At 30.7% G+C, this 72,089-nt stretch overlaps 8 protein-coding genes and 1 long non-coding RNA gene across 13 annotated transcripts in view; 2 read left to right on the forward strand and 7 right to left on the reverse strand.

The window, feature by feature from the left end:
- The first annotated feature begins 554 nt into the window (after window positions 1–554).
- LOC137829940 (cysteine synthase) lies at window positions 555–5,458 on the forward strand. Of its 2 annotated transcripts, none has more exons than XM_068636973.2 (11): window positions 555–803; window positions 1,275–1,328; window positions 1,442–1,551; window positions 1,666–1,723; window positions 2,723–2,986; window positions 3,071–3,208; window positions 3,372–3,423; window positions 3,961–4,040; window positions 4,640–4,699; window positions 4,847–4,927; window positions 5,104–5,458. In XM_068636973.2, the coding sequence occupies exons 2-11, from the start codon at window positions 1,287–1,289 to the stop codon at window positions 5,194–5,196; spliced, it is 978 nt and encodes a 325-aa protein (XP_068493074.1). In that variant the 5' UTR covers window positions 555–803; window positions 1,275–1,286; the 3' UTR covers window positions 5,197–5,458. The 2 variants fall into 2 exon arrangements, with proteins under 2 accessions (XP_068493074.1, XP_068493075.1); XM_068636974.2 differs by having other exon boundaries at window positions 776–1,158.
- Window positions 5,459–10,672: 5,214 nt separating this feature from the next.
- LOI1 (Pentatricopeptide repeat (PPR) superfamily protein) lies at window positions 10,673–13,164 on the reverse strand. The gene is made up of 2 exons (XM_068636972.2): window positions 11,489–13,164; window positions 10,673–11,197 (listed from the first exon to the last, which is right to left on the reverse strand). The coding sequence occupies exons 1-2, from the start codon at window positions 13,078–13,080 to the stop codon at window positions 10,732–10,734; spliced, it is 2,058 nt and encodes a 685-aa protein (XP_068493073.1). The 5' UTR covers window positions 13,081–13,164; the 3' UTR covers window positions 10,673–10,731.
- A 5,798-nt stretch (window positions 13,165–18,962) lies between these two features.
- On the forward strand, window positions 18,963–19,385 carry LOC150025751 (uncharacterized). Its single transcript, XR_016522858.1, has 2 exons — window positions 18,963–19,101; window positions 19,348–19,385. It is a non-coding gene; the product is annotated as an uncharacterized LOC150025751 (long non-coding RNA).
- Window positions 19,386–20,295: 910 nt separating this feature from the next.
- On the reverse strand, window positions 20,296–21,173 carry LOC137828944 (transcription repressor OFP16). The gene has a single exon (XM_068635713.2). The coding sequence runs from the start codon at window positions 21,066–21,068 to the stop codon at window positions 20,526–20,528; it is 543 nt and encodes a 180-aa protein (XP_068491814.1). The 5' UTR covers window positions 21,069–21,173; the 3' UTR covers window positions 20,296–20,525.
- A 5,268-nt stretch (window positions 21,174–26,441) lies between these two features.
- Window positions 26,442–27,789, reverse strand: LOC137828942 (late embryogenesis abundant protein D-34). Its single transcript, XM_068635710.2, has 2 exons — window positions 27,179–27,789; window positions 26,442–27,079 (listed from the first exon to the last, which is right to left on the reverse strand). Exons 1-2 carry the CDS (start codon window positions 27,668–27,670, stop codon window positions 26,630–26,632), a joined length of 942 nt encoding a protein of 313 aa, XP_068491811.2. The 5' UTR covers window positions 27,671–27,789; the 3' UTR covers window positions 26,442–26,629.
- Window positions 27,790–29,547: 1,758 nt separating this feature from the next.
- LOC137827839 (uncharacterized) lies at window positions 29,548–33,615 on the reverse strand. The gene is made up of 2 exons (XM_068634193.2): window positions 32,847–33,615; window positions 29,548–29,686 (listed from the first exon to the last, which is right to left on the reverse strand). Exon 1 carries the CDS (start codon window positions 33,464–33,466, stop codon window positions 32,870–32,872), a length of 597 nt encoding a protein of 198 aa, XP_068490294.1. The 5' UTR covers window positions 33,467–33,615; the 3' UTR covers window positions 29,548–29,686; window positions 32,847–32,869.
- A 12,967-nt stretch (window positions 33,616–46,582) lies between these two features.
- Window positions 46,583–48,275, reverse strand: LOC137828973 (C-8 sterol isomerase). Of its 2 annotated transcripts, none has more exons than XM_068635760.2 (3): window positions 47,587–48,275; window positions 47,225–47,374; window positions 46,583–47,113 (listed from the first exon to the last, which is right to left on the reverse strand). In XM_068635760.2, the coding sequence occupies exons 1-3, from the start codon at window positions 48,205–48,207 to the stop codon at window positions 46,823–46,825; spliced, it is 1,062 nt and encodes a 353-aa protein (XP_068491861.1). In that variant the 5' UTR covers window positions 48,208–48,275; the 3' UTR covers window positions 46,583–46,822. The 2 variants fall into 2 exon arrangements, with proteins under 2 accessions (XP_068491861.1, XP_090160347.1); XM_090304221.1 differs by having other exon boundaries at window positions 47,225–47,351; window positions 47,587–48,272.
- Window positions 48,276–58,716: 10,441 nt separating this feature from the next.
- On the reverse strand, window positions 58,717–59,626 carry LOC137828640 (uncharacterized). The gene has a single exon (XM_068635295.2). The coding sequence runs from the start codon at window positions 59,230–59,232 to the stop codon at window positions 58,861–58,863; it is 372 nt and encodes a 123-aa protein (XP_068491396.1). The 5' UTR covers window positions 59,233–59,626; the 3' UTR covers window positions 58,717–58,860.
- A 9,310-nt stretch (window positions 59,627–68,936) lies between these two features.
- The window catches only part of LOC137827647 (Major facilitator superfamily protein), an 8,527-nt gene continuing 5,374 nt past the window's right edge, over window positions 68,937–72,089 (reverse strand). For all 3 annotated transcript variants that reach the window (XM_068633863.2, XM_090304556.1, XM_090304555.1), the window contains exon 9: window positions 68,937–69,792. In XM_068633863.2, the coding sequence (XP_068489964.1) occupies window positions 69,493–69,792 (300 nt within the window). In that variant the 3' untranslated portion in view covers window positions 68,937–69,492. The remainder of the gene's footprint in view (window positions 69,793–72,089) is intronic.

The following is a 72,089-nucleotide window of genomic DNA, read 5'->3' on the forward strand; positions in this document are numbered from 1 at the left end:
CTAATAAATTTTTTTGTTTTCATCATCACCCTTTTCTCATTGAACTTTCAACTCATTGTTGCCTTACATACATTGAAAAGAAAATTATTAAAAAAGTAGTGCAAATTCAACTGTAAATAATTATCGTAAAATATTAGAAAGATATATTTGGATAAAATTTAATTTTTGAAACATTTACAAAATAATTTTTTTTATAAAATTGAATTATACATATAAATAACTTTATCTTTTTATAGTTATAACCTTCAGCAAACTAGTGTTAAACTAACTCAATAAACGAATCATCTTCAGTGATGTGTTAGTGTTTAACTGTATGCTACGCTATGTTCTATAGTACGCTACGTTATGTTCTATAGTACAAACAAAATAAGAAAAAAAAAATAGTATAGAAAGAAAGTGAGTATATGCATTTAAATTAGAAAGATAGTATTATGAATAACGTCCAAAATACGCTAATGTATTTTCCTTCTTCTTTGTTCTAAATTCAGTGTGAAAATACCGTTTAGAATCATAATTCACAAATAAAATAAAAACGGAAAATGCCCTTTCTATCCATTCCAATGCTACAATCTATTTTTGCATGCATCACAGCCACATTTGTTCGAATATGATATGCTTAAGAAATAAATGTCATCTTTTGAAACTTATGTGGACGAGAAGATGGCAATGTTCAAAAATTTTTAACTTCCACCAATGATTTTTGAAGAATTTTCAAAACAAAAGAGAATAATATCTCTATTTAATATAGACAAGATTTAATAGTCAGGTCACACGCAAGACTTGTGCAATTGTCATTTCCAAAGGTGACTCACTCTTTGATCTCTCCACTCAATTAGGCTTAATTTCCAATTAGGCATCTGAACCAGGATTTCTCTTCATCACATTCGCAACACCACTCAGGAATTTAATTTATCTATACCAGTCATGTTCAATTTAGTTCTTGCAAAGTGTATCAAGGAATTGTACCCTTTTTTCATTTTTTAGTGAAACCAGGCTCACTCAATTTAGATAATTTTGTAACCGAAGTTATATATTTATCCGATTTGGGTATAGATGTTTCATGAGAAAGGTTGAGATTTTTGTTGTTCTTGTTGACCCTGATTGAGTTTGAAGTGGTCGTGTGTTTAAGGCTAATTGCCAAAGAGAATTGGAAACTTGGTGAATTCATAATTCAGAAATAGTTCATATTCCATTGATAGACAACACAAAGTTGGTCGTTTTGTGGGTTAAGGCACATCAGCATGCTAATGTTTTTTTTTTTTCCATCATTGTAGAGAGCTGATATCATGGCAGTTGAAAAGTCTGGAATTGCCAAAGATGTCACAGAAGTGAGTTTCTGCTCTTTGATCTTATTTTTAATGTATTTTTTTAAAGTGTTGTTCCCCTGTTTTGGTGTTTGTTATAGTATAGACACTGATATCTGTTGTTTTATTTCATGAAGTTGATTGGTAAAACTCCATTAGTATACCTGAATAAAATCGCGGACGGTTCTGTTGCCCGGGTTGCTGCCAAACTGGAATTGATGGAGCCATGCTCAAGTGTAAAAGACAGGTAATGGTTTGGTTTCTTTCACCTTGCTACAATCAATTGAGTTTTGGTTCTTGCTTTCAGATGTTTTGGAATCACTTTGTGATTTTGTTCCTATGATATACACTGTAAATTTAGGATTGCGTTAAGTATGATTGCTGATGCGGAGGAAAAAGGATTTATCACTCCAGGACAGGTTAGTACAAAGAAATTGCATAGAATTGGGCATCAATAGTGAAGCTGCTTTTATTGCCAAGTCACAAATAACTTATCGTGTCTAATTGATGAAGTCTAAATGTTATGAAGCTTGGACACTCCTCTTAAATAGCGTATCGGTGTCCGATAATATTGAACACGACAGTCGTATGTATGACACCTGTAGGACACGTATCCGTGAAGTGTCCAATTAAAAAAGTATTTGTTAGATTTCTGACAATTCTAGTACGGTTCTAACACAATTTTAAAAAGTAAAAATATATTAATTTTCTAAAAATTCAAACTTTATTGTATAAATTGTTATTATGATTATAAAAATAAGAAACAAATCCTTGTAAACCAGTCATGAAAAACATTTTTTTGCTAAAAAAAAATAATCTGGAACATACTTGTGCATGTAAATCTTTATTGTCAATTTATATAATTCATAATTATATAATATATAGATCTGTGTTCCCGTATCTTACATTTTAAAGATTTTACATATTTCTGTGTCCGTGTCGTATCAGTATCCGAGTGTCCGTGTCAGTGCTACATAGTCTAAATGTCTCATTGGCTAAGAGAAGGAGGAGAAAGAGATTTCTTATTTGCCTCTATAATTTTCCCTCAAAAAGAGCTCTATTTTTTTAGTGTATTCTGTTTTCTTGATTTCTTTTATGATATTTATGTTTGTGTATGAAAGCGATCCCATGATGAATAGTAGATGTGGGTACGTTTCCCTGATTGAAATAAAAAGTACATACAAGTTTTCTCATATTCAACTTACAAAATGAACTTCACTAAACCACATGGCAGTTATTTGAAGTAAGGTGTATGAAGCACTGGTAGGCGTTAGGTTAGTTTCTGCTACAACTTCTGTGTAAAAAAACTAGGAAGTGGAAGAGAGAAAATAAAATAAAATAGTTTGTATTAATTTGGTGTAACCCTGAGTTCACAAGTATCATTTGTGTTGCATGTGTGTTATCTTATTTTACTGAAGAGTGTCCTCATTGAGCCAACGAGTGGCAATACTGGCATTGGATTAGCATTCCTGGCAGCAGCCAAGGGTTACAAGCTTATAATTACAATGCCCGCTACAATGAGTCTTGAAAGAAGAATCATTCTTCTGTCTTTTGGAGCTGAGTTGGTTCTGACAGATCCTGCAAAAGGAATAATAGGGTCAGTTCAGAAAGCTGAAGAGATATTAGCTAAGACTCCCAATGCCTATATACTCCAGCAATTTGAAAACCCTGCCAATCCTAAGGTAATGTACAAATTTGTTCTGTAACTGTAGCAGTGGATGCTTGACAACTTAGGTGACACATTTCTGTGATCATTGTATTTGTAGGTACATTATGAAACTACAGGTCCAGAGATATGGGAAGGCTCAGGAGGGAAAGTTGATGCACTTGTTAGTGGTATAGGTACTGGTGGCACCATAACGGGTGTAGGAAAATTTCTTAAAGAGCAGAATCCTAATATAAAGGTTACTTTTTTAAAATTTGTATATGTTTAAATATAATTTAAGAAAACTGTGCATGTAATTTTTCCTGACAATTGAGAGATATATTTGGTTATGGTTTACAGCTGAAGCGGTCGTCTCTGTCATTGTTTTTATTTATTTATGTACTCATTTTATTTTTATGAAGGTATATGGTGTGGAACCAGTTGAAAGTCCAGTGCTCTCTGGAGGAAAACCTGGTGAGTTATAACACATTCTTTGCTCCATTGTGAATAACTATAGGGTACTTGTAAACCCCAAGATAATAAAAAACCTACGTAAATCATGATTAACTATAACATCACAATTTTAAATATTAATTTCATGTAACATGAAATAGTAAATAAATCAAAATGGAAATTCTTATGATAATATTTTCATTGAGCATAAAATATTACAAGTAAAATTAATGAAAAAAACTCATAGGAGGAAATTCTAAAATTTCTTAGAAAAAATAGAATAACCCCTAAATAAAAACATTGATTCTTAAATATGTTATTCCACTCTGCAGCACTTGGACTATCACATGCTTTCCTTAAAGAAATTTAATATTTTCATTCTCTGAAAGTTATATCTCTAAATTATAAGTCTGTTCCTATATGTTTTCCCGATTGTTTTCCCTCTAGTAGTTACCTATTTACACGCTGAATGGTTTTTCTTTATAATAAAATGAGTTCAGATAACAACATGCTCTTTAAGCTGTTTCTGATAAGCATATTGCCATTGTGAACATCTAGGTCCACACAAGATTCAAGGGATTGGTGCTGGCTTTGTCCCTGGAGTATTGGAAGTTAGTCTTTTAGATGAAGTAGTTCAAGTAAGCTTTTAATACTTTTTTAATAGCATTGTATTTTTCAAGGCTTAACGTAATAATACATAACGAAATATTATAACCATATTCTGAAGTTGTTTGGCAATGCAATGTGCAGTTTTGGGAAACAATGAGAAAAGTCCTTTGTTTATTATTTCTAATGAACATTGATAAATAACTTAAAGTTCTTAATATATGGGTGTCATACTGGGTGTTTCTTGTTTTAATACCAATTTGCTGATATTGATGCATTGTGCGCACTTTGGTTTGAGCACGGCCAATTTTTGCAACTGAATAAGACAACTTTGGTTTAGGAGCATATTGTTTATTATTTTTTGGGTAACAAATAAAGGTAGTAAGTAAGTTATGGTGCGCATTGAGATATATTTTCTGCTATACAATTGTCCTACAAATTATAATCGTTCTCTCCTTCCCTGCACAAGTCCTTAGTTGGGAAAAACTTGAATGACACCTTTGCATCACGTTAACTCTATTTGTCAACGTAATTAATTATTCGAAAGATAATAATTGTCATTATTTTGCGATTATTTTGGACATTAGTAACAGTTTAAGATTTGTTAAATAATGGATGTATGATTTGGCAGATATCAAGTGATGAAGCAATAGAAACTGCAAAGCTTCTTGCACTTAAAGAGGGCCTATTTGTAAGTTCTAAACCTCTATAACAGCCATAATTGAGCCTATTCCTCTAATAATAGTTATCTATTTCGTCTTTTTTCTGATTTTGGAAAACCATACGCTTATGTTACAAATTTATTCTATAATAGCCTATACTTCAAATATTACTGTAGGTTGGAATATCATCTGGAGCTGCAGCTGCAGCTGCCATTAAGATAGCAAAAAGATCAGAAAATGCTGGAAAACTTATTGTTGTAAGTTGATCTTTTTCTGTACAAATGTCTGTTAAGAACTTGCAACAGAGTCCCATGTTTTTGTCAATATATTATCTTGTTTGTTTAGTTTTGATTGATGACAACTGAGATTACGAGTCATGAGCATTATTTTAGAAGTTTCACTTAGTGGACAGTTTCGTTTTGATATGGTACAGGTTATTTTCCCAAGCTTTGGTGAGAGGTACCTGTCCACTGTGCTGTTTGAATCAGTCAGACGGGAAGCTGAGAGCCTTACTTTTGAATCCTGATTTCAAGTGGTGGATTTAGATGGCGAAGTCAGTGATCCTTGTGATATAGATTGCGATTCTCAAATAAACATTACTTCAGAAGAAAATAAAGGAAAATAGGTTACTTACGCAGCAGACATCTGAAATTATTTAGAATGCCACTTTTTTGTGGAATATAATCTATGTTTCTTAAACTCATCTGATCATGAGGAATGAGTGCATTCAACATCTAAAATAATAGCAATGAAAATGACCACTATACAAGTTAAATTTTACTATCAAACTTGAAAGTCTAAATAAACTCTCGAACTTTAGTAGACTCCCAAGAGTTTTCCTAACATAAAAAATCTATTAATGACATATATGCATTACATAACGAACCAATAATTCAATATATCTACTTCATAATAGAGTCTGATAGTGCTAAATAAGATTAACTACATAGATGACTAAATCTGTGAAACCACGTAACCCAAACTTTTGGCATAAAAGTAAAGCATATAGATGGTTGAAATTTTTTTACATCTACGCAATTCTATGCTACTTAGTTGGTTGGGAAGTAGACAAATTTTTGCCATGCATATTTAATAACCATTTTCATCCCTTTACCATAAATAGCAAGTCATTCCATGGACTTGATGCATCCCTATATTGTAACTCCTCATTTGAGGGAGCTAGAAGCAAGATTATTCTATTATGAGAGAGAGTATACTGTATGTACTTTGTATTAAAATAGGGGTTGTAGTTTTTCTTCCATTTAGTGACAATACTTATCTATTCTTGCACGACCCATGGTTTTTCCCTTATTAAATGCTGGTTTTTGGTGTAAAAGTATTGTGCTAATATTCCTATTTTCTTATCTTTTGGCTAAGATATTATTATGTTACTATGGTACCCAATTAGTAGTATCAAAGTGAATAGCTTGTTGATATTATTCCATTGTTATGCACACTAGTATAGTGTCGATGAAAATTCATAATATGCTCTGTGGTTGCAATATAGTCTGATTTGTCACATCAGAAAAGAGTTGCAATATAATATAAAAGTGCATCTCTCAGAAAAGTTTTATCAATGAAAGACTTATTGGTATTTAAGTGTATATTGATGATTCAACTTTCTTTATTGGGAACTCATTTGGGGCAGTAGTTTACTGCCTACCATCATTATTTCAATAGGTGGTACTATTCACGTTTGAAGTTGAAAAGCCAATTCAATGAAAAACAATAAAATAGTGCGAACTTGAGGCAACTAAAAATGAGACACCAAAGTTCATAGGAATAATTTTTTCCTATGGGAATATAAGTGCAATTTTAGGAAAGAAATTTGTCTAGATGCAATTAAAAGTAGACCTGCAGATATAACTGATGGATAGTGGTAAGAGAAAGATGACAACGTTGCAGCCAATTTGCACCTTACATTGAAGATTCAATGTTGTCTAGTTATACATAGAAGAAGACTGCAAACGAGAGTTGGAATGTTGTCATCAAATTGTACAATATCAAATCACTTTATACAAGAATATTCTCCAAAGTGAAAACTTCACATATTTTCAAATATCCACCAAAATATTTGTAAAGAGAAAACTTTATATTTTATGAATGTCCAAACAGATTTAAGGTTTAGGGTTTAGGATCTAGGATTTAGAGTTTAAATACTCAACATACAATGTCAAATTTCAACATAGTAGAATAAAGTATTCAGATTGTTGATGTTGACTCACTCATTCAACATAGTTTTCTCTAGTTTGGTATGCATCTTCAACTTGATGAAAGTACGGGTGGTCATGGATATTTTGAAAAATCCAATCTAAATCCAAATCCAAACAAATGGATTGGATTTAAAATTCATATGCATTTTAACTATATCAAATTTATTTGGATTTTTTCAAATCCATTTAAAGTAGATTAAATCCATTTTTTGTCAGTTAGATTAAATCCATTACGATTTGGACACGGGCTGACTTGGCTCGACTTGGGCCTAAACCGACTTGACCTAGACTCGGACTAACTCAACTAGACTTGGGTCAGGGTCGACTCGGCTCGACCTTGGCCGACTCGGTTTGACCTGGGTGCGAACGGACTCAGTTTGACCTGGTACTAGGCCGACTCAGCTCGACATGGGCTTGGGCCCACTCGGCTTGAGCCCACTTGGTTCAACGTGATCCGAGCTGACTTGGCTTGACCTGGACCCGAGTCGACTCGGCTTGCCACAGACCCGAACCGACTCGGCTCACCATGGGCCAAGGCTGACTTCACTTGACATAGGCTCGGGCTGACTCAGCTCGACACAAGCCTGACCGACTCAGCTTGACACGGGCCGTACCGACTCGACTCGACATGGGCCTAAACCGACTTGGCTTGACACGAGCCTGGGCCGCCTCGACACAAGTTGACATCGGCCCAGGCCAACTCTGCTCGACATCGGCTCAGGCCGACTCTGCTCCACATCAGCCCGTGCTGACTCCGCTCCACATTGGCCCGTGCTGACTCCGCTCCACATTGGCCCGTGCCGATTCCTCTCCACAGCGGCCCGGGTCGACTCGGCTCGACATCTACCCGAGTCGACTATGTTCGACATGTGTTAAGTATAATAGTTTTTATTCTTTTTTGGGCCTCCATTTGCTTTGGGCCTCTTTGGGCTTCAGCTATTATTCTGAACCTCATCACCTTGTATATATCTTCTCTGTGCCTTCTTTCTGTTTATCAGATAATAATAATAATCTCTGAATTCCTTTTTCTCTTCAAACACGTGTACTGTTACTTTTCTTCATTCACTGTGCTAGGGTCCCGTTTCTGTTTCTTGGGTTCTTCTTCTTCTTCTTCTTCTTACCAGGTGGCTCCAAGCTCGTGCTGCTCTTCTTTGGCACCACTGGTCCGATCAAGCAACATCACGGACACACACCAAATCTATTAACATGGGCTCGGTGCCGACTCAACTAAGGCTCTGGCACACTAGCTCGACTTTGGCTTGGGCCGACTCGGCTCGAATTTTGCCAGGATCGACTAGGCTTGACTTGGGCCCGGACAGAATCGACTCGACTTGGACCCAGACTGATTCGACTCGACATGGACTAAGATTGACTTTGCTCAACTTGGATTGACTTGGCTCAACCTAGACCCGGGCCAAGTCAAAATCCAACCAAAAATCCATTTTGGATAATCCAAAAATGTATCCAATCTATCAATCCATATCCAATTAAATGGATTGAACTTAAAATCCAAAAATATGGATTTAGATTTGAGATAAATCCATTTAAATGGATTAAAAGTAATATGGTTTTGGATAATTATAGATTGGATTTGGCAATTTGGATTTTTTGGCCACCCTCATATGAAAGCATCCAAAACTTCTTTTGTAGTCTTATTCCCTACAACAATGAACAAAGTTGAATCTACCATTGCAAGGTGTAAATTTCCTACAACATTGTGATACATTCATCTCTTTCCATTTTGCATCAATGGTACCTACAAGGTTACTTTTAATTGCATCTAGACTTATTTCTAAATTTCCCTTAACTTCAATTTCATAAGAAATGAATCACTCACTCCCTTTGTAGTTCTTTATCTCATATTTTATTGCCATAGTTTCACATTATTATTTTTTTCATTAAACCCGACTATTGCAACTTCGACCATGAATAATACTGCTTACTAGGAAAATGATTGACGAAAAACCATGAAATTGTACACCACGGAAGTTCCCACGAGAGAGATGAGTCTTATATGGATACATACACTTCAATATCAAATCTTTCCTTGCAAAAACTTTTCTAAATATGCATTTTCACACTATTACAAGAAATTTTTCGATGTGGTAGTTAGACATAATACGATTTTTTTCCCAGCATTGTACTAATGTGTATCATAAGCAAAATAATATCAACTTATTGGCTTTGAGACCACTATTGGTATCATAGTAACATAATATCTCACGCGAAACATTATAGACATGAAAAAAGGAATTGTGTAATAACAGGAAGTAAACAGAACTAAAAACAGGATTAATTCTGTTATTAGTTGCTTATAAAATAAGCTGTCTAATTCTGGAGTAAAAATAGTTTTAGCTTAGCAAGCCAGAATTATATATAGAATCTTCGGTACACAATTTTGAGGTAATCAATAATCATTTTCAGAGTTCAGTATTCTCTACACTTCTAAGAGAGCTGTGAGCGAGTGAATGCAATCAAGGTTGGAGCTAACCAACCTTTGAGTGTTGCAAATTGAGACAATATTTTTACTTGGAAAACCCTCAATTGGTAAGGGATAAGCGAGAAAGACTAGAGAAGTATTTTCACAAAGTGGAAGAGAACTCTAAAACTACAAGGAGATAACATTTACACGCTCTCTTGTAATAAGAGAATACACTCCCTTAGATCACTCTTACTTCTAACTCTCTCAAATGAAGAGCTATAATTTTGAGATGCATCAAGCTCACAAAATGACCTGCTATTTATAGCCGAATGATGAGCATGGTTATTATATGCAATGTAGAATTTTTTCTATTTTCTAACCAACTTACTAGCCTAACAAGCATACATGTAAATTTTTTTCAACCATCTATTTTTTACTTTTATTTCACAAAATTAGCTTTATGAGAGTGTTTTCGTTTCCATTCAGTTGCACCAAACTGCAGTAGTATCTCAATCAAAAAACTTGTGAATAATTTAATCATACCTCAATATAGTATCAAAAGCTTTAGCTTAAGACCACATTCATATCGATCCCCCCCTATGTCTTCCAACTCTGAATCATCCACAACCATTCCAGTTGCTGATAATCACATCTTTGCTGCTGACTCCCGAAGCATATACCATCTCGTATGTACAATGAAGATACCTTGTGTGTGCGCGATGCATACAATAGAGATAGCCCCAATCTAAGGCCCTGGAGTACGTTTGCGTGAGACAAAACTGCATCCTCCATAGAGTTTCATTGTCCACACCAGCTTTTAATCCACCTTGATACGACTCTGAAGCAGCAGCTGCAATGTTTCCCGTAAAACACTTTCTACACATTTCCCATCCTGGTATGAGAAATCCTTGTTGTGACATCATCAGAAGTTGACCACCCTGCAATCCACTCACCGCCACACCACAGCCCTAAATTAAGGCATGTCCTGAACCACACCAAGGTATAAACCGAGTCACTAAATTTACACCAACATTGGTAACAATCAGTAAAAATTGTCTGTTTCCCACCTCAACCATAAAAAAAGTATGCAATGCCCCCATCCAAGGCACAAGATCCTAGTAATACCAACTACAGCACATACCAAAATCAAATCAGCCTGTCACATACATAAATCACCCAGCAGAATCCCTGTCAAACTCTACCATGTAAACACCCGGAATAAGCACCTGTCGCAGAATGCCGATACTTGTAGAATGGTACATCAGCCCCCAAACCCCTGCACAGTTTATTAGGAAATGGCAGATACACCGTGAAAGTAACAATTGATCGGCATTCATCATCAACATGGGTATAGAGAACCAGATGTGTTGCTTAAAAATATTTTTGAGGCAAATGAAATGGATAAAATAATCTGAGTATGGGAATATTACCAATAATCTTTACAAGAACACCAACCATTCTTAAAATGATGAAAACGATTATTATCTCTCACAATAATTTCTCTTCCAACAATTTTTGAGATGAACTTAATGGCACTATGACAATCTGCACAAATCCTAAGATTTTTTGTAATACGTATGGGCACTCCATGAGGAAGAGCTATGAGGCCAAATGCTAGAGCAATCTTCTCACTGTGGTACCATACTTCTGAAGCCTTTTCTTCTTCTTCTAAATCAAAGAGTGATAGATTGGTATCAGGAACATACCCAGCTTTCTTCATCTCCCCTCTGAGCTTAGCAAGCATTGCCTGAATTTCAGAGTTATTTTCATGAGAACTATCCTTTGCTTGGAAAACATGGACTCTATTCTTTACTGCAACCCAACTATAACCAACATTTTTTTTAATACCAACATCTCTCATTTCCTTCCTAACAATAGTGGCTTCTTCCCATCTGCATTTAGCAATTACTACAAGCATTAGCAAAAGAACCATAAACAATGTTAATTCATAAGGAAGAGACAGTTTTAGTTTTAGCTAAACATGTTAAAGCAACTGCACAAAAATGAAAACCACCACAACAATAATACTAGCCTTATCCTACTAGATGCAGAAAAAAGAAAATAAATTCTTTTGAAACTAATTAGGATGGGCAGCTTATTCTACAAAATAAAACGAACAATGCAGCTAACTTCTCAATTCTATCCAAGAAGGAAACTTAGTTATCATAATTGTGAATTTTTACCTGCCAGCAGATGCAAGCATGTTGGAAAACACTACATGGTTGCCAGAGTCATCAGGATCAAGCTGGAATAACTTTTCGGCAGCAATTTTCCCTAACTTTGTTTTCCCATGCATCTTACATGACCCGAGTAGAGCTCCCCATACAGATATAGTGGGAAGAATTGGCATTCTTTTAATAAATTCATATGCACGATCTACCAAACCAGACCTCCCTAGAAGGTCCACAATACATGCATAATGCTCAGCGCCCGGCTCAATTCCATATCTCCCTCTCATGGATTCAAATATATGCAATCCTCTCTCCACTGCCCCTGCCCTACTACACGCTGACAATACCGAAACTAGTGTAACATAATTTGGTGTTATACCAAAGCTGCTCAGTGTCATCTCCTCAAATAAACTCAATGCCATGTCAACATCGCCTAAATGTGCATATCCACCTATCATTGCATTCCAAGTGACTAGGTTCTTCTCAGGCATTTCTCTGAATACTTGCTCTGCCTTCTCTATACTTCCGCATTTTCCATACAAATCAACAAGTGCACTCCCAACATATATGTTCTCCTCGACACATGCTTTAACAGCAAGAGCGTGAACTGACCTGCCCAATTCAAGCCCTCCAAGCTCCGCACACGCACTGAGTACACTCGAGATCATGAAATCTGTTGGCTCAACTTCCTTCCTTGCCTTCAGGAAGACCGTACACGCTCTCTCTTCCTCGTGGTTTTGCACAAGAGCAGCAAGCATAGAGCACCAGGAAACAACATTCCTCCTGCCACCGCCAATTGTACTGAAAACCATTTCAGATGACACGATGTCCCCACATTTTCCATAGAAATCAATAAGCCCATTGGAAACAGAAACATCCTCCCGGTACCGGCTCCGAACTATAAATCCGTGTACTTGAATCCCGAGCTCCAAACTCACCATGTCAGCACACGCATTGAGAAACACACAAAACGTTATCGCATTTGGCTCTCCACCCTCACAAAGAAACTTTTTAAACGCCGCAACTGCATCCAAACACCGGCCATCCTGAACTGCATTGGAAATATACGCATTCCACGTGGCCAAGTTTCTGTGCGGCATTTCCTCGAACATGTTTCGAGCCTCGACTCGAAGGCCGGTTTTGCTGTACATGTCGAAGGCGCTGCACCCCACAAACACGTCCAATATATTTCCACCTTTTAGGGCGAGGGCGTGAAGCTGCTTTCCGGTAAAGGGCATGTGCAACGAACCCGAGGCTTTGAAGACGCAAGGAAACGTAAAGTCGTTAGGGAGAACAGACTCACGGCGCATATTAGAGAAGTGGAGGAACGCCGAGGTGAAACGACGGTTGTGAACGCAGCCGGAGATGAGAGAGGTCCAAGTGACGACGGTGCGGGGGTTGGTGAGTGAGAGAAGGAGTTCAGCTGAGTTGAGACGGTCGAGTTTGGAGTACATGTTGACGAGGTGGTTGCAGAGGAAGGAGGAGAGAGGGGTGTCATGGGTTCTGAGGATGAGCGCGTGCACCGCACGGCCAAGCAGGGAAGAGTGGGTTGAAACAGCTGACTCCAGCAAAGAACCAAGCAGGTTTGGAGAAGGCGCGTTCATGGATACGTGATCGGAGAACAGAGTGCATTCTTTTCAGCAACCTTTGGTTTTCTTGCATGCCATTTCAATTTCATAGGTTTTATACTGAAGTGTTGATAGAGTTTAATTGAGCTTATTTTTATTTTGGGTCTAAGTAATATTTCTTTTGTTTCGTAAATCAGGTTCAAACATGATATTACTTAGTTGATAATTAAATAAAAGGGAAAAAGGCTTCTTTTTTTTTCATTGGACTTTTTTATCATGAAAAGAAAAAAAATAAAAACAAGGCTATTTCTTTCCAAATTCATGGGATCCAGACATGAAAAAAAAAATATTATAAATTTTAAAAGTTAAGTTTTCATTCTATCTTTTTTTCTTACTTTTTTTTTCTCTTTTCTTAATATGTATGCTCGTCACAATCTAATCATATTACTAGTCAAAAAAATTCTCACAATTATTTTAAATTATTATTCTGTTAAAAAAATTAACGTTTCTAACCAATTCTCCTCTCAATTTCATTTTTTTTATATCTATCTTAAGTCAAAATTCAATAGTTTTTGCTAAAAATAAATTATCAATTTTAGGATAGCATTACGTCATAAATTTTATTTTCCGTTGTAAAATTAAAATGTATCTGTATGTTTAAAGATATTTATTTATTTATTTTAAATTTAACTATAATATGTTTTATATATTGAAAAATGTTTTTTTTTAATTGTTATTATTTAAAGATAAAAATTTATCATTTATACAGTACAGGTCAAAGCGTTAGTATAAATTTGAGTTCTTTTCATTCCTTTTAAAAAAAATGTTCGAAAAGAATAATCTAATAACAGTTATTTCATCTAATTCTACTTTATTCAATTCTATAAAACACAATTATTCATGATTTTTAAGAGAATTCTGCTGGATAACCCAGCCTTACAAGCTCTGTCCGCGTTGTTATTTATCAAGAAACTCTATTAAAAAAATTGATTTTAACTCGTTTTTTTCCTTATTTTGTATCCAATTAAAACATCTTTAAGCTAAATAAATGTTGGGTTTTAAAATTTATTTATTTTTTGCGTAGAAAAGTTATATTAATGTATGAATTGTTGTTATTATCATTTGTTACTTATCAAGATATATAAAATGAACTAATTTCATATAATTTTTTCATAGTTTTGTGCATAGATATAATTAATATATTTGTAAAAAAAAGAGTATATTAATAAAATAAAATAGAGTCTTCGTTGATTTAATGAGTAGTTTGATTTTGCATGAGCAATAGTTCAAACACATGTGAATTTTTTAGTTGGGAAACTTTTTTTTTTCTTTACTTTCACACATAACTGATAATTAATGATTATAATAATGTGATTTTATTTTTACTTTATTTTTTCATTTAAATGTATGTATACAAATAATAAAATGTGTGTATTATTATTTATAAAAATAAAACTAAAACAAAAGAGTGCCTAAACAAATATAAAAAACTAAACTCAACATATATAAATATAGAAGTTGGACTTCTGGTCTTCATAGATGGAGCCTACTGCTGGAGTCATTCCACCAAAACATTTTCTAACCCATTTTTTGTGACAACTCCATAGTTTTGAAAAATATTATATTATCATTATTTTTGTGTGTTATTTTTCATGAACATAGTTGTTTTAGAATCAAAGGCTGAAATATTTAACTTATTTCTGAAATTTATTTTCTCTCCGGTATGTTACAAACTAATAAATTCTATTTCTTTTTTTAGGTGGATCCTCCTGTGGCCCTGTGGCCTGATCCATGTACTTGGATTTGTATAAACACTATAAAATAAAATAAAAGTTAATAACTCTTTTGAAATTTATGATAGTTCTTGTATAAAAAAGAGATTGAGAAAATTTGTGATAATTTATTTTCTTTCTTTCATTTAAATTAACAATTTTTTTTTGTCAATTATCATTCATTTAACTCAGTTAAACTTTCCTTTCTTTAGTAGACTCTTAATCGAGTGGATGATTCGACGATCAAAAAATAATTCAGAATTCAGTGTTCGGATTAACTAATGCACGATAATGACGTATTTTTTTTCTCAAAACTTGTGATAATTTATATGATTATTATAAGTCCATTATTATAGGCTAAAATTAGCGTTTGGATTGTAATTAAAAATATATTACCTAATATTTACTTACTGTCTAGGTTGATTAATCTTTTTCTGATCCTTAATACATCTCAAATATGTCGGTCGGTTATAATTGAGTACCAAAATTTCTAAATCTCGTCTGACCAGTATAAATAGAGATATATTTTTCTAGATAATATAATTAATATATGTCAAATTTATAATTATGAATTGTATTATTTAGAATGTAATTCTTCTTTTCAATTATACAATACGAAAGGTGGACTTAAATTTTGAGAGAATTTAATAGAAAAACAAAGACATTGTAAATTTTTAAAATTATGGGATACCACATAAAAAAGAATGGACGTTGGAAGAAATAGTAAAAATTGTTTGGCTTCTGATTTTAACATATCCTTCTTTTTTATTTGGTAACGAACTGGACTAAAAGAAAATTCATTCATCATTGAAACTAGAAAGAAGCATAACAACAAAATGAAGCATATATGAATAGAAGCACGAAGCATGAAACATGCAACGGAGGTTGTCCCTTCTGCATGCAAACAAGAACAGTGGCTATACCTAGAACCCTATATAGGCCTATAAAAGAAGGACATGGTGTCTAAGATAAAACAGCATTTCAAAAAGAATACAAAAACACGTTTAAACTCCCAATATATCCTGTTTACATGTAATTACAAAACAGCATAACTTTCTTTCATGCACTGCCATATGTGGTTTATAGGAATTCAAATGAATTTGATTATCTGAATTAAATTATTTCTAGTTTTTTAATTATTATTTTTACTTTAATTTGATCCATTGTTATTAACATTCTTAAATATAAATTAATTTATATTATTTCTAATTTTTTTAAATAAAAAAACTTGATATTAATCTGGTCAATTTGGTTTATAATCAAAATTTTCAAAATCCGAATGAAATCAACTCAATTAAATTTTATCACTTTAACTATTTTGTGTTATTCCCTCAACACTTTTAATCATTTAAAGAAATCATAGTAATTTATGTTCTCAGTTTGTCTTTACATTAATCAGCATATTCCTAAACTGCAATGAGAAGGATGAATAGAGTTAAGTTTAGAAGTTGTGTACCTTTTTTCATAAATAAAATTGTTTGACTTGTTAAAAAAACATTAGCTTGCATTAAATTTTATCCTAAATATGAATAAACTCATGAACCCCTTGCATTACCAAATAATTTTAAGATCCAAAAAATATAAAGCTATTATTTTATACAAATTTATATATACCATCAATAACTCGAGATTTTGTCATTTTGTATTTTAATCATATAACTTTTTACTTACTCTAACATGCTTGTCTTGTTTGAAGTGAGGTGTGTAGATAAAGGGATCCACTTGAAAGATTTTTATCTGTAGAATATTTGATTCGAATGTATGCATAATGTACCATGTTTAGGGTTTACCCTCACACTTGGACTCTATTTTTAACTTCTCCTCTATATTGCCATTCTCCATTGTTTTCAATTATAGGAGGGGTCGCACGTCAAATCCTGTCCAAACTTTAGTTTTGGTGTTTTTGTTATGTTTCATAAATAATTCATACGCTAATTTATGTAATATTTTTTTTGTCATTTTTTCTCCTTTCTCTTTCTTAATTGTAAATTTCTTTTACTAAATATAATATTTCTTATTGTATTATTTATTATCATTACATATTTATTCTCTGTTAATAGAAAAAAAAGTCAACAATCATAACACTTCACCTTATAGTTTGATATAAATTATTTAAGTTGTTTATAACTCGATATTAAGAAGTATATCTAATTCCATATTATCTACTTACTTACAATTTTCTATATTATTACTAACTTGCGGAGAATTTTCTCCATTTCTAATACTCGGTAGAATGATTTGGAGAACTCACAATACTCGTACAAACTCTAAGGCTTTGTTTGGATTAGAGGGTGTGGAGGAGTGGAAAGTTGAGGGTGTGAAGGAGTGGAAGTGTGAAGAAAGTGTGAAAAAAGTTGTGGGTGTTTGGATTGAGGTATGTTAGAGTGGATGTGTGAAGAAAGTTTATTGAAATATGTGAGTGATGTGATTGTTGTAAAGATATTTTGAATTATTTTTAATGTTGTAAATTATAAGATTACAAATTTATCCTTATGTATATAAAAAAGAAAAAAAATTGTGTATATTTTAGTTAATTAAAATAATATGTAAAATTATAATTATAAATAAAATAAAATAAATAAATATAATTAAAAATTTAAATATAATTATATTATTTTTCATTTTATTAATTTAAAATTAATTTTGTTAGTTAAATTAATGTATTTAGATAGTTTTAATATTATTTATGATTATTTAATGTATATTATTTTAAATTATGTTATTATATATTACATATTAAACAAAATCAAAATTAATAACATAAATAAATGTACTCCATGTTCAATTTCAGAGGCTTCAACAGACCGCAGGTGCATAGCAAAATGTGAAAATGTGAGGGTAAATTAGTATTTTACCTGCTGCTTACATGGACTTTCCTCCTCTCCCCCATCCATCTTCGCATTCCATAGAGGATCCCAAAATTAACCATTCCACAAATCTGCGCTTCCAATTCTTCACACATCTGCGGATGCAAACACGCTTGATTTCTAACTTCTTCGCTCTCCCACCCTTCCATCTGCGGATCCAAACACAGCCTAAAAAAAAATTAGAACTCATTCTCGATAACAACACTTATATTTTATTATTTTGAACTCATGCTTACTATTGAATAATTGATGTGTTGCGTTTCATCTTTGGTCAATAAGAGATCTAATTAAATCGAAAATCACTCTCAGAAAGATATGTTGCGTAGGGGGCTATCTTGTATCTAAACTACCCCATCAAATCGTTTACATCAGTTTCATATAATTGACCTTATGAAACACAAGTTAAGTAATTCATTGAATCCAACTTCTCAATCATCAATCCTGAATCCCAATACTAGATTCTTCTTGTACCAAAAAATGTTAAAAGAATTAATACACGTATCTGTAATCTTACAAAAACGAACCTCAAAACGGTATTTGCAACCGTAACCTCAAAACGAACCTTGTAAAGATGTAAGTAAGAGAATATATGGAAATGAAAGGGGTAAGGGTTTAAACTTGTGTACTAACATTTTGTGTCAATACCTATGGTGTGAAAGTGGATTATTTCATTCTCAGAATATGCAAGAACAGAAGCTTGTAAAAGAAATGGGTTCTTAACAAAACAGCAAAATGTACAAGATACCCCGTTCCTGTTCTCATTGGTGGGTGTTGAAAGAAGGATATAATTAAGAACGAGAATCTTACATGTTTTGGCTTTTCTAGAGCAGTCCTTATCATTACTGTTTCTAATACCGCAATTAATTAAGTGAGTGGCGGTCTTTACCATGCATATTTTATCGTTAAATATGTTTTAGTACATTAACAATGTTCTTATATTTAGTTAAATTGAGAAGCATATATGGAAGTTGGTACAGTCTCGTAGGGCTATTTTAAACCCCTCTCTACCCCCACTCTAAGTTAACATATGCCATATAAACTTGTCGTCCAAATGAACATTCGCATATAATAATAATAGTGCATACACTAAAGACAAATAGTCCGGTATATAAACTTACCTAAACCAACTACTTTTAATTCATAATTAAAATTAATTAAACTTAAAACGATAAGAGTATCCATTATTTAGCCGCAGTTGTTGAAGCTCTCTTTGGATACTCTTTGTTTGTCCCCAAGTTCCCCCTACAAGGGCCATTAAATAAATAGCAATTATTACGTAGAGTTAACCTCCAAAAAGCTTTTTACGCCCAATGCGAATTTCAGTTCTTCCACGCTTAGTAACTCTTGGCCCTGCTAAACATATATTTTCAAGATCAATTGGGGATTTGAACCTCACAGCACCCTCCTGTGGAAGCTAGGTATGAAGACTGATCATTTATATATATATACCTTAGTGTTTAACTATTTGCTAGTTACTATACTTTTAATTGGCAAAAGCAATATGAATAGAGACATAATATTTGTTTTTCAAAAGGGTGTTAAGCCACTCTGTGTGCATGGTTTTTTGTATTTTTTTTATTAGTAAAAATTGAGGGAGTTTACACCATCTACTCAACCAATTGACTTGGACCATTCACTGACAGAGAGCTTGGTGTTTAATGTAGAGAATGTGGAGTCGAACACATGTTCTACCAACTTGGGGAATTGATGAACTAAATCATTGTGTGCGTAAGTAATGGAGACATTGAAAATTGGATACTTGACAAGGGAATGAAAATGCAGCAATATTACAAAAATGAGTTTGGTACATTTGAATCACTAAACTGTTTGTTTCTTTGGCTGTTATTCACTAAGCCATTTTCGTAGCTAGTGGTAAAGAACCTTATCTGGTTCTGTTTTTTGTTGTCGCTAGTCAGGTTTACTCTCTCCCTCGTCCTTGATTGTTTTTGTACTTGATTCTGCTTTTGATAGGTGCATTATTTTCATGGCGTGAAAAAGCTGAAAAGAAGGGGGGAAAGGATGTCCTGCCACCTGCAACCTGCAACTCCTCCTCCCTCCTTTAATTAATCCCAATATTCCTTTTCATCCTTCCCACAAACACCCATATCTTATGCTCCAATTTCTCTTCATCAACGATCACCAGCATTGTCTCTACAAGCTAAAATCACATCTTGCAGATTAAGCTCAATTTTCCAAAATCATGGAGACACTCACATATACCTACATTTTACTTTTGATGAGGAAATTAATATCTGTGTAGAGGACATGTGGCTCGAGAGACAAAACAAAGCCCACCATTGTACCTTACCACATACAAGAAAGGCAAGGTGCTCGTGAGTTAGTCTGCAAAACTCCCCTGCTATTCCTGTAGTTAATTATGCCATTATAAGGACCACACACACAGCAACACCAACAACAAACACAAGGACAATAAACCAATCCTGCTTGTCACCCACTATCCCCATCACCAACGTCACACAACAAATTTTACACCACGCTTTTTCTTTCAAACCGAGAGAGAGTATAGTATAGTTTAGTTGTTTTACATAACAGGAACAGAAAGAAAGAAGCACCAGCACTATATACTCTTTAATACGTTATAAACAAACACCTTCATCCAAACACACCTTCTCCTTGCTTTCGCTAACTTTCTCTTTTTCATCATCATGATACAAACGCCGCTCTGCTACCACTTTTACCGAGACAAAGATACAAAAACTAAAGAAAAAAAGATCCCATGAAGTGGATCGCACAACCGCCAATATGTTCGTTCTGGTAAGAAGATAAAATAACTTGACACCAACCAACGTCGTGTTAATAAGTTAAATTTTTTTTCTTTTGTTTAGAGGAAGTTTCCCGAGAGGCTACGGTGGCGCCGGTGGTGGTGGTTGTGCGTCCGGCAGGGGGTGGAGGAGAGGAGTTGGAGGACAAGGTCGGTGAAGGCACGAATGATGTACTTGTGTGTGTGAGTGGGGTTGACAGCGAGGTAGCATAGGAGAAGTTCGTGGAGGTAGTCCCAGTCTTCGGTGATGTCCAAGACTTGGCGTGAACGTATCATTTCGTGCATTGAGCGGAGGAAATCCACGTAGGGGTTGAGGGAATACTTGGGGACTGTGACGCCGCCGCCGGTGTGAACGAAGGTGCGGGTGTCGGGGGACTCGACGATGGAGTTGGAGGTGCCCGGGGAGGAGAAGAAGAAGCGTTGGGAGGCGAAGACGGAGGCGAAGTCAGGCTCCGTGGAGGAGGAAGTGTCGTCGTCGGAAGAGGGGTGGGTGAAGGTGGTGGAGTTGTCGGTGGACGGTGGAGGGTGAGGGTGGTGGAGAATGGTGGGGTATTTGAGCTTGAAGAAACAGAGGTGAAGGTGTTTGGAGAACAGGCTGGGCATGTTTGCTTTGTAGAATTAGAGAGAGAGAAAAGAAGGACTAGGAAGAAAGATTTGTTTGTGTGCCTTATATAAACTTCTTCAACTGTGTTTTCCTCTGCCTCTTCACACTCACCAATCATACACACACACATGCTACAATTCATGTAAATAAATACGTTATCAATTTCTTTTCTATTTTCTTTCTACTGTTCGTAAATAAACACAAGGTGTTTAAGGATACTTCAGTTTCAGAATCTTTCTTGGTACACCACGTTTTGCCTAATACTATTTTAATACCCAGTTATGGCCATTTTTAATTTTTTTAATAAGACTGGTTATTGGACTGATTAATAGTGGTAAAACAACTTAGAATTTAATTGTTAAGAAATGAATAACTAATAATGCATGTGGTTTTTAAACTAGAACCCATATATATATTTTGGTGTTTTTGGAGTGAGTTGTCTTGAAGTAGTTAATATATTTTATTACAACCATTGAATTATTAAAATATGTTTTGATGTTGTGGACATGTTACATAGAATTGAAAAGATAGTTTGATGTTGATAGTAAGGAGGTATTATGCGTGAGAAAGTGAGGAGGAGAGACAAGAGTAAAAGTTAGAAGAGGTTTGTGTGGGAAATCTGAGGGCTAACGTTAATTTTGATAGCTTTTGGTGGTCACGGGTTTCCCTATGGTCTTTTAAGGATGTAATTCACAACTTCAATTTAGTGCCAACAATAAAATGTCTTTCTATATCTTATGTCCCTTCGATCAAGGTAAACTGCATTCACTCTCAATTTTAAATCATATCCTCATTCTTATCTACATCCTTTTTTTTAATGCATTATTGTTTCTCAATTACACACATTTTAAATAGGAATTAGATTAACAAAATTATTAAAAAAATCACAAAACTAGTATATCATTTTTTTTTCATACAAGGTAATCCCTACACTGGACTCCTACACATGGGGGGTCCCAATGTAGGACTCAGACCAATTCTTTTCCAGGATTAACTTCGATATCTTTTAAAAAAATAATATTCTCACATGTGTTTATTTCGATTATAAATTTTGTTAATGTTTGATAATATTATCTCTAAATTAGTTTCGCAAAAAAATAATTTTATTTGAACAGTACAAAGGAAACATTAAATTCCAAATTTTGCATATTATAGAAACTATTTTATTTAATTAAAAATAATATGACATCTTGCAAGTGTAGAGTATAAAGTATGTATTTTAAATGTACTGATGATGTGTGATACCAGTGTATATATATATTCTCAAGAAAGTATATATCTATTAGAGTAAAGGATGCAGGTTAACATCCTTTTTGAAAAATATTTATAAAACCAATTTGTTAGAGTTTAAATAAAATTAATTTCTTTTTAAATAATTTTAATTTCTAAATAACCAAATTATAAATAATTATTTAATTATACTTTCTTTAATATTAATTTTTATTTTGTCACTTTGATATTAAAATACTTATACTCGTTCTAACAATAAACAGATAGTTAAATATTAGTATTCATTATCTAAAAATATCCGTTAAAAGTATTAATTTAATATCTATTACAAATTTTACATGTAAATATATATAGATTTGAATATTTTTTTTCTATCCCTATATTTAGTCGTTTTAAAACTAAAAACTAATATATTTCTTTTATGTTTAATACTATTTGAAATTCAAAAATATCAAATAATAACACTCCGCAGAATTGCAGCATAATCAATGTGACATTTTTAAATTTATAAAACTATTATTATTTATGTATTTTAAAATAAATATTAAAATGAAAAATAATGATTTTAAATTTAAAAGAGAAGAGTATAAAAAAAACATTTTACAAATACTAAAACAAAAATTTACGTATTTATAACAATCAACCCCAATTATTTCAAATTTTACGTAAACTTGTTTATTTTATATCGACTAAAACACTATAAAAGAATAATTTTTATTAGTGGTTTGTTGTTTATATTAAACCGTTAGAAAAAAAAATATAATGATAGATTATTTTATGCGCAATAATTGTTTATATTATTTTAATATTTTTGCAATTAAAAATATTTCTAATCATTGTTTGTATGCTGGTGTATGCTATGTTACGTTACTGTGCTTCGCTGATATTTCCAAAAGCGTGTACAAAGAATCTTCAATATATGGTAATTTTTTCAGATTTCAAATCCTGTGAGATTTCTCCTGCTAAAATCAGAGAATAGGTCTTATTTCCTGAATTAATGTGATCTATTATTAGCTTTATTATTTTTATTAACCTAAATATATTTTAAACTATATTTAGGTTAATAAAAATAATACTTTTCAATGTTAAATGTTAGAAAAGTAAACTTATGATGATTGGACATTTTATTGTTTTCCTCACATCTAATTTTTATTTAGTGATTAAATTAAGTATTCACAAATAAAAAATAAAAAATAAAAAGGATACAAATAAAAAGAAAATACAAAAGAACGTAAAATATTATTTAAACAAGTGGGCTGTTGAAAACTGATTTAAATAACAAGTGATTAATCAAAGTTGATTCGGTTTTGTTTGTATTTCCCATGTTAAAAAAATAATTACAAATATCACTGACAGAAAATCAATTATGTTAATTTTCTCATTCTACTTCGAAATCAACCTTGACTTAAAATGTGACTATTTTACATATATTTTTGTTTGGTTTTAAACCTTGAAAAATGCTTTTATAAATTTGAATATAAAAAATGAAAAAGACAAATTATTGCTGTGAAACTAAAAATATTTTTTAACTCTTTCCATTTTAATCCAAACATACACTATTCTGTGCCACTGAACACTACTCAAAATTTAGCAGGTACATAAGTACTATCCTTTCTAGAAATAAAACAAAAACTGAAATAATGAGTAATTTTTAAAACAAAATATCAGACTAAATTTGCTCAGACCCAAACTGCAAAATTTGTTACTTCATATGGATAGCTTAGCCACAGTGCTTTGACATATGTAAATATTGAATTTAATTTGATCAATATTTTATAACATTGTTAATTATAAATTATTCTAGATTTATTCTGAAAATAACAATTCAAAAATGCAGTACCCGTCTCCAAGGTATTAAAAAATAATATATAAAATATTTACAATCCAAACAACTCAAATAATATATATATATATATATATATATATATTTTGTGTGCATGTGTATAGAATAACTCATCTCTTATTTAATTTTTTTTTATATATTTCAAGTCTAGTCTCAAAGATATATAAATACATACTGATTGTATAAGGGGTATTTATTTAATTTTTTAAATCAATAACAATATGCTTATATATTTTTTAATTTATTTAATTCTTAACGATTTGAGTGTTGAACAATTTTGTTTTGTTTGATTTTTATCAAACTTGATGATACTTTTTGAGAGTTCAAACTTGACTTTTTTTGAAATATCACACTTTTTACTTAAAAAAAAACTACACTAGCCAAGTTGGGATGTCGAAAAAAGAAAGGGAAATATTCTTTTAACCCTGAAAAATAACTTTCATTTGATAACCTATTATAATAATATAATAATATTTTAAGTTAAAAATAAATAAATATAATTAAAATATTGATATTTTAGGGTGTTAAATGTTATGTTTTTTTTACTATGTTAGGTGTTAAAGTATCATCATCCAAAAGAAAAGCATAGACAAATTTAAAACTACTTAAATCAGTGAACATGTTGCTGGAGAGAATAATCTCAAAAAGCATAAAATTTTTTTAAGACACATTAGTAAATGGTGCCACTATATGAATGAGAATAAGTGAATTTTTTCAATTTACGAAAATTGGTAAGTTTTATTATGGTGTACTATATGCCAATCAATCAAAAATTCTATCTTGATTCTACAACTTTCATTTAAAATCTTTTACATACAAATATTTAGTTTGAGTGGTGGAAACAAAACATAATTGTTAGTTGATATCTTTATAGTAAATCATGTTCACATGACATGACTTTGCTTTAAAACATAATTAATATTAAACAAAATTATGAGAATGGTTCACAACTTTCCCTATTTATTTTTCAGAATAATAATTTATTATGTCATTATTATATGCATAGATGTCTTAAATTGTTATTTAAGAAAGTATTAAACCAAATCAACATTTCAACAAGTTTATTAATTTATTTATAAAAAAAAACATTCAATTCTGTTTTGTTTCAATCTAACATAATATGTCATTGCGATATGCATAGATATCTTGAATTATCATTTAAGAATGCATTAAATCAAATCAACATTTCGACGAGTTTATTAATTTGTTAATGATTAGTATGTAAAAAAAACATTTAATTATGTTTTTCTTCGATCTACATCGTAAAAAAATTGTGTTAATATATGTTGAAACATTTATAACTAAAGTTATGCAACAGTTATAAGACTTTTTAGTACTAAAATTGTGAAGTATTCCACAACTTTAATTAAAACTAAAGTCTTACTACAAGTTAATGTTTTTTTTTGTATAAATTTTGAACAAACACTAAAGTCCTAACATTTTTTTATACAAATTTTGAATAAATACTAAAGTCTTACTATAAGTTAACGATTTTTGTGTACTTTGAATATTATCAAAATTAAAAAAATATTAATAAAAGCCATACAACTTTCAGCTTACTATTGAGTTGGAGTAATGGTTATAGTAATTTAACTCTGGAGACATTTTTTATAAGAGCATATTTAGCTTAAAATCTTATTTTGAGACTTATATTGTCTTTTTTTAGTTCATTCACATAATAAGTATATCTCATTTAATTTTGTTTCAAGATTTTAAATAAGCTATAATTATTTAGTGCAAAGATATATAGTTTTAAATATGAATATTTTTAGTATCCTGTAAATGTCAATAATTTTTATAGAAGAACTCGTTTAATTTTTCAGAACAATTCATTTTTAATGTTAACTCTCCCAAATATCTAACAGCACATGTTGTAAACAGATAGTGTATGATAAAAATCCATTTTACTCAAAAGGAAATCCATGAATAATTCTACCCTGAAAAAATATTGTTTTGGTGACGCATTTAAATTTTATAGAAGAATTATTTTTTAAAATCTCCCAAAGATCTAAAATCTTGTGATAAAAATCCATCAAAAGAATAGTTCACGAATAATTGTATACCCTTTAAAAAAACCCACGGAAAAAAAAAAACCAAAAGAAGTATGAAAAAGAAAAAAAGTATACAAAGTATTTTGAGCTTCCGAGTTCCAATTAGGTTAGAAGTGTTCATCACATGCCTCATTTCCTATTTCATTGAAGAAAAAGAAAAACTATAGTTTGACATCTACCCATGAGAACTATTTTAATAATATAATAATATCTTAGTATTTTAAATTAAAAAATAAAACAAATTGAAATAACACAAAAAAAATACATAGATATGTATTTGCTTTGTCAAAGTACCACTCCAATACTCGAAAATAAGAAATTACAAGATTGGAAGCAACAACAACATGGATAAACCCATAGCATATATAGTAGAGTCCTTAAAACTAGACAAGAAACAGGGACAAGCATACAACAACACAACACACAACTCATAACGTTACTTAACATTTTCATTGATCCTAGCAGCCGCCGCCACGGAAGCCGCTATGCCGCCAGGAGTGGCAGTCGCATCCGGGTTGTTTCTCACCTCAGCACTCGCCACCCCCTCCGCATCTTGCAGTGTCACCGCCTTGTCCGCGGCCAACTTCGCGGTGGCTCCGCTCAAAAGGTCGCTCAACTTGACCTTATCCTCATCACGGCTGCAGTCAGCATTATGAGCAGCAGCGGATTGAGCCATGGCCGCCAGCCCACCCGGTGCTACAACATTGTTTCCCGTTGCCCTCACCTCCGCCGCCTGAATCGCGGAGGCATCACTCTGATCCACCACTTTGTAACCCACAGTCTGGGCCGTGGCCTCCAACGCCTCCCCTATGGTTATTGCACTACCTCGAACCGCTCTGGCTCGTCCGGTTTGAACCGGAGTCGGTTCAGTATACTGCTGCACAACCTTCAATCACAGAAGGTATATACAACTCGTATAAATCTTATTGTCTAAAAGAGTCATCATTTGGAAAATAGCGATATTGATAAAAAGTAAAAGCAGAACCTTGCCACCGACAGCTTCGGTGATTATGCGTCTTCCAGGGACTTGAGTTTCAGATACTGTAACGCCACCGTCGCTGGCAACGTCGTTAACGTCCAGGTGACTAACAAGGCCAGCCCGTTCGTTCTGATTGGCGGCGGATTGCATGACGGAAGCTGCACCGCCGAGTTGGGTTTGTCCCAACACTCGAGTTTCTGCGCTTTGCATCATGGCAGCATCTTCCGGTGCAACGGGCTTCTTTGCAAGGTTGCCGGAGACATTAAAAACGTCGCCGTATTTGATGGGGTCTTGGCCTGGTTGAGGACGCCTTGGCTGTTCCTGACTCATCTTCTCCGTTTGGAATGTTGAAGAATTAATTTGAGTGTGTACGTTGAAATGGTTTTGCAATGAAATTGGTATAAATAAGTTGCAGTGGAGGTGGAGAGGGAGAATACGTGGCGAAACGTTACACTTGGCAGCAAGATGAGTGGTAGCATGGGAACGTGTCCTCCTCATTTCACTGCCATCTACCTTCTCTTCCCATTTTCTACAAACTTTTCTCTTTACAAACTAATTATATTTTTTAATCCTGTCACTTCTCTTCCTCTTAAACATTACATTTGATTTATTGGCGGTGGACGGTGGCAATGTAATGCTGTTTTGGTGCTCCAGAAAGTTCTATATTCTTCTTACAAATAACAAGACACCAAATATCAGTGTTATTCTCACTCACTTTTGGTGCTGGAAGATGGACAGATTATGCGTCTTCTTCACACAGTAACTAAATAAACAATTTACAGAAATAATACAGCTTCATCAAGTGTATAAAAAACAATGCTATATATCTTCAACCTTCAAATCGAAACATGTGTTATAGTTAAATGGATAACAATTTCAAGTGTGCAACTATGTGACTTGCTCTTTGAAGCATAACTGCATCATCGAATTTAAAACACTCTAAAATTTTAGTACTCATACTTTGTTAGATATATCCTTAATTAAGTGCTAGTCTGGATTTATCCCTTAGGAATCAATTTTTCTTTCCATTCTCATACTTTGTGATCTTTCTTACCACAATTACTGGAAGTGCTAGGTGGAAAAAATTAAGTTCTTATAAGATTTTTGAAATCAAAAGAGTCGCAAGAGTACTTTTTTTTAAGCAGATCTTACATTAAGAACATTCGTGGATAAATCCTAATGATTTATTTTGAATTTTAGTTTTTTCTATCTCTTCTTGTAATAAATTTTTCAATCTAGTTCTTTTAAACTTTAGTAGTGCCTCAGGAATGACTTGTAAAAATACCCTACACTATAGTAGGCTTACGAGTTGAAATTATAAAAGACGCATCATAATTTAAGTAATCTGGGACATTACGCGGGTCATGGGCTTGATAGGGCGTAAATGTTGGGCTTGATCTTTCCTGTTTTGGGCTCAGTCGATCCAGAGACTTGAGAGATTGGTCAAGATGGTCAGTCGGATTCCTAGCAGGACCCGAACGGTACAGGTTTCATTTTAAAATAATCCAATAAAGGTTTGAGGCTGCTTCTTCCTGCACCTTCATACCTTCTTCTGCCACTCCCATAAAATTTTCTTATTCCAAAAATACCCTTTTCAATAATTTGGAAGTTTTTTTTAGATTTAAAATTAGCTTTCAGATTTATGTAATCCGGAAGTCTTTGTGATTAGCTTCTGGATTACATAATTTGAAAGTCTTTTTTATACATAAGATTAGAGATTATGTAATCCAGAAGTTTTTTTTTTTCAGATGTGTTATTAGCTCCCGGATTACATAATCTGGAAGTCTTTTCTAAATATAAAAGTGACTTCCGAATTATGTAATCCAGAATTTATCTGGATTACATAATCCATAGACTTATTATTTCAAATTCAAGGGGTGAAAAAAAAAGAATAAAATGGTATTTTCATATTTAGTATGGGATTAGCTCAAAAAGGTGTAGGAAGAAAGAGTCAAGGTTTGATAGTTGATGTAGTTCATGTCTTCAAGAAAACAATTCACAAATTTTATACAAGTCACATTTTACCTTTTGGATTTGGAGTAATGGTGGTGACTTCAAAGCCCTTTATCTCTACTTAATGAACTAGTTGGATTGAATATATTTTAAGAACACCTTGTTAAAATTAATAGTTTTTTTATCAATTGTTCATTTAAATCATAATAAATTTTGAAACACATCATAAGATATCATTCAAAATATGCAATTTTCACCTATATCATAACAATAAACACTGTATCTTTATATAAAAACAACAAACAGTTAATCCTAATTAAAGCAAAACATTTATATAAAAATAAATAGTTTGTTTTTTGTTTTTGAGAAGTAGTTTTGTTTCTTAGTTCCTTTAAAATGTTAATAATTGAGGGAGACAAAAATAGTAAATAAGAAGAACAGTAACATCAAATAAAAGTAATCCTCTTCTTTATCTCCGCACGCACACATTCTGCATTTATTCTTCTCTTCTGCTCACACAGTTCATCAATTCCTCGCAGCATCTCAATCTTCCCACATTTTCTGCACAAAGGGGAAATAAATCTTATTAACAATAAAAATAAAAAGGGAATCACGTCTTTCCAATCAGCCAAACGCGATCGTCCCGGCCGCAAATTGAAATTAGGATTAGGGTTTTCATCGTCTGCGTCCAAAGAAGAAAGGGGGAAGTAGGAAGGAGGACGCGAACAACCGTTCCTTTATGATACAAAAGGTGTCTCAGATCATCATCGTCATCATCGCGGTATTAATCTTGGTGGCGCAATCCTCTGCGGCGTTCCACAGTAGCAAAAACAGCATCATGAAGGTCCACCCTGTTCCATGAAAACGCAACATCTCAATCCAATTCGGCGTCGACGGGGGAACCCCATCTCGGAGGCGCAGGCGCTGTTGGTGATCGCTGGCTGCGAGAAGCTCCGGCGACTCCCGCACGTGTCCAGCTGCGTCCTGGAGCTCCCGTTCCGCTCTGACGCCGACATGGTGGTGGAGGAGGACCCCGACTGCTGCCACTTCGTGGTAGAGACGGAGGGTATCAGCGACGTGAGGGCGCACACGATCGAAATACACCCCGACGTGACAAAGATCGTGGTGAGGGACGGCGGTTCGGTGGAGCGGCTCGAGTATAAGAATTTAGGGGAATTTAGGGTTCCGCTCGACCGAGGATAAAATTTTAGGATTTAGGCTTCCCGTAATAAAATAACTTGAGTTGGAACAAAATAATTAATCATTCAATTGAGATACCAATTAATATATAAACCATTGAAAGAAAGTGTTTTCTCAATTCTCTAAATTAGAAATATTTTGAAGAGAAATAAACTAAAACATGTCAGGTATAAAATAATTTGAAATTAATGTTAAAAAAATTAGGCCACTGCGATTTAATTCCTGCATTTAAAAAAGGTATATGATATTTCTAAGATTTATAAAATGTATAGAATAACTATTCCATTTTTCCTTAAAAGAATATTCCATTATTTTCTATTAAATGTTACAGTCTTTTTAGATAAATACCTTTTAGGAAAGAAAATGAGAACAATAAGGAATTTTTATAAATTAAAATATAGTTTATACACAAATTAAAACTAAAATTTAAAAAATATATATGAACAAAGTTTTACAGATATATAAACTAAATAATTTAACCGATAGAAAGAAGTATATTTTAGTAAAAGGGATGAGATTGAAATGAAAGTATACAAAGAATTGGGATACTTTGTTCAAATGTCAAAAAAAATTCAAAAGATTTGAAAAGATGGTCTTTCTCATCTCACATTGATAAACTGAACACACTAATCCATTAACATATACGAAGCCGAAGCCAATCCAACGACATGCACAAAATTGCAGCTATATCCTTATAACACGTGTATTTTACAAATCTGTACCTATTCCCAAATAATATGTCTCTAATGCCATGACTCTATTTTAAATAAAAACATGTCACAAGGGTATGAACCACAAGCAAAGTTATCCTTTGAAATTTACACAAGACACATTAGAACAAAGGCAAACAGATAAAGAAGCATGGTTGTAAGTCCAACACCACCACCACCAAAAATTATCAGATAATTCATGTCTAAAAAATGAGTATGACTCCTTATAAAACTAATAAAAATGTAACAGAAAGCATTTGAAATTTTGAAGTGTCCAACATCGAACAGTTATCCTTTAAAAGTGTCGCATATTTCTTAGCAACCTTAACTTATTGACCAAGGAAACATACTATCAATTAGAAGAATCATTTTAGTTGAACAAGTGGAAAACCAAAGAGGTCATTAGAAGAATATTTCGAAAAGGATTCAACGCCACACACTTGCAACATCAATAAAATAGAGGTCACTAAACAAATACCCCTACCCAAGTCTTTCATCAAATTATTACAATTCATAAATCCACTGTACATTATAATGAGATCCCTTCCATGAGAAAAAAAAAATAAGAAAAGAAAAGTCCTGCCAAACATCCTATACTCATGTGACTGGCAAAGTATGAAATTTTAAGAGTTGTTAGCATTTTATCATATGACTTGAGTGCAATGAAAAGAATATAAAGAAGCATATCACCCCCATCAAACAACCTCATTAAACACTTCCAGTCCAAAGGACCAAAATAAAAATAAACTAATAGTGGAATATCATACAAGTAGCTAGAAAAAGTTGAAAACTTATTACATTCTTTCCAACTGTTCAGTTCTCTTAATACAAAAGTACCTAACAAAACCTTCGACCAGTCCATCTCCTCTTTAGCATTCTGTCAATTTCTGCTAGTCTCTTCCCTTCCGGATTCTGTCTTTTCTCATTTTCTTCTTAAGTAAAATATCCATGAACTCTCTCTTCCTCCTACTTAAAAATCACCCTCTATTTCTCTCAACCACTTGTCACATCAACCACGCTTTTCTTTTACACACCCCCACATAAAAAAACTGAAAGTTCCAGAATCCAGATCCCTTTACTAAGGTTCAAATCCTTTTTATGTCAATAAACTGTTTAATATGCAATTAGTTGAACAACCAAATTTGCCATTAAGAAAAACAAAATAATCTCCTCCCTCGTCTTCTTTCTGTGTTTCCCCCTCCCTTTCAAGGTGACAGTGTAAGGTAACCTTAAAATATTAATTTTCAAAATTATGCTAAAATTGTGTAAAAGTTAACTTAGTTTCCTAAAATGATTGGGTTGAAATTAATCCAATCCCTTAATCAAATAAAGCAACACCAAAAATATCCTTTGTACATAAGCCTCGTGATTAAGAGACTAAATTGATGTCAGTTTTTCTCTTATTGTGAGAACTAATGTCACTCTCCATCTTTCACTCATCATTCACGATCCAAACTCATTAAGACAATCGTTCAAAACTAAAACAAAATATTCCTACCTAAAATGTTCCCCACCACAAGCAAAAAAAAAAATATAATACAACAGCCACATACAAGATTAAACAATCTCATGAACAGAGTTATCTGAGCAAATAAAAGAACACACGAACAGAGTTACACCTATTTACGAAAATTGCCATTGCCATGAATAAACCATTGTCCAGATAGAACATTTTTGTTCCTGATTCAACAATAGCAACAATAAAATTCAACAGAGAAACTAGTTCCAACAACAACCTGAAATCTAACCAACATACTAATATGGCCACGTTTGGAGGGCAACATGAAGTTAACAAAAGAATCATTCATTACCTCACCCACTCATTCCTTCATCATCACTGTACAAGCACAAGTCTACCACCACCCATAACCCTATCACCATCCCCGTCTTCCTCTCCGTGCCCCTTCGGCACCGTCACGATGAGCTCGCCGTCTACGAACACCGCGCTCGCGAGCTCCGGCCGCGTCGATTCTGGTAAACGGAACCTCCACATATCCAGTTCGAGCTGGTCGAGCGAGAGCTCCACCGAACCGCCGTCCCTCACCACGATCTTCGTCACGCCGGGGTGGATTTCGATCGTGTGCGCCCTCACGTCGCCGATACCCTCCGTCTCCGCCACGAAGCGGAAGCAGTCGGGGTCCTCCTCCACCACCACGTCGGCGTCGGAGCGGAACGGGAGCTCCAGGACGCAGCTGAACACGTGCGGGAGTCGCCGGAGCTTCTTGCTGCCAGCGATCCCCAACAGCGCCTGCGCCTCCGACATGGGATTCCCCCCGTCGACGCCGAATTGGATTGAGATGTTGCGTTTTCGCGGAACAGGGTGGACCTTCATGATGCTGTTTTTGCTACTGTGGAACGCCGCAGAGGATTGCAACACCAAGATTAATACCGCGATGATGACGATGATGATCAGAGACACCTTTTGTATCATAAAGGAACGGTTGTTCGCGTCCTCCTTCCCACTTCCCCCTTTCTTTTTCGGGCGAAGACGATGAAAACCCTAACCCTAATTTCAATTTGCGGCCGGGACGATCGCGTTTGGCGGATTGGAAAGACGTGATTCCCTTTTTATTTTTATTGTTATTAAGATTTATTTTCCCTTTGTGGAGAAAATGTTGGGAGATTGAGATGCTGCGACGAATTGATGAAATGTGTGAGCAGAAGAGAAGAATAGATGCGGAATATGTGCGTGCGGAGATAAAGAAGAGGATTACTTTTATTTGATGTTACTGTGTTGCCCTTCACCTTCTTTTTATTTACTATTTTTGTCTCCCCTCAATTATTAACAATTATTAACATTTTAAAGGAACTAAGAAACAAAACTACTTCTAAAAACAAACTATTTATTTTTATATAAATGTTTTGCTTTAATTAGGAATAAGTGTTAGTTGTTTTTATATAAAGATACAGTGTTTATTGCTATGTTATAGGTGAAAATTGCATATTTTGAATGATATCTTATAATGTGTTTCAATATTTATTATGATTTAAATGAACAAGTGATAAAAACTATTAATTTTAACAAGTTGTGCTTAAAATATATTCAGTCCAACTAGTTCATTTAGTAGAGATAAAGAGCTTTGAAGTCACCACCATTACTCCAAATCCAAAAGGTAAAATGTGACTTGTATAAAATTTGTGAATTGTTTTCTTGAAAACATGAACTACATCAAATATCAAACCTAATGTTCTTGGACTATTTCAAAATGAAAACCAAATCATGAAGACAACATAAGAAATTGAGGCAACATAATAATATATAAGGGATCTAACCATTCCCTCTTCCTTCTATATATCCTCTAAAATAGGATCATGAAGCTACAAGGGTGTTTTGTTGCTAGAATGAATTCTCTTTACCACATTCTAATACCTATAAATAAAGGAGCTTATTATATTTAGATACATACAAAACCCACTATTCTACTTTTATTCAATTGTCTCTTCACTCCACCATTTGAATGTTTCCTTGGAGTAAAATTCCCTCTTATTTGTTAAGACTTTCCACCACTACTTAATCAATTAGAAGTGGTAATCAAAGAAAGAAAAACACCAAAATTATACTAACCATAGTTATCTTAATTAATTTTAAAATAATATAATTATCTTAATAAAAATCATTTTAATTACCTTAATAAAAACATATATAGTAATCATAATTACCTTAATCACTTTAAATGTCTACTCAATACAACAACTTTCTCTACTATAATGCTTACTTCATGAATTAAAAAGATAAAATGGAAAATTCCACAAAAAGTTAACAAAAAAACCTATATAAATCTATCATGTATATATAAATACACATACAGACTTATGATAAAAGTTTTTTTTATAATAATATAATTGATTACTTATTCATTTTAGATCTCGCTTTTTGCCCCTCTTTTATATCATTCTCCTTTCTTAAGGGATGAAAAATGATTTTCCAATCATTTTCGGTAAACAAAATATATTGTTGTTAAATTCTGTTTCTTCATTTTTAGAAAATTAGAAGATAAAAAAGTGCTTACGTTTTGTTTGTCGTGTCCTAAAGGTTGCCGCGAACCTTCCTCGAAAAGAATACATTTTATTTTATTTCACGACGTAAAAATAAGGTTATTTTTTTATTATTTATATGTTTTATTTAATTTAGTTATACAATTGATTGATTAAGTTTCTTCTTAACCTGTTCTCCAATGAGTTAAAATCAAGAGAATGTTTGTCTTTTTTTCAGTAGTTCTATCTTTTTTTCCTTTTATTTGGAACGATTTTTTCATATTTCTTTTCCTTTCCTATTTTTTTGTTTTTATGAACTCTGGGTTCGAATGATACTTGCAAAAGGCACTCTGTTTTTCCAGTAAGATTTTGGCACTCGGTACTATTAGTACTGAATGATGACGTACCTGATTATTGGAATTTGTGCATATTTATATGATTATCATGAGTTATTTGTTATTGGGCTCAATTAGATATTTGGATCGTGATTAATAATATTTTGCCTAGTGTTTGATCACGGATTAGTTTCATTAATTTTTTGTTTGGACATAATAATTTTGGTTGTGTCGGTCGATCTTGACTGGATATCAGACCTCCAAGTGTTGTACGGGCCCAATTGGTACATAACCTAACAATGTAAAAACTATTTACCCAATTAGTTATTTAAAAAAAATATTAACAATTTAAATTTATATATTATGTAACTTATGATAATATATAATAACAATTTGTAAACTAATAATGATATTAATTTTGACAAGTGAAAAAATAATTGAAGTGCGGAAGGTTATCTTCTCGTCATTTTTTTTACACATTTATTCATTCAAATTAATATTTATCTTCAATTATTATTATTTTATTTATTTATTTTTATAAAAATGCTTTCATGTTAGGCATCACTATGCAACTTGACATCTCAGCTAGGCTGACATCTCAAGTAACAACCATCATCTGCCATCACATGAAAAAAATATTATGAAAAAAAAGAAAAAAAAGAAAGAAATACAAAAATATTGGGGGATTATGCCAAAACCCATATATATATGTTAACACAAACGATACATAGGTAGACTATACATGTGCATAAAGAATTTTAAGAACATACTAGATGCAAACCTATTATACCAATAAAATGATTCTCTATGAATAAATCTCAAATTAGTCAACTTATCAGCACACACATTCCTTTCACAAAAATATGACTAACCATAAACATGATTTTCCCACAGTAATTAAGACAAGTATTTCATCGATTACGAAGCATCCACGAAACATTAGTCCTAGCAGTAAACGCAACACAAACCAAGGCAGAATCACATTCAAGTTAGACATTAGTAAGCCCCATCTTTTGAGCTTCCTTCATAGCATGTATAACTCCATAAAACTCAGCAACCATAACAGTTTGAACTTCAGGAAATGCAGAGAAAGCAACAATAAATTTTCCCATACTCCCACAAAGAATACCTCCACAAGTAGCAAAACAAGGATACCCCTTCAATTATTTATTTTCTCTTCTTTCCATTTTTTTTAAAACAAACCCTAATCTTTTAGTTTATAATTCCTGATTAAATTTCAAAATGATTGAAGATACTTGCCTTTCCAAAAAAAAAACAAACAAAGAAGTGAACTTATAATCCTTTGGAAATTCTCAAACTTAAAATTATTGGAATGAGTTTTGTTATAACAACTTAATTAAACGTATAAAGTGCTTAAAACCTTCACCTTTAAAAAGTAAACAAAATGTAAATAAAAAAATTAAGGCATTAAATTATTATTACATATATGGCTTTCTGAGTGCAAGCTATGGACAAAAAGTTACTATACCCATTAGTTTTTGGTGAATATTACACTACATGAGTCACACATCTTCTAGCACATTTCATTCTCCCAATTGGGTTACAATTCACTCAATGATGTTTTTCTCTCAATCTAGCACACTAGGGTTGAGCTTCTAGCTCCCTATTTAACCTAATTTACTAGGGTGAGGTGACTTACTGTGTCGCACTGATGGACTTAATGCTAAAAACATAAAATTGTCCCAATGTTCCCGACACATTCTCGCTCAAGTGAGAAATGTGTCGATTTTTTATAACGCCACTTGAGTATTCTCACTTGAGCGAGAACCCCTGCTACTGAGTTGGATTTTTTGTGTGTTTTTGGGCCTTCTAACTTTCTCCTTTTAGCTTATATTTGTCCTCTTTGGCCAAACTGTCTCCATTCTTCCCTAAAAACCTAAAATTAACACAAAATTTGAGAATAAAATGCTTTTATTCAAATAAAGATCACAAAAATATAAAAAGGTAAAAATTCATAAATTATGAATTATTTTATATATCTTTTAACAATTAATACTCATAAGTGTCAATATTTTAATATGAAATATTACTGAAATTGGACACTTATTAGTAAATATGTTTGAAAATTTTATCGAGTAAAAATGATCCTAACTCCTCAAATAGTATAATGTGTGATCAAATTTTGAAATAAATAGGTTAAGAAGAAAAATAGAGAAAATGTAAAAAAAAAATACCAATAAACATTACATTCAAGACATTATTCATTCTTAATTTTCACATGTTTTTCTATTTTTTTCCTTGTTTTATATGGTCTTCCTATAATAAATAAAAGAGTTAACTTTTTCATAAGTGCGTCAACTACATCAAGGCTTACACTTCTTTAAAAAAACACAACCAAAATCTGGTTTTACAATAGTTAAATTCAATTAAAGATATTTATTACAAATAATCTTATATTATTCGAATAAACACATTGAAAAGAGTCAAAATATAATTAGAAAACCGATCAGTCAACAAATTAGAGTCTCATATCACCTTCATCTCTAACATCTTACCATTTTTTTAGTGTTTTTTACCTTTGTACAATGCTATTTTGCTTTCTAAATTAAGTACGTGGTAGTATCAAATCCAAATTACGAAATTATATTATTGTAATCAATTGTGTTATTTTTTAATTATTCAGTATAATATATTATTACTTTCTAACTATTTTTCATAAAGTAATAGGAAAAATCTGAATTGTCCAACACATGATATACGATATTAGTCTCTATTGGGATTATAAAAGTTGAGGATGTAATGTAACATCAAACGTCTCAATTAAGTGAACTTTTAACAATCTCACATTGACATTGTCGTCATCCTCAGTATTCCTGCATATGCTCAATTCATTGCTATCAATGCTCAACTAATATCACAGTGAAATCGATGTATACAATCAAATAAGAGATTGAGTCTAGATTGGATAAGAACAAAATTAAACCATACTTCACTTTCTTTTTATATATTTATATATATATTTGAAATAATCAAATTAAAAGTTCTTATAAAATTTTGTTTTGGTAGAAAATATGTGATAGGTAAAATTGAAATAAGTAAGTCAACATAAATATAGAAAAAAAAATAAAGATTTGATTGAAAGTAATAAAGGAAAAATATAAAAAAAAATAATAATAATAAAAAATAATATTATAAATCTTATTATATTTTAAAAATATTTTTCTCCCACCAAATATACCAAATTACTCTTATACTTTTTCATCTTTTCTTCCTCAAAGTGAGTTTTAATCTTGTTTTTTCTTATATACTATTAAGACATGTTAAATTTTGAAACTTTTTATCATTTATTATGTAATCTATTTTTATACTTTTCTTTTTAACACAGTTATCTTTCTGCACTATTCTTTTAATACACATCTCAAATGGAATATAGTTTTTTTTCTTTTTCAAATAGTTATGTTATTATTTTAAAAATATAAAAATATTACAGAAAATAAGATTATTTAACCATTTTAAAAATTAATATTAACGTACGAAAGATATAAACCTTTTGGAAATATAGTTTTTTAAGTTAATTTAAATAATTACCGGTTGAATTTTTGTTATTAACAATGATATTTGTGGTTTTAATATCTACATGATACTAATTTAAAATTGAATGATTATTTAAGTATAACACACACACACACACACACATATATATATATATATATATATATATATATATTAAAACTCGAGTGTATAATAGTTCTACTATGCAACATAAAATATAAAATAAGATTACTAAACCTTACAAGTATACTTTTAATTATTTTTTGAAATATGTAATTTGACTGTAACGTGAAATATTGCTGTTCATTACCGCTATTATTATTTTTTATTATAATAAACTATTTTATTCTATCGTATGAATTACTTTAAATTCTGCGTAAGTACGTGTTCTTTAATTCAATTACTTAAAAAAAGTAACATTTGATTTCAATAATTTTTTAACTAAATTCATTGAAATTTAGTTATAGTATTTGGAAATATTTTATTATTAGTTTGAGTAAAAATAAATTTAAATAATTTGTTTAATTCTGATTTGGCTAGCTAATTGATTCGTTTTCCCATTTTTCTTTCTCTTTCACTTTTTTTTCTCCCTTTCCTTTTTCTTTTTACGTCTTCAGTTCCCTCTTCCTCTCCAACCCTTCATTTATCTAATATCCAAATTCACTTTTTGACTATTTTTATCAGCAATATATATGAGTAATTTATTTTTATCATAATAAAATTAAAAAATGATAAAAACTATAAAGAAATGATAAGTTATAGATGACCAACTTTTTTTTATATGATGAAACCATCTTTTTACTATTATTTTCTTTGTGAGGTATTAATTGGAGGAGTCATGAAGAATCGAGAAGGTTGAATTAGGGTCCAAGAAGTGTGATGTGAGAATTATGGGTGGGGCTATCATGATAGGTTGGATTGCAATTAATAAGCCAATTCATACATGTACTTATTAAAGAAAAGGGTTGAGGATGAGATAAATCTAATCTACATTATTTATTTAAAGAGGGGTAATTCTCATTTTATATTTATATTGTCAATTAAAAATCAAATCAGATTACAATATATAAAGATAAATCTTATTTTTAAATAATTTTTACTTATTAATATAATATTTGATTTTATTAAATAGAATAAAGATTAAAAATATATATTTTTAGAATAATTCAAACTTTAGCGAAGTAAAAAGTATTTGAAGAGACTGAAATAAAATTTTATATATGTGTAGAAAGATTAGAAATATAGTGGGCAATAATATAAGAAAATAATATAAAAATGACAATGATAGTTGTGTGAGTGTGTTAAGTTAGATTGTCGCTGTCCAACTTCACACTTAGTGTAAATATAAATCATTTATCGACACGACAGGACTGAAATCATTTACTCGAAAGATTATAAATTTAAATCAAGCAGAAAAAAAATTCTAAGACGTTAATATATTCAAATTTCGTTATATTTATTGGGAGAAGCCAATATTTTTATTTTTTATTTTTTTTAGAATTTTTTATTAAAATAGATATAAATTATTTAGGTATGGATTTGGTTAATATATAAATTTTGATTAGTTTTTTTATATTTTATTGTATTTTTTATTTTAATAATATTTTTTTTATGTAATAACATATAATAATTATTATTTAAGGTGTCTAACTGATATGTCAAGATAATAACATTAAAGTTTATATATATATATATATATATATAATCTACTATAACAAATCCATTTAAAAAATAATTTTAGCTAGTTGTGTCTCCATAAAATAAATTTTTAAAATTAATAAATGACATGTTATCCAATATAATATTATATGATATTTATATTAATATCATTTATCTTTAAATATACATTATAGAATATGGTTATGCTAATTGTATATTTTTATTCAACAATTTAACTATACATAATGACATCAAGGTGTTGACCAATATTGATTCAAATGTTATCTTAATGGACGGTTTCTTGATTTTTTTTTTGTTATCCCATTACGTTACCTGGAATGTAGATATCATTTTGTTTTAATTTTTTTATAAGTCTCATTGCGATATATATTTTTTAAGATGTTTTTTAACTTTTGTTTTTAAGAATATTTTAAGACTTATACTTTAGTAATCACTTATTTAATTATCGACTGCTTTTGAGATAAAAAAAATAACTATTTTTTTATGATTCGTTATTCTATTTAAAGTTTAATATCTTAAATTTTATATCATGTATGAGTATTTTGTGATAAAAGAATCTTATTAAATTCATATCTTAAAATTATAATTTTAAATATGTTATACTCCTAGAAATATTCCTAGAGTTTAATATAACAATAAAAATATTTTTTTTAAATTATTTATTAATTTGTAATTGTATTAAAAAATAATCCATCTCGTTCCAAATTTATGAGTAATAAAATTGTAATAATATTATAATTTTTCAAATGAGAGAAAAGTTATAAAAATGTCTTCTTTTTCCGATCATAGTATTTTAGCAATTTCCATATTTTCTATAAGTTCTCTATGCTACAATTTTATTTCAAAATTTTAATTATATTCACTTTTATCCTCCGAATATAATAATTTAATATTAAAATAAAGTGTGAATTTAAAAAGTTAGTGAGTATCAAATAATCATTTTTTTCTCTATCCCTAATACACTTAATTATTTTTTGTGTGAAATATCTCCTGAGGTTGAGATGTAAAGTAAATTTGATCCCTTTCAATGAAATTTTGTTAACACATTGTAATCTGGTGATCATATACTAATTATGATAAATCATGTTGGTAATTAATTACCGTGCTTGATGAATGTGAGAGTGGAATGGTGTGAACGAGATGTGCTACATCTCCAATTTTTGTATTAATTTCAAATCTTTAAATCTAATTTATTTATTTTTTTAATGAATTTATCTCAAATCAAAAGTCATATTTTTAGGATATGTGTAATTCAATTAAATGTATTTTGATGGGATATAAATTGGGTATTTTTTTACATTTTGAAAATTCAAATAAAAATGGGTGTGAATGAGTCCAAGTCATGAAACGTTAAGTGAAATTTAAAAAAGTAAGAACATATCATATAAGTCTAGTTCATGTTAGAGCAGGTCATGCCAAATTCAAACAAGCTAAACCATACTTAGGTTAAGTTAGGTCAAATCCAAACTAGGTTGGATCAAGTTAGTCCCAAGTCAATTTGGATTGAGTAGAACCTAATTTTAAGTTAAGTCAAGCTTGAGTCAAATTAGGGTAGGTCGGACCCAAGTTAGTGTTAGTCAAGTTAGGTCAGGTCATAACCATGTTAAGTTGGTCAGACTTAACCCAAGTTAGATTAGTCAAGTCAAGTTCAGGTCAAGTAGAGTGGGTTGAGCCTATATTAGGTTGAATCCAGATTGACCTAAGTTAGGCTGAGACCAAGTTGGACCAAGTCAATTTAAGATGAGTTGAGACAAGTCAAGCCAAGTTAAGTTGAATTCACTTTGAGTTAAGAAAGTCTAAACCTAGGTAAGTCATTTTTTATCCACTTATTGTCAAATCAACTAGGGTACACATCAAGTCAAGTTAGGGTAGGTTCACATCAAGTTAAATTAATTCGAGATCAAGTTGGACAAAATTGAGTCAAGTCAATAAGACCTAAAATATACGAAAACAAATCTAACCCAAATCGAATTAACTCGAACAAGATCTAAATCAAGTTAAGTAGATTAGATCTACGTCAGATTGAACATGTTTGAGTTCATATGAACTTCATCGAATTAAACTCAATCATCATTAGACTATCAACGTAGACTCAAGATGTATTGTTATGACAAAGAGACTGTTATCTTTATTTATAATTCTTGAAGCAATATTAATTATTTAGATGACCAATTTATTTCTTTATTTCTGAATATTGCTAGTAAAACAAAATCATAAATTTTTTCTAAAGATTGCACCCAGACAAACAAGAAAAAAAAACAGGTTGGTGACTCGATTTATTATTTGCACATATTAATGAATATAGGTGCTATCTCCAGGTCGGTTCAGGATACATATGAGATATATACCAATATATACATGAATATGACCAATTCTAAAGATTACAAGACATAAAGCAACCATAATGCACAAAAAATGATATAATTATTGCGGTATTGGTCTAAAAGTTTAGGAAATAAAAGTATAAAATTTATAAAAATACAATTAAAAAGAAATTGAAGTGTTCATATAATATCTAACATAGATTCATATCCGACAAGTGACGGGTACTAACATCATGCAATAAACACGCGTACAATACGAGGGTCAGTGTTTCTTAATAACGCAGCACCTGCACCATGTGAATTAAGAGTGAAATCACTGACAACTTTAGATATGAAAGATAGAAGAATATTTTCTTCTTGAGTAGTCAAGCTTTTTCCAAGAAAAAAAATGCAGATATTTGGTGACAATGCATGTCGACGCCCAAAAATAGTTTCCACGAACTTTCTTATGTTTCTACACAGCACCATTTTAAAGCAATCCTAAGATTTTGCTTTCTGGTACCCTTTCAACGCATTTTCAAAGGTATAAACTGCAACGGAAACTGAGTCTATAAACGACTAATTTGTGCTATTGGAAGTCATAATCAATAAATGCCCATCAAAATACAAACAATTATTCAGAAATCATACGAGGGATAAAAATTCTGATATAGCATTATCAGAGCACCCATTGACACTGATTTCAAAAACACGCAGTAGTTAAAAAAAACATTTGGGCCGGAGAACATTTTGAGATTAAAAGCAAAAAAAGCCTCTTCTATTACCCATGATTTTTTGGTGTATAAGCAAACACTTCATTCATCAACTTGCAACAAGTGCTGACCGTGCTTCTGAATTCTCTTTTATTTGCAATTGAGGTTTAAATGTGTTATGGTAAGCTTATTCTAAATGACAAGTCAATGAATAGTTACTTCTTTCAAAATCTGTGCCATATTTACTCCTCGAGAGTGATATTCACCTCATCTTTTTTTATTCTAAAAAAATATGAAGGCGAGATTAAATATTTTCAAGTTTCTTAAGCAGTTATGAAATATATTTTCTTTATATGCTAACATTTTATTTTGTGAAAAAATATAACATGTTTATTTTTTTATATTACCTTTTTAAAAGGTTTTGTTAAACACGCATGTTATTTTTCTTTGAAGATAATCGTGAGGCATGGTCAAACACTAAGTATGAACGATAATCACTAATAGTTATATTATATTCAGCCCACGTTGGTTTGTAGTGCAATGGATTTGGCTCAGCAGTTCTTCAACTGCAATTCTTACAGCAAAACATGGAGTGATTTATAAGAAGCTCTCGCTTGATATGTGCCCAAATAGTTTAAGATGTTCGATGAAATGTAACTGCACCAACGCTGACTGATAAGACCTGAATACTGAGTGTCATTTGTGCTTGGCTCTTGTTGACGCCCTTGTTCAAGCTAAATGAAGTAAAACAGATATGCAGATCAAACAGACATGTACACCACACATCAGAAGTAACAACGTAAAAAAAAGAAGAAGAAAGAAACACAAAACCCCCACAAACCTTTCTCTTTTCTTCTGTCGCTACATCTCTCCAACCCTCTCCATTCTCTCTTCATTTCTCACTCCATACATCATCTATTTTAGAATTTGATTGCTCGCGTGGTATATGAGGAGGTAAGGAACATTTCTATCCGATAAGATTTTCAAACAGAGTAAGTTCATTTTTACTCTAAAGAATCTTTATTCTTTATTTTTCTTTAGGATTTAGTCATCAATCTTGGTAGAATTACTGTAATAAATGAGGTTTCAAAACACAAACAAAATTGATTTCCCGAGGCGTGAGTGATCACTGTCCGTAAGGACCTATCCGCGGTGTATTGCGCAAGTCCCCACCCCATAAAACCGGCTCAATAAGGTAAGGTTTGCACCCACTTATATACAATGAAATGCTCTAATCTCTAGTCGATGTGGGATCTCCAACACCCCCCCCTCACGCCGAGAGTGATAGATAGAAGCTCGTGCGTGGGACTATATATTATGGGTGGTCCGATAGCGGGTGGCACGATAGGCTCAACACAAACACTCGCTAGGATAGGCTCAAAATGGCTCTGATACCATGTTACGAAGTGGACTTTAAGCCTAACTCAACCCCATAAAACCGGCTCGATACGGTGAGGTTTGCACCCACTTATATACAATGAAAGGCTCTAATCTCTAGTCGATGTGAGATCTCCAACACACGTGAGAGATGCATTTTCTGAAGCAAAGGGTTGCAGTATTTATATATGGAGAAAATAACTGCATCCCACTACATGAGCAAAACTACTTCCCACGGTCAAGGCGGTTTCGAGCTGTTGCGGAGAAGAAGACCGTGTCTACTGAATATTTTTTGTTCTATTTGGATAACTTGCATTAGACCCTTATATCGTGAAGCTTAAACTGATGAGATAACATTCTAGAAGTTGCTTGGAAAGCAAGCAATTAAGTTAAGATAAATTAACTTTAAGTTTCAATAGTATCATAGGTTAGAAGATCTGGATGTAGAGGGGACGTAGTCCCAAGTTTCAATTTCTCTTGCAGGGATGCTATTTGATAAAATTGTTTGATTTTATGTTGTGTGAACATGTATAAATATTAGATTTTGATAGTTTGGAAGTTAAATATTGTTTTTATGTTGGAAAAGTTATTGAATTTTATGAATTTTTAAATGTTAAGTGATTGAATGATATGTATTATATATGAATGATGAAAATTGTATGAAATTGACGAGTTGTTGTTTGATAGTACATTAAGTATGAAAAATCTATGTTTAAGAGAGATATTTTAGCTTCACTAATGATCTAAGTTATATAGACTAAAATATAAGGTGACGAGAAGCTGACGAGGGAGTAGACACTGTTATCGTTATTGGATATTTGAATTTATCCTTCATGTGTAGTCATTGTGATTGAAATGAAATCAAAGTACTATAAATTGAAATGAAATTCAATGATTGTAATTGAAAATAGATCCATGTGTGATATATATGAATGATGAAATTGGTATTGAAATTTTATATAACAACATTTAAAGAAATGTTTATAAATGGTTAGTTGATTGGTTCTTTTTGCATGTTATAGAATTTCTTTACATTAGCTTACCATTATTTTTCTTGTTGTGTTGTGAGCTCGACACAAGCAGATGATATGATCATACATGTGTCGAAGGGTCTTGAAAACTTTAGTATGTTGTTTTGAACCTTATATTTTAAATATTTGTATTCCTATAAGTTCTAATCATGTATTAGAAATGTTTTTAAAAACACTAAACTTATATAGAAACATGTAAAATTTGTATTGTAATAGTTAGATGAAATTTTTTGGGAGTGTTAAATCATATATGAAATCATACATGGTAAGAGGAAAAGAGTTATTTGAGAATATATTATTCCTCTGATATGATCAATCAAATCAAATGCTTTTGCTCTAAGATAGTATTTACAAATTTTCTGGCTCCACCAAGTTTTGTTGCAGAAAATATATTAAGAGTTAAGCGAAAGAGCAATGCCAGGCATTGCAGTAGTGTGTGCATAAAGAGGGAAACCAAATGAAAGAATCCAATTTCGACCGAGGAGGTTGATGTAAAGACACCAAAGAAATGGATGTTAGATTTCAGTTCTGGAAAGGTGAAGTTATAAGCTAAAATCACAGGGAGCAGGGACCAGTCGGAGCGAAGGTGCACCTCATAACAACTTTGATGTTCTTACTTGTTCTCAAATGTCCAAGTCCAACCTTTTCCATTTGCATTTGTCCTAAAATACTCTTGTATTCAAATGTATAGCATTGCAGGGTAAATTGGGATAGTCAAAACATATACAAATGAATATTCAAAATTAAAAGGTAAAAATACACACCAGACTTGAACTAAAGAAAATAGAGCTCCTCACAAGAGATGAGGGCAGGACTATGCTGATGATTAAAGAGCCATAATTCCAAAATCTACTCTTCAGTCAAGTTGGGATTTGAGCCCCTTTGTTTGCACTGAATCCATTGTAGTTGTTATCTTCCAATGCGACAGATAGCCAGAAATCTTTCTTCAGTCTGCCAACAATTCTTGAAAACCAAAACTTGAGGAACTCCCATGCTGCAGAATACAGCCTTGTACCATCAATAATAGAGCTCCTTTGATATTCAAGAACCCAACTGTTGGGGTCTAATTGCACTGCTGAAGCACCCCATTTTGGTTGCACCCATGAAGTATTGCGCTTCCGAATCAAGTAGCCTCCTTGTCCACCATTCCACTTTATAAACAGATTGATAACGACTCAGAGTTAGTCAACAACAATCAATCAATCCTAGTCATCCGAACTGCGGATGCTGATTAAAAAAACAAGACATTGCAGAGAATTCACCTCAGTGATTCTTCCTGATAAGAGAGTGAATGTTCGAGAAGAGAACCCATTTGTGAGCAATCCTGCTGTTTGCAAAGGCCATCCCCAGATTGTCACCTTTTCTATTGCAGATTTGTACAATGTACACCTAGAATTCAACAGCAGACCATCCTATACAAAATATTAGTTGTTTTTTGTAAGCAACACTGCCTTATTAACAGCGAAAAAATGTAGTGTAAAATGTGCTTTAGGTTATTTAGTAAAAATTAGCTGTAGTTTCTACATTTTAAAAACGCTAGTTCATAATACGAGGACCAAATTTTACCCAATAATCAACAAAAACAGAATAAAAAAGCTTTCTTTTAAAGAGTAATAATAAATACCTGGCTGATTTCCCACGAGGTATCGGTAAAACTGCAATTTGAAACTTGCCCAACAACAACACCTGCTAACTCTTTGTGCAAAAGCCTCAGCTTTTCATTCAAATCACGCACTCGGCTACATTTCTCACCGACCCTTTTGATCACGTGCGGCGACAAAGCAGGCTTGAAAACCCCAGATACCACCGAGGAGAAAACAAGGTCCGCAGATAAAAGGAATACAAAAAAGAGAAGCAACCTGAAGAAACTGAAAGCAGAGGTTTGTTGTCTCATGCTCTGCTTCTCGATTTCGTGGCTGGAGTCTGATCTGGCACTTGATTTGGAGAGAGGAGTGGACGATGAGAGCTGAAACGAACTGGATCGGGGAGTGGACAGAACGGAGGCATCGAAGGAGATAGGGGTGCAGAGAACGTTGTTGTTGTTGTTGTTGTTAGGTTTAGAGAGCTTGGTGAGGGTGCTTTTGTGGACGCTTGTGGGCATGAGATCGAGGGTGGCATTGATGCTGGCCAAACACATTTCGCAATTGCAATTGGCATCTTTCTTGCAACCGGGAAAGTAGCAGCTGCTGTCACGGTTATCTTCTTCCCATGATTTTGATTTTGATTGCACAAAAACGGTTCCCATGGTTTCTTCCTTCTCCCAACACAGATTGTTTGTTTTTATTTTTCAGTTTTTATTTTTCCTATAACACCTTCGAACGTGGGTTTCAGGCCCCACTTTGAATTTGAATCCCAACGGTCATGTTCGTTTTTTAGGATTTTATTTTATTTTAGTTGTTAAGGTGTTTTCAAATTTCAAAAATTAAATATTCTGAGTCCGTCTTTCTAAAAAGTTAGTAAAACAATATTATTTTCTTGTTAAATTTTCTCTCTCTTTTACACTTTCATTATATAGTAACATGTATAATAATATCTTTTATTGAATAAAAAAAAATCGTATATCATTATTTCTTTAATTTCTAAATAAGTATATGATGTAAATATGATTTTGGAGATTGAAATTGTAAATATGATTTTTTTTTCTTATTTTAATTAGCAAGCTTCATATTTTTGATAAAAAAAACTATTGATATATATTTTTTTTATTATTATTATTATTATTATTCTACACAAAATTATAACAATTATCAGTAAATATTTTCTTCTTAAATATTGTGGGTATAGATTTGATAAATTTATAACTTTTTTTAAAAAAAATTACTGCATTTATTTGTGAAGTATGCATTTGCATTAGGAATTCAAGTACGAGTAAAAAGCTCTTTATTGAATAGGAATAAAGAAGTTGATGAGAATATAAGAAAAAAAATCCACTTAAATGTTTCTAAATTGAAGTGGACAAGATAATTTTGATTTTTTTTTTCCTAATTCACTAATAAATTGGAAGAAAATGGGTTATTAAATATAATTTCAATGGAAGTGTTAAGGGATGATTACTGATTTCTTGAAACAAACAAATCTGATACGGATATATTAATGTTAATGATCTTATTATCTCTATTAATGAGTAGTAGTTATGTAAAAAACTTAAAAGATCATTTTTAATCAATGTTTTCACATGAAAGATTTGGAAAAACTTAGATTCTTTTTAGGAATTGAAGTTGCACAAAACTCATGATATTTTTTTTATGTCAAATGTGTACTTTTTTAAGTTGGACTATTGGAAGCTAAGGTGACCAGACTCCTCTTAAACAAAATCAAATATTAATATTATTTATTCTCAATTGTTTAATTGTAGTCATATACTTGTGTAATTCATGGAACAATCAAATGATCAACATTGGAAAAGAACATTCAAAGTCGTTTGACATTTGAAGGATATTTTGTTGCATGTTGATTGTGATATCAAATTGTAATTCTAATATTGTTTGGAAATATTGTCTTTTGACACAATGATATTTTATTAGTTATTTCATTTTTTTTTATCTCTTAGAAGACTAAGAAACAATGAATAATATAAACCGTTTATAAAATCTCTTATAAATTGAAATACTTGAAAGCATGTGGTCTACATTTGGTGTGATGCATTATGCGTGTATTATGATAGTTAAACAATATTACACATAATTGTTAATTTTGTTTTTCATAAACGAACAAAGTACATTTAAATCGACTTACACTCCTCAATACAAAATATCTCAACTAAGTATCTTTATATTTCTATGCAATCTACAACAAATTTAATGAAGACTTCAAGCATATGATAAATTAACTTTCTCTTTAATAAATTTAACATTTAGAATCCTCCCATTTCAATTCCACAGGTATTAAAGAATGAAATTATAAACAAAATTTATTTACTTATTTTAGTTGACAAACCTCAATTTTAAATATAAGTTTGAATATAAAATATTATATTTTGGTATTATGATTTTGTATTTAATTATAATAGTTATTGGTAAATATATTATTTTTGATAAGTTTTGATTTTTTTTTTTCTTTTTAGAATCTTATTGTTTTATTTTTGAATTGATATATTAGTAATCATAAAAAGAAAAAGACATGATAGATTGAATTTTTTTAATGTGTACTTAAAAATAATTACGATATATTAAAAACGCATACTTATTTAAAATATGCATAATTAAATTACTCTTTGATTATATATATATATATATATATATATATATATATATATATATTCGAAGTGTTTGTTTATTTTTTAAATACATTTATTTTAAAATAAAATTATAAAATATTATATATATATATATATATAATTATTAAAAATAAACTTTAAATTTAATTCAACTTCATATATATCATATCTGAACCATTCATTCTGATAAATGTTAAAATAATATTTGTTTTAATGTATACTTCACTAATTAATACTTTTTATTGTTATAGTATTTTGTTCATATCATGTTAATATTTATTTATTTTCATTTGGCATAAAAAAAATATAGCTGGAACAACGACTAAGGTTCGTTTACAATTTTTTTATTATCAGGTCATTATTTTACGATTACTTCATCGTATTTATTTTAACTTTGCAACAAATTTTATTTACTCAAGATTAAATCAGACGTTTTACTTGCAAGATCTTCAATACATACTTTTTTTATTTTGCAGTTATATTATTAGTTGTATTCGATTAGTTCAGATTTAGTTATTATTTACAAATCAAAATACTTTAACGGATTTAATTAATAATGTCATCAACTAAAAATAACTACATAGAATGATATGAGGATTTTATTCCAAGTATCATGTTAATTTATATTGAAACAGTTAAACCATTACACTGAGAATTATAATCAAATTAGAGTCTATCTTTTAAAATAAAATTTATTATCAATAGAAGTAAAAGAGAAAGAGTTACATTTTTTTACGTCCTTATTATTTTAAAATTTTGAATTATAATTGATGTTTTAGTATTTTATATGGTTTGTTCATGATTTATTAGAATGGATTTTTTTAAATTCCTCTCACAATAACTAACAAACTGGTACAATTCAAATATGATAAAAAATCTTCTTGAGATGAATTTCAAAATAAGCGAACAAAGTATATAAGAAAAAACTCATTGACATTGAATTCCCTTAAATACTCCTTCTCAAAACTACAACACTACTTATTTTTTTATAGATTTTTTACACATGTTAAGAATCACTAAAAATAACCATTAAATAAAAAATAATTAACTACTATATTTATTACAAAGTGGACTTTAGGCCTAACTTAACCCATAAAACTGACTTATGGAGTGAGATTTGCACCCACTTATATACAATGAAAGGCTATAATCTCTAGTCGATGTGGGATTTCCAACAATATTAACTAAGTTACATACTATTTTATACACTAAAAAATTATTAATATATAAATTAATTTTTATTATTAATAAAAAATTATAAATTAGTTTATAAATTGATATCTAATTAATTACCAAAAGTTTAGTTACCAAATATTTTAGATTTTAAAGTTTAACATTATTAGTTAATTAGCTATCAATATTAACTAATTTATAAATTTTTATTAATAATAAAAATTAATTATATATTAATAATTTTTTAATGTATAAAATATTATCTAATTTAGTTAATATAGTAATTAATATTAAAATTTAATTTATAACTTTTTATTAATATTAAAAATTAATTTATAATTTTTTTTAATATTAAAAACTATTTTATATATCAAAAATATGTTAATCTATAAAATATATCTAATTTAGTCAATACAATAATTAATTATTATTTTTTCTAAAGTATTTTAAACTAATTTATAAATTTTTATTAATATTAAAAATTATTTATATATCAATAATATGATAATGTATAAAATATATCTTATTTAGTCAATACAATAATTAATTATTATTTTTTCTAAAAAATATATAATCTTTTACTCAAATATAATGTTTTGGTGATTAATATTGTAATTAATTTAAAGATAAATTAGAAAGTAAACAAAATCAATACTTCATTGAAAAAATTAGAATAAGAGTGGATTTAGAATTTTTATTAGTAAAAATTCATTGCTGTGGGAGTAGTAACACACATGTTGAAGCAGCCTGTGAAGTTGCAATTCAGCATCATTTAGAAGCAGCTGGCTTCCAGAATGAATTAACTCATTTTTGTTGTCTCTCACCAAAATCGAAGCATCCCATTAAAAGCCATATTCAATGCTATTCCACCAAATTATTTTTTTCACATTTAACTACTTTGAAAAGCACACCAACAACAGAACTAAACACATTACTCAACTTGGTGTGCAACAAATTAGTAGGTAAGAGGTACCTAAAATATTTATATTCCGCCATATGATTTCCAAGTCAAAAGTTTGCAAAATAGCTTGCTAGACCAAAAGTATACTCGAAGATTCTAGTAATTATACTAGATTAAAGTTAAAACAATTAATGAGATGAAGATAGGATCTAATGGTCATTAATGAAATAAATTGATACTTTCCCCCTTAAGCAGGGCTTAAAAAAAGAAGCAAACATCATAAAAACTTAAGGTGGCCAGTTTTCCAACCACATAAATATTCCCAAGAATTACCTTGGAGGGAGGGATTGTTTGGAAACATTTTGTGGCTTATGTAAGAGTAGAGTAGAGGTACAATTAGATTCAAAATAATGGTATGAGAAACTAATTTTGCTTTATAAATCAGTTTTATAATGTTGAGTTAAATTTAAAGTTTATCTTTTTAATATGATATCATAGTCATTTATAATTTGTATAAACAGGTATGAGAGTAAGTCTAGTGATAAAAATTATGGTTAAGTTCATGTATAAAGTTATTCATAATTATTCATTTTTTATTGTCGATAAAATAAATAATTTAGAATTTATAAATCGTTATAGAATTACCATAATATATAGTCTCATATATAGTCTCATGCACGAGTTGGTAGTTTTAGTATGATGAAGATGTGAAATAAAAGCAAACCTCACCTTATAAACTTAATTTTATGAAATTAAATTAGGTTTAAAATTCATTTATGAAGTCAGGAAAGAAACACTCATTACAAATCCTAAAAAAAGAAGTTAACCTGATTTCTAAATATAAAACTCATACTTTATAAAGTAAATAAAGTAGTTTGAAGTTTGTTATTAATTAGATCATGTGAAGATTTTTGTTAATAACTAATATTAGTTAAAGTATATTTATACACATTCTAATTCTATAGACGGTAAAACTTAATATGAAGAATGTTAGTTAATATCATTCCAATAACGAGTTTTAAATCAATTTTTAAGATAGTTTTTTTTTTAATTTAAATGAAAATATATATTTTATTTTTTCTCAATCAATATTATTGATGTATAAAATTCATTTTTTTCAACATTAAATATTTATTTAAATGTTATACATATATTTTTAGTATTTGTTTGATTACTTTTTAATTTATTATATAATTTAACTTAAAAAAATTAACATTATAAATTGAACTAATTAACATTTTATTATATAATTTCATATAAAATTTTCATACAATAAAAATTATAAAAAATAAACTCAATATAACAATATTTTAAATAAAAACAAATAAATAAAATAAATTTGATTAATACTTATCAGATTAACTATAGTTACAATAAAATTATTTCTTCAAGTAAAAAAGTATATATATTTTTTTAAAAATAAATAAAAACACTAATTACTATTATATACTTAATAAAAAAATTAATTGTTTCTTAAAAATTAAAAATTATTATTATATAATATACTTTTTCTGAAAAAAACACAAAATTTATACATATGATAAAACTTGTGATTTTCTTCATGTACGGAAATTGAAGGAGGGCTCTTTTGAAAATTTCAACATGCTTCAATTGAAGGGAAAGTTGAGTATAAAAGAACGAAAATACGAAACCTGCGTTGTGAAATCTCACTTTTCCAATAGATTGAGCAATGAATGAGTTCCAAAGTTTTTTCAATGCAATGCTTCTTCTGCCTTCTCAGACATAAATTACATAATGCTATATCCTCCACTATTGGGAAATCTATGATTCTTATACCATTTTTGTTTCACATTGGATTCTCTAAAATTATATTAACATATGCATTAACATGATTTTTAGCTCCATGTTGTAGAATTAATTGTAAATTGAATTAAATTTAAATATTTTTTCTATTCAATAAAAGGATTTGCACTCTATTTTGTAATTAAATTGTTTTATAATAACAACATTCACATATAAATCATATTACTTCAAAATTAATTTCATTTAAAACTAATTTTGTTGATGTTCCTCCAGATATACACTATATCTCTCTCCCTGCTTTGGTGAGAAAAAAAGAGAAAATATAAAACTTCGACAAATAAAAGCAAATGAGAAAAGAAATATAAAACACTTTTATATCTCTCCACTAATAGAAAGATGAAAAAAGATAAAATAATATTACATTAGAAGACAAGAATATCTATAAATTCAAGAAACGTGGCTATTAAAAGAAACTAAAAAGACAAACTTTTTCTTTACTTGTCTCCATACTTTCTAGTGATAACTCATAAATTCTGAAATAATTGATTACGAACATATTTTTCTTATTTTAGATAAAGCAATCTAATTAATATATATATAATTTTAAAATAGATAATCCAAAATAAATGATGGGTGTGCTACGGGTTCAGTAACAACAGAACAAAAAAAAAAGACTTATGAAGACATTGCTCATGACAGTTCTTACAAATAGTTGACCAATGATCAGTTTGAAAATCATTATAAAGACTTTAGATTATATTTTACAAAATGGTTTTCGTTCAACTTAGTTTTTACACTTTAGTCAAAAGTGAAGTGATTTAAAGTGACTTATCTTTGTTTTTATCAAAAAGTAAATTTAAAAAAGAGAGTTAATTAAACATATTTGAACTGTATTAGGCAAATATGTGTTGAAGTGGGATGAAACTCAATTTGTACATCCAAATCATTGATTTGAGGAGTGCATGCAAACAAAACCTAATCAAAATTTTATTAATAGATTGAATTGACCACACTATCTTAGTAACATGATTTTCGGTAATCTTATTATTGACCTTAGCTTTATGAATCGCCCTTTCTAGTTAATTTAAAAGTTTATGGTAAAATTTTTACTTATTGCTTAAGCCCCTCCATAATATTTTAAGAGGATTAAATTGTTTTCTTTCTTAACCATCTAGTTAGCTAACTAAAATTATAGTGTTTTTTAAATTTTAACATATAGAGGTGGAAAACTAAAAAAAGTGACAACCACTTAATATATCAATTGATACGATAAATAAATAAAAATCATTTACCCTTTAAAGTGAGGGATGTACTTTTAAGGAATAAACTATAGAAATGATTGCTAAATCAAATTCAATATATCATACTTTGATTTTCATATTATATAAATATGTTTATATATTATTAAATTTTAATTATTAATTTTCTATTGAATGATTGTAACTGTTTTTACACGAAAAATCTAAATGAACCACTAAGCAACAAAATATGAGGTCATTAAGAATTGTTCACATTATAACTTATTCTTTGAGAAAAAATGGAAAATCAATCATTTCATTTTTGTCGCATGAAAGATCGAAGAACTACGAATTTTTACCAAGATTCAAATTTGTAACTAGTAATAAAGTAGTCACTAAGATTGTATTTAGAGAAATTTATGCAGTAACTAAGTATATATAAAATATTTTTTTAGAATACGAGAATTTGAGGTAAAAAAACTTCAAGATCGTTATTATATGCAGGAGAGGGAACACAAATTGAATGAAGACATCATTTCAATTTATATTTGTTAAACTTTCTAATGTGTAATTAACATTTTTTCTATTCAATCAAAATTTTATTATTATCACCCATAAAATTATTAAAAGTTGTAATCCTTTAAGCAAGTGGATTTAAATATTTTAGTTTCGTAGTCAATTCATTGAATTATTGTACCTAAAGTTCTTATTTTAAGAAAAAGATGATCCATTATTAATCTTCTTTTATTTTATACTAGTAAAAAACAATTGGTTGTCTACTTCATTTCAATTTTTTTTAATTAAAACTAGAATTATAAAATTATATAATTATCTAAATTTCCAGTTAAAACTCATAAGCATTAACAAAAAAGAAATACAGTATCTTAAAATCATTAATTCAATAGAAAAAAGTATATAAAAAGGAAAATTTTGGCTACTTATAGCCACGAGGAAGAATTAATTTGAAAAAAAAGGAGCTCTTTGTGTGAAAGTATGCAAAAAAAGAGAGTTATAAATTTACTTTTTCTAGACATTAAATATTTCCCATTACGAATTTTTGATAGGTTTGCTATAATTATCTAAAAATAAATCATTTTTAAGTGCTCATAAAAAAAATATTTATTTCTTTTCAAATTTAACTTAAATTACACATAAATGAGTTGTTTGATTAAGTCCTCACAGAAAGTTCTTTATCGTTACTAAGGCATTGGCTTCTGCAGTGTAATATTTGTCTGCTTAAACTCAACTTACTTCATTCTCTATATTTTAATGCCCTTCAAAGTTTTAAGCTCTTTTCCAAATTTAATCTTTCAACCGATACCTTCAAAACTATATATGTACATATAACAAAGTTCAATTACAAAAGAAAATAAAAATAAAATTCAAACTTACAGATAATTTATTCAAAACTATATGAAAAGGAGTTAATTAAAACTTAGAAATATAAGATATTTCAAATAATTGTATATAAATTAAATATACCTATATATAAAAGAGATTCCACGTGTATCCAAATTTCTTCCTATTTTGTTCTTATTAATAGTTTATTTTATTGTTTATTTTGAATATTTCAGTTATTTCTTATTTTTAAGTATTTATTAAATAATTAATTATTATTATAATTAATTAAAAACTGTTTTCTTTATTTTTAATTTTTTAAACTAATATTCTGTAATTTCGTAAAAAATAGTTATTAATTTTAAATTTTAAATGTGAAGTAGTTTGTCAAACGAGAAACAAAACATTTTATTAAAGATAAAACAGTTTTTATGAGAAATGTGAAACAATTTTTTTTTCCATATCTTCATCTCTTTTAAAAGTATAACTTTTATTTTTTCTTATTATTTGATTTTGTTGTTATACCTTGTTATTATTATTTGGTTTAATTATTATCCCTTCTTATTATTTAATTTTTATTTTAATAAAATATAAATATAAATATATAAACAAAAAATAAGAATACATTCTCAATTTCCACTTATAAATAATGACAATTATGAGTTATGATGCGTTTCCGAATTTGCATCTAGGTAACTAGCCTATATGCAATAATTAATTATTTTGTAGATGTAGGTAATTGATTGAGCATTTACATAGGAAGAAGGCTCCAGATGAACACTAAAAAGAGATTTTCATGGAATTAACTAACAAATCATAACAAAATAGTCATCAAAGGAATATTATTGAATGCACACACGAGAGATTTTGAAAATCATCTCTAATGGCTGGCAACACACTAACGAAGATTTCATAATTCAACACACCTAAGCTAATTATAATCAAGTGCCATAATGAACATTATTTATTGATACGCCATATTTAACCACAACCAATTGAGTGTCATAGCTACTTGATGGTCCTTCATCTGCTGAAACTTTAATACTGCGATTACCTCAACCTCAAGAAAACTATCATAACCACATACCCAAGTTCAGAGAAGAAAAACAAAAGAGGAAAAGATTATAGCTACGTCATATTAGCTACCACCATTGAATAACATCTTCTGCTACTGTCTTATATCCTGCGTTCTCATTTTTTCTTAGGGTATTATTGATTGTTTGAGACTGCGTAAAACATGACAAATATCTAGGCACTAGGGTGAATAGAGTGCTCTAAAATTGTATCTTAAACCTAACAATTTATTTCCTTCAGGGCAATGTCAATGTATCATCATATTGCTTGACTTGCAAAGTAGGTTATGTAGTATCTTCTGACAAGAAAAATGAGCACAGAAAAAATATGGAGATGTTAAGTTTAAGGAAAATGATGCTGTGATGTTAATATCTTATTAGGCATCTAGAGGAAGATGGAGATGAAGATATAGATAGAAAAGAAAGAAATATTGATACTACGAGAAATATGATGACATAAATCTGTGAAAAAAAACATGTCCTTGTGAAGTTTAAAGAAATATACTTCATTCTACCTTTTCTCTTAATGATTGCTGAATCCTATAAAGATTTAATTAACTTTCATGAAATGTCTTGAATTCTTGTTCTCTTACGAAACTTATCCAATCTAATCCTTAATTGTTCCATTCATCTCAACTTTAAAATTTAGTTAACATTTCAAATAATTTTGAATACCCGAATTCACACAAAATATATCCATTAGACCCATATGAGTGGAAGATATGAGGCTTAAGAAAAATCCAACCTTCCACTTTTTCATAACAATCAAGTCCTAAAAATACTCGTGCTGATAATTAATCAAAGAAGTTTGGTAGTACCCAAAACACTATTTTACCTCTCAGTCTACTCAGAATCATCAAAACAGGTTTTTGGTTTGTACATTTATACGCATAAACGAGTCGAAGTTTTGGAGGAGATTAAAGTTTGAGGTCATCTTTTTTTATTTTTCTTGAAACTAGGTTACTATTTTGCCAATGATGTAAACAAAGAGATGGCAAAGAGGATTAGGAATATTAAACTACAAACTAGAGATCAATTGGAGAAAAAAAAAGAAAGCAGAAGAAAAGACCCTTAATCTGAAACAACACTTCCTGTACATGACAAGAAGAAAGAAGTTATCCCATAGCTAAACCTAAAAACTTTTATTCCCACAAAAGCAGAGTCTCCTCTGCCTCTGCCCTGTTCCCACCTTGCATCAGTACAAACGGAAACTGGAAGAATCTCCCACTTGAGAAGTGCTGGTTGTTGACCTTGTATACTTCTTTGATGAAGATGGAGATTGTGACAAGTCACCAGACCTTCTCCTCAGCATCTGTCTCATCCCATCTGCCACTCTAACTGCAGGGTTTGATTTGAACTTACGGCAGAATGACATGTGAGCCTTCACAGCTTCATCCATAGCAGATGATGTCTTTTTCCCTCCATAGCTCACCTCATCTCTCACTGCTTCTGAGCACAACCCACATAACCATTTTCCATCAAACTTGGACTTTACTTCGCTGATGTAGTCTTGGGTGCAATCCTCCTTCAACCCACAACACTCGCACTTCACAGACTCAATCTCCATCTCTTTATAATAACTGTTTTCAAACTTGTTGTTTTTTGTAAGGATGAGAATCTTTCTTTCTCCTTAAGACATGCAAGAAGGGAATGGAGCACAATGATTGAGGAGGTGTTGTTTATTTACTAGTGTGTAGGATGGTTTTGTTGTTGAAGGAGTAGGAATAGGAATAGGAAGTAGGAAGTGGGTGTTGTGTTGGAATGAGGGGCTTTATGGTGTTTGAGTTTATGTGTGAGAGAGGGTGTTTAAGATGGAGAAATGCCATAATTTGCTCCATGTTCTAAGGGGCATGGGCAGTGGAAAATGTGACAAGGCTGGTCGGAGGGACCTTTGCTCTGCCCTTTTCTAGCATTTAATATTTTAATTCTATTCAAACCCAAAATGTAAAATAAGTGGGACAAAGAGGTGGCTACCCTTAACACTTAATACCATCTATATATATATATAATCATCTTCTATTGCATTTTTACTAACTTCTTAGTCCTTCTTTCTATTTTTTTAGTGTTCTTCAATATTTTATACTATTGCATGCATAATTTCTCCTTATTAATTATTTTACAACAAATACTTAGACTTCAACAAAGAGTTAGATCACAGTGTTTCAATATAATTAATTTCGAAAACTCTAGTCACACAAGCCCAACTATCATTCTCTTTATAGTATAATATATATAAAAGTAATTCTATTTTAGAGACAACTAATCTGTGTTTAAATAATAGAGTTAATTGATTCATGTGTTCGATCCGTGAGTGTAACTACTTTACTTTCCAATTCACCCCATACTTTTATCTTATTTAATATATTTATTTTGAAATAAAAATAATATTTTTACACATTTGTTGTATATAACTATTATTTTTATTTAGCCATATCTAATAAATATAATGGAAATTGTTAAATAATAAAAATCTATTTATGTTATTTTGACTTCATCACAATAATTAATGTCAATATATAATTATTTGATTAATTTTAAAAGTAAAATATTCAACTTTAAGTTTTCTTAATTCATAAGTTTTTGTTTTTATAGAATCTAATTAACGTAGGTTGTTCACGTTTTTATTTATTTTTTCACTTTTATTTCATTTTAAGAATTGAAGGTGAAGTGAAAGTTTCATGTTAGGTAAAGATGTGTAAGATCAACCATATATTTATTATTTTAAGGTTATAGATTAAAAAAATTCAAATCTTATATATATATATATATTTGTTATTGTAAATATCTGTTCTTGTAAATCCAAACTCTTGATTTACGAATGTGGCTTAACCGTCTTTTTAACCCTAATTCAGAAACGCGTCACTTACGTTTTGATATTCTCGTTTCTCTCGCGCTTCGTTTCTCTTATGTGCTTTCTCTTCTCTTACTCTTTTTTTTTGCATTGCCTTCGTGTCATCGGTAAGCATTATCTTCCTCTCTTCTTCTTCACCATTGATTTTTGTATGTTTTGTGGTTCTCTTGTGTTTTCATTGCTAAGGTCATGCTTGGGAAGGTTTTTGTTTGCGCTTTCTATTGTGTCTTCCTCGTCGTTGTTGCCGTCTTGTTTCGTCATATATTTACGTTTCATTGGAGAATTTTTATTTGCGTTTTTTGGACTTCCATTGGGATGAAATAGGAAGATGTATAATATGCACCAAGAGATCAAAAGAAATGCTAAAATAATGATCAAAGTTAAGAACTTTGATTAGAAACCCAATCAAGAGCGAGAAAAAAAAAAGAAACCCTAAACGTTTCTCGTAAATGCGGCTATATATATAGTTGTCTTCTTATCTCTTTCATTTATAACTGCGTGCTCATCAAATGCGGTTATATAGTCACCCTTATAAATGTAAAATAGCCGCATTCGTTTTGCTTTTCTGCACTAATATTATCAAAAAGTGAAAAAAGTTATCATTGTCCTTCCAAAGGGATAGAAACTATAAGTTCCTTATTACTCTTAGGTCCACACACAAACTTAAAGGCTAGTGTGTCATTTTCATTTATCCAAAACATAGGGTTGATGACCACAAATACTAAACCGTAAAATTTGGAAACAAAAGTAGTATTTATAAATTATTGGTGTTAAATCTTTCAGTATATCTCATAAGAAAATTTTAATAATATGAAAACCAATAATTTATCTTGATAACCGATTCAAATGGAGTCAAACATGTTCCATCATAATAAAATTTAACAATTAGGATTAGTAAAAGTATTGAGATGGTTGGTAGAGATAAATATTTTTTTATGAACAAAGAATGAATACACTACAAGAAAATCATGAAATAGAAACCAATTTTTAGAAACCAAAATAATTAGTTGCAATAGTAACTAAATTAGAGACCATTTTATAAACTGAAATAAAAATTGGTTTCTAAATTAGTTTCTATTATTTTCTATTATTGTTAACTAGTTTCTAAATTGGTATCTAATTAGCCACCAATGTTTTATCTACCAATTATTTAGTTTCTAAATTTAGTCTCTAAAACCTTGGTTGCTAATTAGAGACCAATTTAGAAACTATTTAACAATAATAGAAAATAATAGAAACTAATTTAGAAACCAATTTTTGTTTTAGTTTCCAAAATGGTATCTAATGTAGTTACTATTGCAACTAATTATTTTGGTCTCTAAAAATTGGTTTCTATTTCATAATTTTCTTGTAGTGATAAAACTAAATAAATATTTTAGGAATATTCAAATCCTTATACAAAAGATGGTTGGTGAAATAAACATGTTATGATCTAGTAGTAAACTCATAATAAAATCCTTGAAGGTGATTCATGATCTTTTATATAAGTTTAATCTAACTTATAGGAATTGAATCTTTTCGGTATATTCTCATATGAACATGTGTAAAGTTTCTTCTTCTTTTTAGATATGAGAGGTGTAACTTTCAATTTCTCCCATTGAAGAACATATTCAAAGCTTATGGAGGGAGTGAACATATTTAGAGTTCATACCTAGTTGGACATGTTATTGTGGTGTTCATGTATTAAAAGTGGTATGAGGTATGGTCTATGTAGTACAGACACTGACACAGACACTGATATGACACGAACATGGACACAGAGATAAGTATAATCTTTAAAATGTAGGACACAGGGACACAGATATATATATATATTATATAATTATAAATTATATAAATTAACAATAAAGATTTATGTACACAAGTATGTTCTAGATTATTTTTTAAAGCAAAAAGATGTTTTTCATGACTGGTTCAAAAGTATTTGTTTCTTATTTTTATAATCATAATAAAAATTTATATAATAAGTTTGAGTTTTTAGAAAATTAATGTATTTTTTCTTTATAAAATTGTGTTAGAACCGTACTAAAATTGTCAGAAATCTAACAAATACTTTTTGAATTGGACACTTCACGGATATTGTCCTACAAATGTCATACAAGTGTCGATGTCCAATACGAGTATCCGACACCGACACGCCATTTAAGAAAAGTGTCTAAGTTTCGTAAGGATGGTAAACTTAAGAAACATTGGATGGTAAACTTAAGAAACATTGGAGGAGAATTTAAACACTTGTTATATTATCCATTCAACTCCTTCATTTGTCGTTTCATTTTAACTTTCTGCGGCTATGCTTCTGCCGCATTCATCCACCTAATACCATTATATTCCTTTTCAAAATCCAACCACATTTTTCTTATAATACTTTTTGTTTCTATGCACTGCTGTCAACTTTGTTGTCCCATATAATATTACAACAATAATGTGAATCTAATCCTTCATGCAAAATGCAAAAGGTGAAAACAAAAAGAATCTCACCCGTCAACTCTTAAGCCTCATTATTTATGTTTGCCTTGTACTTATAAAACATATATATATATATATATTTATGAAAAAAGTTCTTAATAATTTATCTTACATATAAACAAATTTTAGTTTATGGAAAAAATATCTACTTTTCTTAAATTCTTATAGAAAATTTGTTCAGAATATGTATATGGTGCAGAGTTGATGATGATGATGAGTGAATGATTTGTCACATGGTTGGAGTTATGTTTAAGTATTGGTTGGAAGTGTTGAAAAGTTGAATGGTGTTCACATGGCAACCCACATGGCACTTACCTTCCTAATGTGGATTCTTTGTTTTGTTTTCCATCCAACCACTCCTCATTTGAATTTGGACTATCAATCATCTACCTCTTCGTAACCTACTTTTTAGTCTTCACAACTCAAAGTTATCTTTAGACACTATTACAGATAGATCATAACCACAAAAGTCCAAATCAATCATCATTATGCCTTAATTTAATCTCTCTCCATCATCATTACCAGTGTTATTGTCTCTCTAAAATTACAATGCCAGCAACCACCACCATTATCAAATGCAAATGCTGCATGCGTCTAGGAAAAATATGTAATACTTCTCCTTTCTTTTTAATATAAAATGTTAGTTTTGATTCTCATCTCTTTACCATTTTTTTATTTTGGTAAAATTTTAAACTATTATTTTTAGTTATTTTAAATGTCTAAATTTGATTTTAATTTAACTTTTCAAGTGTTAAATAAATTTTTAGTTGATATACTATTACACGAAATTAATTTTTATTTTTAGTCAAAACTTTAAACATCAATTATCAATTATCACATATAGTAAGGAAACTATTAAAATAAATTACTAATTTTTTTTTACGTAATAAAATTTTCAAAGTAAGAAATATTTTAATATTATAATCTACAACAAAAATTTATTTATCATGTAAAAAAAATTAATAAAAACTTTTCAATAATTTTCTTTTATACGTATAAAAAATTCTAAAATTTGACAAAAATCATGAAAGTAAAAAATAAAAAACATATTTTAAAGATATGTTAAAAGTTTTATATGATACAACATTAAATTACAACATTTGTATGTATAATTTGAAATATTTAGTTAATTTTATATATTTAACACAAGTAATTATGTAGTTTTATATAATATTTTACATTTGAAAGTTATAAAGCTCAAATACTTCTATTAAATGGTGTAATGGTATGTCGTATAAAGTAAAATGTCCAATTCAAAAAAATATTTGTTAGATTTTAAGAAACAAATTCCTTTGAACCAGTCATAACAAATATTTTTCAGTTAAAAAAAAACTAAAACATACTTGTACACATAAATCTTTATTGTCAATTTAAATAATTCATAATTATATAATATATAGATATGTGTACTCGTGTCTTACATTTTAGATGTTATTTATCTCCATATCAATGTCTGTGTCAGTATTTGTGTAAAATAATTTTAAAATAATAATTTTTAGTTAAAAAAAAATAAAGAAAAAATTTTCAGACACTAAAATAAAAAATCACAACATGTTTAAATTCATTAATGTCTTTTAGGTATCAAACAACACTTTGAAAATTCTACTCCATGTTCTTTTTTCTTAAATTAAAAATCAGGTCAAGATATTTAATACCTCCTGCAACAATGCCACTTGTTTCTTACAAAAAAAAAGTACTTCCAATAACATTATTTTCATTTACCAAAAAATATTAGACTCACTTACGTGATGTGTTTTTCTTTTATATGTCGTTATATAACATGTGAATTTTGGGTGTAAAATTATCTTGTAAAGAAGAATGGACTAAAGGGTTCGAAGTTCTCTTTCCAGTGTTCAAGTTTGTTACATAATAAAATACATGTTTAATTTGACATTAGAGATTAAAGTTAAATATATATAAATTTATGTCCAAATTAAAACTATTTGAATCCGAATATTGAAATATGAATCGAAAACATGATCCCTGACACTAACCAAAAAGCCTTTAAAAAAACTGGGTGTCATAATCTTTTCACTGACAAATACATTTATTGAACCAATAGCTTCGTGGAATTCAGAACATAATCCAAAGATCTTTCAGACATTATTGGGTTGTGTAAGTGTGTATCTCAGGAATACTTTATTATGTGGGACATCTTATGTATACCCAAAAAATAAATCACAATAAACATGACCAGGATCTTGTATTCATGATGAAACCGTGTTCTGAACATTTTTCTTTTATTAATTGCTAATGGGGCATCCATCTTCATACCTGCGAGGACGATTGATAATTTTGTCTCAAAACAGCTATATTTCAAAAGTTGAATCCTCTTATCTGAAAAGCTTTTTGGGTATTGTTAGCCACTGTGTCCTAAAGAAACACTATATAATCACTTTCCATCCAAAAATCTTTTATGAGTGAAACAAGAAGTAGACAGAGAAAATAAGATGTAACCAACACAAAAAGAAAAATGAAGCTGCCTCAAACAAACTGCTTCAGTAATTTTATTATATGTTGAGAAAAAGACGTCAATGAGTATAGAAAATGCAAGTAAGGTTCTTATTCAATGCATTTCTTTATTTATTTAACCCATGGTCGAAAGATAAAACAATTGATACATCAAATAAGATATTATTATGTGTAAGTAGTAGTGTAAGAATACCTTGTTTTTTCTTAACCGATCGACCTCTATGGATAAAATGCATTAAGCGAATATTAACACAGATTAAAAAGTACAAAATTAAAAATAATAAGATATTAATATAAATTAAACTATACTAAATTAGGAATAATATATTCTTAATATATTATATATTATATGTATTACTTTAAGTTTAATAATAAAATATCTATCAAATATTATAAACAAGTACAATAACTACTTCATTCGGAGATTGGAATACTAACATTAAGAAAAATGTTCATGTTAAGAAGATGAGACCTAAAACTGTTGAAGGTTTCATCTTCTTCTTTTCTTTGGGTAGGTTGTTAGAATTTTGATGTGATCCATCTGGTCTTCACGCTACTCCTTCGACTCAAGTCAGTAAAGAGGGTGTTCGACACTCAGGTGTATACAGGAATAATGACGTACCTTATTCTTTGAAATGTGTTCTATTTATATTATTTTAATAAACTTATTTTATTGGACCTGATTAGTGAAATGGATCACACACTTATGGTTGCATTACATAATTCTTAATGGTAATTTAGTTTCACTGACCTTGGTTTGAACATTAATGATTATATGTGTCAGTCGGCTAAACTGCCTGTAGAATCTCGATCATCTCGATCAGAGAGACCGAATCTCGGACAGCTCAGCCTCGTTCCATACCAGTTCAAAAAAGAAATAAATAAAAAATACAATAAAAAAATGAATTATTCAGCCAATTATAATTATTATCTCAACCTCTGCTGCAATAACAAGTAGTACCAGTTGTTCTGGTTCGATAATAATTTTAACCATTTGTATGCAGAAAATGCCATATCGCAACTTGGCAAGCTCAGGTTGGGATTTATATGGGTTTTCTTCAGCTGCAGAGAAATGAATTAAATTGATTTACTCTATCATGAACTGTACTACGATCATTTTGACGTGACAGGAAGACAACATGTAACACGTATTTATAAGATGTAGTGAGAAAAATTAGAAATAAGTAGAATAGTGGATGGCTGATTTTGAAGTTTGAACGAATTGGTTAATTAAGACAGGCGAGTGTGTGAATCTCACAGTGAGAGTTCCTTATTTAGCAGAGCAGAGCATGCATGGTAAATAAAACAATGTCTTGTGTTTGATTTATGGATGATGAGCAATAATGATTAATGTGAATGGTTGGAAGCAAGAATGAAAAGTAGTCCCATCCCCGGGGAACCCTGTCCTCATGTTACTCATTCATGTTTTTGATAACTCAATTCATTGGTCTCTCACGTATAGGTGTCTCGATGTGTGGCATGGACCAGACCATAAGGCTCCAAAGGGTTTATGTTTGACCCCACTTGTTAGCTTCATCATATTAGGTGTATGACTAAGAAACAGTAGATGGTCACAAAGCATGGTGTGACCCACCATGTGCACAATTACTGTAACATCCACAACCTGCCACATGTGAAGCCGCCATATCCCAACCAGCATTGCCTTAATCTCCCTTTCTTTCCACTCGATTCAGATTGTCTTATTAATGTTTTAGATATTTCTCCTAAGCTTCTTTAATCTTTTACTATGTCATTGTTTCAGGACCAAAATTCGGTGCCATATTCTTTTCTTTGCTAAACGACATTTATACCATACCTGGATCAGGTATATCAGTTCAATCATTATACATTTTCTGTTTTATTACAAACTAAACTCTAACCTCATCAATTTCACAAAACCTGCATCTCACTTCTCACTTGTATAGTATAATTAGAAGGCAAAATACATTAGTTATTTTTCCAATATGTATTTTACTATTCTGAACTCATCTCTGTTACTCCTTTGTTCTGTACTTTATCTTAAGAAAAAGTTTGGCTGAGATCAAAAAGTAAAATACGCATTATAATAATATAATGATAGTGTCAAAATATCATCACAGTTCCAGAACTTACAAACATTATCTATTTTAACAGTGTCATTCAATATTTTATGTAAACTCTTTCATCCATTTCTTTGCTGCTATCTTATCTCATCCTTTCATTCCACAACTTTGAAACGCACAATTATAGTCTGCTTTGGATAAGGGGATGACGGAAGAACACGAGATGGAAAAATGGTAAGGAAACAATTCCGCGTATTTGAGAGTTTACATATTTGTGGATGTGACGAGAATGTGACTGTGGAACTGTTCAAGAATTTGGAATTTCTTTTCTTTCTAATCCGCTATATCATTGCCAAGAAAAAGTGATAAGGTTTTTTCATCCTTCAATAATATTGTATATTCACGTCTTTCACCAAAACAACATTGTATATTCACATCTTTCACCAAAATACAAATGTGTGATATATGTACCTTATTTTTAATACGAACAAGATTTAAATCAATAGTTTTTTCATTAAGTTAAAGTTTACACTTATTTATTAATATTATTATCATCTGATCATATTTTTATATGATATAAAATCTTTAATACATTCATTTACACTAAGATAAGAGAGATTAGACGTATAGGAACAAAGATGAATAACAAATGATAAAATAGAACAAACTAATTTTAATAATAATTCTCATCCCAATATTGTAAAACTTAAGCTTAATAACTCAACCTCCCGAAAACCCCATCAGGTCAATGTGAAATCTTCAGTTGGATAAACCTTTTAATTTGATAAATAAACTTTAATTAAATGTCTTACGAAAGTGAAAAAAAAAAACTACAACTAAAAGCTTGATAATAAAAATATGAAATATATAATTTAGCTAACTATATAAATTCTTAACATGATCATCTAGTCACAGTTACAAACTGTTGTACATAATAAATTTATTATTTTTTTTATAATAGCTAACTTAAAAGTCATAAAACGTCAACACTGACTACACATGCAATTATTAACATAAGATAATGTAAAGGTTGTCCAATGAAAAGGACGATAAATGGACACATTATGTGATTCCAACATCCATCCAACACCCCTGTTTCAAAACAGTGATGTAAGTAGCAGCACTCAAAAATAAAATACACGTACATACCTTCACTTTAGTACACCTTCATTCTCTCTCCTTTTTCCACTTTTATTAAACACATTATGATCCATTTAGACAGGAAGCAAACATAAAACATTGACTCACTCTTCCTTACTTTGAAATCTTCACTAAAAATTCAAAATTGAAATCCTTGAATATAAGTTCTGAGACCATAGTTTAGACAATTACAGGCGAATATTTTATATCTAGAATTATATGAAATCGAAAGTCCTCCATTTTACTACAGATGGGAATGCTAAGCACCAGGCGTAATTACTTAACCTTAAGCAGTACATGGACCCAGTGAATCTTCTCTTTGCTAGAAGTTATGAAGAAAGAAACAAGAAATACAACTTGCCTGATGTCTGATTTGGGTAATTGCCAACTATAACAGCGTATAGAAACACGTAAGCAGCCTAATATCGGTTCCCATTATCAAATGACGATTATTGGCTAATAAATACAAAGCCCCTAAGTTCTTACAAGAAGTAAAAGGGTACATGATTAAATAAAAAGGAGAAAGTACACTACAAAGAACCCCGTGAATGATAGTTCTGAGTTCTGACGAGACTGATACTCTGTCGTTGATGGTTGGCACTATCTTGAGTCACTACGGATCGTATTGTGTAGAAGCTTTTTTCTCCACAAAGTCATAGACAGTTTTGATTTTAAGTGAACTTTGGTGTCATGGTAAAACCCTTGGTAGAAACTTGAGCACCGTACTATGCATATACAAATTTTTTCTGCACGTGTAAGTGACATCTGTTGAACTTGAAAAAAATGAGAGCAAAACTTGGGTATAGCTTGAAAAAGACAGACAAGTCCGTGAAAAGCCAAGGACAAACAACCAGAATCAGTGACACTTCATCTCAATATCGGAATCGTCATCCGGATTCCCATCAGGATGGTCCCCAGGGAGAAGGCCGAGAAGAGGTAGAGGCAATAATGAGCTAAGATTGCAAAGGATTATCAGAGGTGCCAAGTTATCAAATCTGTCCTTAGTAATTCCAAATAGTTGAGTCAAGCCCGCCCCTAACAATCCCCCAACAACACTCCCTCCATTACATACAGACATGAGAGTTGCGAAAAGAGTTGCCTCCATTCCTTCAGGACATAATCTTGCTGCTAGCACAAGAACGGGCATGAAAGAAGCCTGAAATAAATTATTAATCAGATGCAGGACAAATTTTGCTAAAACAAATAATAGACTAATAGTAGAGTGGTATAACTAAAGCGCACGAAAGTTATCCACGTGGTGCGCGTTAGTACTGCATATTTCATGGTATGCATGACATTTAATTATGTCGTAAGTCATAAAAAAGATCAAATTTAATTTATCATTATCAAAACTGCAACAAAAAGAATACTACTCCTCTAAATTTACTTCTCCATAAGGAAGGGTGAATCTTCAAAAACATGTTGAAGAATTCCTTTCTGATCACAAAATGGAAGAAGAAACAACTAAATTTTTGCATTTGGAACTTCAAATCCATGGGAACCATGTATTTCTACAAGAGGAGAGCTAATAACACGCTCTCCAACACACTTTATAATTGGCTAATATTGATTTGAAAGCTACAAAGTCAGGAGGAAAAAAGGGTTAAATAAGTAGTGAGACCCACCAAAATTTATGAATTGCCATTAAATTTAATCAATAGAAGGGTGTTCAAAAGAGCGTGTTAGACTAGCATTTTTCTTCCTATAAATAAGCAATCTACAAAGAAAGGTCCACTTTTTACGACTGGCTAGTAAACTTTACAACTGAGATTCTCATCATAAATACCCCTTAGTTAGTCATGATAGAAATTACCTATAGGTTAGGTAGTCAAAGAAATACATAGGGTTATGTTAGAAAGAAGGGAAATTGATCAGCAACTAAATTGATAGATACCCATAAGTTAGTTAAGTTAGTAAATGGTCAGATTCGGGTCCCCCCACTAAGGGTAGGTATATGTTACCAGTAGCTGCCTACCACTTGGAATCCTAAGCTACTTCAGCTGTCATCACTATATTCACCATGGGCCCAAGGTCAATGTTTAGGGGGGGAGCATTGATACACACTTACGATAGCCATTAATTAGTTATGCTAGTAAATAGTTAGTTAGTCAAAGAAATACAAGGGTTTGTGTTGGAAAAAGGGGAATGGGACTACCACTGATTAGAGGCCCATTAAATGTGGGTTTATGTTATCAACCAGTAGCTTCCTAAATGGGGATAACTGTAAACAGTTTAGGGGACTTGTGATTGAGAAAGAAGTGCGAGGAGTGGAGACAGCACTCTCAGATATCCGGAATCAGGTATCATAGGGTTCCCTTGCTAATTTGAACCAATAGAAAACCCATTCTTTCTCACTGTTATGATTTCAATTCTTTCAACAGGTATTAGAGCTTTCAATCTTGGAGTTGTGGAGGTTATGAAAATGATTCCAAGATGTGATGGGAAGGGTGGCACCTTTGGTAGTTGATAATTGAGAGAACCTATCTTGGGATTAGATGACATTGAGAGGAGACACTCTCAATTGTATGATTTGTTGGAAGGGCAACCAAAATGTCACATTTCCTACCTCTGATAAGGTTGTGTTATGTGCTTTTCAACCAAACCTTGAGTTTGTATTCAAGATTCAGAGGAAGAAGATAAAATAAGCGATGATGAATTTCCATGGATCAAGAGCAAAGGAAAAAAGAATCAAGGTGGCAAAGAAGAATCAAAACTGGTGAATGGACCAAGAAAAGAATCTAGAACAGCAAGAAAAGAAGATTGGAGGGACAAAAAGAGGTTGGAGGAATTCTAAAGAAAGAAATGGTTTCTTTTCAAAATTAATGCAATGAAATGCTAAAATAGAAAGAAATCAGGAAGCCGCAGGAACGGAATTGGTCCTTGTTCACAAGAAAGAACAAGTAAAATAAGGTGGAAGACCTTGATAACCTCTTCAGCAGCAACTGGAAACACTGTGTCACGGTCAAAAGGGCCTTAGAAAACAATTTTGTAAAAGAATTAACGCACTCACATATTTGTGTGTCCCAGGTTAATTAAAAGTTAGTTTTGGGATGGAATGGTGTGGTTGGCTTGGAGACCATGCTTCTTAAATCAGTTGAAACACCAATAGGACTTTATTTCAGCAGTCACAAGCTGTTTACCTTGAGGACAATATGAAACTTCAGGGTGTGAGTAGTGATAGATATGCATTAGTTAGTTAGTTGGTCAAAGTACAAGCAAGGGGAATGGACCAACAATTTATTAGACCCATTAAGGGTTGGTTTATGTAAGTAGACCAATAATTTATCATAGATGGGAATAACTAAAAACAGTTTAGGTGACTTGATATTGGCAAAGCAAGTAAGGAGTGGATCCAGACCTCTTATAAATCTGGAATCATGTAATGCTTCCTAGGCATTTCTCCCTATTTTCTTCCAATAAAAGACCAGTTCTTTCTAACTGCTGTGATATCAG

The sequence above is a fragment of the Phaseolus vulgaris genome, chromosome 7, assembly GCF_051622355.1.
Source record: "Phaseolus vulgaris cultivar YP4 chromosome 7, ASM5162235v1, whole genome shotgun sequence".
Taxonomy (NCBI): domain Eukaryota; kingdom Viridiplantae; phylum Streptophyta; class Magnoliopsida; order Fabales; family Fabaceae; genus Phaseolus; species Phaseolus vulgaris.

Excerpts from the sequence above, each read along its gene's own strand:
- LOC137829940 (XM_068636973.2), top strand. The coding sequence starts at position 1,287 with ATGGCAGTTGAAAAGTCTGGAATTGCCAAAGATGTCACAGAA. Across the intron at positions 3,424-3,960 it reads GCTCTCTGGAGGAAAACCTG|GTCCACACAAGATTCAAGGG; the intron begins GTGAGTTATAAC and ends GTGAACATCTAG. Across the intron at positions 4,928-5,103 it reads ATGCTGGAAAACTTATTGTT|GTTATTTTCCCAAGCTTTGG; the intron begins GTAAGTTGATCT and ends GATATGGTACAG.
- LOI1 (XM_068636972.2), bottom strand. The coding sequence starts at position 13,080 with ATGAACGCGCCTTCTCCAAACCTGCTTGGTTCTTTGCTGGAGTCAGCT. Across the intron at positions 11,198-11,488 it reads ATGCTTGCATCTGCTGGCAG|ATGGGAAGAAGCCACTATTG; the intron begins GTAAAAATTCAC and ends TGCTAAATGCAG.
- LOC137828944 (XM_068635713.2), bottom strand. The coding sequence starts at position 21,068 with ATGCCCAGCCTGTTCTCCAAACACCTTCACCTCTGTTTCTTCAAGCTC.
- LOC137828942 (XM_068635710.2), bottom strand. The coding sequence starts at position 27,670 with ATGAGGAGGACACGTTCCCATGCTACCACTCATCTTGCTGCCAAGTGT. Across the intron at positions 27,080-27,178 it reads CCGAAGCTGTCGGTGGCAAG|GTTGTGCAGCAGTATACTGA; the intron begins GTTCTGCTTTTA and ends CTGTGATTGAAG.
- LOC137827839 (XM_068634193.2), bottom strand. The coding sequence starts at position 33,466 with ATGATACAAAAGGTGTCTCTGATCATCATCGTCATCATCGCGGTATTA.
- LOC137828973 (XM_068635760.2), bottom strand. The coding sequence starts at position 48,207 with ATGGGAACCGTTTTTGTGCAATCAAAATCAAAATCATGGGAAGAAGAT. Across the intron at positions 47,375-47,586 it reads CCTCGTGGGAAATCAGCCAG|GATGGTCTGCTGTTGAATTC; the intron begins GTATTTATTATT and ends TATTTTGTATAG. Across the intron at positions 47,114-47,224 it reads TATCAGGAAGAATCACTGAG|TGGAATGGTGGACAAGGAGG; the intron begins GTGAATTCTCTG and ends CTGTTTATAAAG.
- LOC137828640 (XM_068635295.2), bottom strand. The coding sequence starts at position 59,232 with ATGGAGATTGAGTCTGTGAAGTGCGAGTGTTGTGGGTTGAAGGAGGAT.